This window comes from Phacochoerus africanus, chromosome 3 (genome assembly GCF_016906955.1).
Source record: "Phacochoerus africanus isolate WHEZ1 chromosome 3, ROS_Pafr_v1, whole genome shotgun sequence".
Lineage (NCBI taxonomy): Eukaryota > Metazoa > Chordata > Mammalia > Artiodactyla > Suidae > Phacochoerus > Phacochoerus africanus.
The window spans coordinates 3,658,322-3,728,967 of NC_062546.1; the positions used below are offsets into that span (position 1 = coordinate 3,658,322).

At 53.5% G+C, this 70,646-nt stretch overlaps 1 protein-coding gene across 1 annotated transcript; it reads right to left on the reverse strand.

Annotated features, from left to right (window-relative positions):
- Positions 1-33,342: 33,342 nt before the first annotated feature.
- On the reverse strand, positions 33,343-56,300 carry EDN3 (endothelin 3). The gene is made up of 5 exons (XM_047770739.1): positions 55,885-56,300; positions 54,995-55,265; positions 38,103-38,276; positions 36,947-37,027; positions 33,343-34,949 (listed from the first exon to the last, which is right to left on the reverse strand). The coding sequence occupies exons 1-5, from the start codon at positions 55,934-55,936 to the stop codon at positions 34,913-34,915; spliced, it is 615 nt and encodes a 204-aa protein (XP_047626695.1). The 5' UTR covers positions 55,937-56,300; the 3' UTR covers positions 33,343-34,912.
- Between the last annotated feature and the right edge of the window lie 14,346 nt (positions 56,301-70,646).

Consider the following 70,646-nt stretch of genomic DNA (forward strand, 5'->3'; position numbering starts at 1 on the left):
ACACGCACTCTGGACAGGAAATTGTTCTAGAGTATATACAGTGATGAACAACACAGACCCGGCCCTCCTGGAACTCATTTCCTAGTGATTAAAAAACCAACAAATATTCAGTGACTATTTTGTGCCTGGACCTGAAAGAGGAGGAGATGCAAAATGAGCCGCTGTACCTGAGTATTAAACCCTACATGCGCGCTGGGGGAGGGCACAGAATCTACAAAGGGGCCCCTGACTCCAGCTGGCGCACTCAGGAGAGGCTTCTTGGGAGAAATGACGTGTAGTTTCTGGGCAGTGAGTAGAAGTGAACCAAGTAGAAAACAGTCCAAGCACAGACCCTGTCCTGCCTCCCCCGTGTTTAGAACATGTAGCACATAGTAGGTGCTCAAGAAACCCTTGTGGCGTGACCAGTGGGTGAAAGAAAGAGAGGCGGGTTCTTTAGCAATCCTGCTTGACACAGGGCCCCCGTCATCTTTTTAGCGGAGTGAGAGGATGTTATAGGAGTCACCACAGCCGCCCGTCTGTACAGAGAAGATGAGAGCGGTGCTTCGGCCTCGCAGGGCTGGGAGCAGGATCACAGCAGCAGCCGGGCACAGAAGGGTGCTCTGTGTTACCACTGCTACTTAGGCTCACGAAGAGTAGCATTCAATAACATAATACAGCAACAGTAGCAACACGGCAAGGCTACATGCCTAGCACTGCGGTGTTATTTCGCATCATAATTTGCAGGCATTTGTTGGAGTTGAGGCTCTTCTGTCCCACTCTGTAGGGAGATTTGCTCTGGAGCCCCCAGGAAGCTCCCAGCCTCATGTCTTATCTCCCCGAACCGTGTGTGGTAGCCCTCGTACTGGAGGACTCAGAGGCTTGTAGGAGGGCCTGAGTGTGCCCCGGGTGGGGTGGGGGGTCCCCACCTGCAGGGAGGCAGGCCTCGCCCTCGGCCTCAGGAGGGTGCAGCCCTTAATGCCATACGGCCCCCCACCCACCCTGAATTTCAGAATTTTGCTAAAACCTTTGGGACATTGTATGTTCAGCTGAATGACCTCCTGCGGCAATGAGTTTCCATAACAACTAATGGGTGGCCAGCGGCGGGCTTCCTCCCGGGCCCTGCCGGCTCTTGGGCACGTTGGCAGATCCTCTTTGTCCCCATGCAGGCAGGTGAAGGGGGGTGAGGGGGGCCTAGGCCTTTTGGCCTTGCCCCTGCCCCGCCTCAGACATGAGCCTGTCCCCGCTTGGAGGTGAGGGGACAAGCTTGAGGCTGGCTGGCAGCCTGCACAAATGCTCCTGGACCCAAAGTGGGGACACCTGGCCCAGCGGTCACCTTTGCAGCTGAGCAGAGGGGACAGTTTGGAACGCGAGGCAGTGAGGGCGTAAATCGGCCTGTCTGCAGCCAGGTCTGGGGTCTCCTCTGTCTGGCGGTCCTGGCCCCCTGGGGGCGGGAGGGGAGAATTATAGGGACCACGACAGACCACCTCACAGGGAGCCATGCATTGAGAGAACAGGCTGGCTCCCACCTTTGGCCAGCACACCGCCAGGCAGCAGACCCCAGCCTGGAACCAGGAGGCCCCAGGAGCCCCCTCAGGGCCTGGAGGAGGGAAGGCGGGGTTGGGTTTCCAGTCTGGAGCCCTGCTGAGCCCGGCTCCCGGCAGCAGGAGAAGTGACCCTAAACTATTTTAAATGCCCGGGCATGAAGTGGCAGGCAGCTCATAAGGAAGGATTAAGGGGTGCATTTCAGAGCCTCAGAAGCGCCAGGCAGATTTCCGGGGCCTCCGAATGACCCTGTCTCTTTCTATCTTGGGAGCAGGAGGCCTCTCGCCGGAACTGAGCTGGTGGCGCCAGCTTCAACTCCTGGCTTCCAGTTGGCCTCAGTCACAGACAAGGCCAGGTGGTCCCAGGGTGCCTGAGGGCCTCTCCGCCAGACTCAGGGGCCATGTGGCATCGGCTACCTTCTTTCCAAGTCCAAAGCCACCTGGAGGTGTCCCGAGAGTGGGGAGGAGACTGCCCGATGACCTGTAATAGCTGCCAGGGGACAGCTCCCACCCCACCCCCGCGCCCAGCTGCTATCACACACCCCCATCCCGAGACCTCCGCTCCCTCGTGTGTAAATGAGGAGCTCAGGAGAGAGGAACCCAGACACGAAATGTCTCAGGAGAAAAAGGCCAGCAGTGAGGGTCTGGCTCCACCCCAGTGCCTCCCAAACTCGCCTGATCGCACCTGGCGCTCATTCATTCATTCCCCTGATGTTTCTGAACACCTGCTAGTGCAGATAAGGGGCCAGGTGTGCCGATCCAGGGGTGAAAGGGCGTGTTCTAGTGGGGCAGGGGGAACACAGGCAGGGAAATGAACAGAACCAAATTCCAGGCTATGATAACGGCCGTGAAGAAACTCAAGCAGGGCAATGCTAGAGGCGAGCGATGAAGGCTACTTCAGACAATGAGACCCGGGAAGTGACCTCCGACCTGAGGACTGAAGAATAGGTGGGTCGGCCAGAGCTTTCCAGGCAGCAGAAACAGCATGTGCAAAGGCCCTGTGGCGGGACCACCATGGAGAGGGCCACCCAGTGAACCAGGTCCAGAGTAGCTCAGCAGAGTAAAGGGGAGACAGGCAGGGGTGCCGGCAGAGACAACGGCGTGGGGTGGGGCAGGCAGACTGTGTGGCCACTGTCCCAGCTCCTGGGTTCACTCCTAGGGACCCCTGCAGAGTTCTGAGCTGGGTTTAAAGTTCACTTTGATAAAGAGCTGATGTGGGGTCCAGAGAGGCATCGACCCCTGGAGATTCTGAGTCAGGGCCCCTGGTCCGAGCCGGGCCGTCAATATTTCTATAGATTCTGTGCTCAGCCAAGATGACCACCTGCGGGCTCTAGCCCCTCCTTGGTGGCCGTGGGGGAACCCAGACCTCGAAGGCTCAGCCAGTCTTCCTCTGCAGGCCCAGGGCGGCTGGCTTCTCCGCACTTCCTTTGCACAGGAGTGAAGCTGTGTCAATAAAGGCAAGAAACTAGAAGCAAGGAACCTTCTGAGCCTCTGTTCATTGTGCCTGGAGCGGACAGGCAAGAAAGAGCTCAGAAGTGACGGAGGGGGGTCGATGAGCAGCAGAAAATTGGGCTCATGAAAGAAAAATCGATCCGCGCTCCATCTCAGGAAGAGGCCCACGCGTGGCCCAAAGGACTCCTCGGGGTTCTTTGGTTTTGCCTTCAAATCAGAACATTGCTGTCATCACAGCCGCGGGGGTGACGGGCACAGAGGCAGCCTCAGGTCCACGCCTCTGGCTTTGTCTGCTCAAAAGCTGGATGGGGAGGGGGCTCCTCCTGGGGTGGTGAGGAGGGAGGGCAAAGGGGCCCATGCCCCAGCTCTGGAGCCCGGGTTCCTCGGGTCTGACACGTGCCCACTTAGTGCACCCAGTGGATGTCCCAAGGGTTGCGGTCAAGGCTGCCTCCCTCGTTCCTGCAGCCCCTGCCCCCCAACCCACAGAGGGCTGTCCCCACCCTCCAGGACCACGTAATTGCCCACGGATCATCCACAGGCTTTAACCTTAATCCCCTTAAGCCTCTGCAAATAGCGTTAATTCACAATCACCTGAAACGCTATTGATTTTTTTTTTTAATTTAAAATTGCAGTAAGTTTCCACCCCACTGCCACCCAGAGGGAAGGTGATTTCAAACCCCCTGCCCAGGCCACTAAACCCCCCCTCCCCCGCAATTTCTCAAGCACAAAACAGGCTTTTGGGGGGTCATTATTTATTATTATTATATTGATGAGCTTTTAAATTCTGAACACCTCCAAGAACAAAGGCAAGTCGCTAGGGTGTGTTCACTTGGCAACTTGTCATTAAATGACAGTCTCTGGGTTGACCAGTTGGCTTCCCTTTGGTGTGTGGGGGCTGGGGGTGCCCCGCCCCATCTTGTGGGAGGCAGGTTTCCATGTGCCACTGGGTCTCCCCGACCCTGGCTGTCCCTGTCACTTTTGTCCACACTACCAGACTGGAGACACCTGTCAAACGGCCCCTTCTCTATGGCTCTGCACCTGTTCATACACATCAGGGTCACGTCCAGACAGGAAGATACTTGCCACACACACGCATTTTTTTTTTTAAGCTCCGATCTCTGCGTATCATCAGAGAAGGTATTGGTAAGAAGACATTTTTACCACCAGCTGCGTCGGTTTTGCAAGGGCTAAATGCATCCCCAAGTCAAGTTTCCACATATTAATCATGTTCCCATTGGGGGCGGGGGGGCTGTTGGAAAGCCTAGAGGGGCAGGTGGGGCATGCAGGCGTCTGACCCAGGGGCTGCTGGGCCTGGCCACTTTCTAGTTCTGTCACCTTGGGCAGCTTCCTCATCTATGAGAAGGAGGCCAGAGGGACAAAACTGCATAGAACTATACACCACACACACACACACACACACACACACACACACACACACACCCTGTGCATGCAAAGCCAGTGATATCTAAATAAGGGCTGCAGATTGAACAGTGGCAAGTTTCCTGCCTTTGACACTGTACTCTGGTCACAGCAGATGTCACCCTTTGGGGGAAGCTGGGTGAAGGGTGCGTGAGACGTCTCTGCTCTGTTTGCAATTTCCTGAGAGGCTCTGTCTTAAAAATAAAAAGCTGTTGTCCTGAAGGACATAACAGCATCAGTTTCACTGGATCTTGAAGGGGGTTCCGAGAGCTCAGTCAGTGTGGAGCGCTGACCTATCGGTCTATTTATTGAAACCACTAGCCACTCCTTTTTGCATTAGGAGTGTCCAGAAGATGGGCGTGCTGTTTGCTGAAAGGGTGTCTGTTGTGCTTGGTAAGAGCGAAACCTTTTCTTTGGTGGTGGTTCATTTATTCTCAAGGTTAACTGTTGTGAATTGCACCGCTGGACCGCCGACACAAGTGTCACCACAAGCCCGGTTAAGACGTGCTGGTTGGTTGTCGATGGGCTCCTGCAAGGCAGGCAGGGAGCAGCACCATCGGGGAGAGTTTGGGGTCACAGAACGAGACTGAGAAAGTCCAAGTGAGAGAGGGGGGACCTCGCTGGTGGGGGTGGTACGTGTTTCTCCTCCTGCCCTTGGGAATTCAAGTCTCCCACGGGCCTTTGCAAAGCCAAGTCCATCCTGACAGAAAAGAGACTCTGTCTTCATCTCAGCTCTTTGGCATCAGACTTGGCCTCTTGCAGAGACCTACACTCTGCTTCTGAATTCGGTGGTTGTGTGACAACCATCTGCTCCTTCTTTATGAGTCCTTTGGTAGAGTGTTGTCCACACAGGCAGCTGGGGTGTCCCAGGTGAAGCTAAACCCCCGATTCTCGCTCACATCCCACCACTGCTGTGTGACCTAGTGCAGGTTCCTCAAGCTCTCTGGGCCTCGGCTTTCTTTTAGAGACTGTTCATTAAAAACACCTCGATGTCAACACAAGGGGAAGCTGGCTGAGGGGTCTACAGGAATTCTCTACGCTATTTCTTGCCACGCTTCTGTTAAGTCTCAATTGACCTAAACATCAAAAGCAAAAACTCTGCACCCAAACCCAAACTTCCCAGGTTGCCAAAGGACTGAAGATGACACGTGTGAAGTGGCCGGCCCGCCCTGGGCCGTCACCAGCCTTTATGTGGAAACGGCCCAAACGCTGCTTCATCTCCCCCCTTCTCCCCCCGCTGTACGGTTTCAGATCAGGAAAACAGATGGATCCAACTCTGGTAGGGTGCTCTAAATGCAAGAGGCTTAGGGTGCGTGGAAGAGTCCTCCTGATTCCACAGAGGGAGGCGTGTTTCTCCCCTCGGAATTACAATCGCAACCGTACACGTTCCCGGGGCCACCAGGTGAACTCGCTGCTCCTTCTCTCACACCTTCTAACCCACCCAGAACCCTCTTGTCCCCAGGGCCGCACATAGCAGGAGAGGGTGAATCTGGCACAGGGCCCGTCCTAAGGCCGGTGGGAATAGAAGCAGCCTCCCCGTCCCGCCACCGCTGATCCCCCAGATGCTCCTGGCAGGCTCCACGCTGGGTGTCACTCTGGAGCCTGGGGATGGGTGACAAATGCCCTGTATTCATTTCGGCTATGAAAACGGCAGGGGTCCCTGACTGTACTTACAGAGAGAGTTGGCAGAGGAAAGGCAACACAGTAAAACAAAAGACAGGACACGGGGGAGGTTTGGGACACGGCGGAAGTTCGGAAGGAGGGTCGATGCTGAAACGCTTCATCCAAACACCGTTCCGGCCCCACCTGGAAGCTGCAGAGAAGCCGGGTCCCGCGAGCAATTTACAGCTCCGAGCGTTGCCTCCGCTGGGTAATAAAACCGTGTCCTCTAATCAATGCTGGCGCTGGCTGCCCGGCTGCAGCCTGGCCGCCCATTTAGCAAAGTCGCCAAGTAATGGAAAACGCAATTGCGTTGTATAATGAGTCTGGGTAATTGGTTGGACCGGGCAGAATGGCCCCACTAAATGTATTCAGTCCGGTGTATTAATTAAAAGCTTGACACTTCGAGCCCCGTCCAAAGTGCCCCATTAATTATTCGTTGAATCCAAAGGTCAGACGTACTGGGTGAATTACAAGCCAGTGATAACACTGCTCAGCCCTGGGGCCTTTGCGATGGATGCACCGCCCGACTGGAGCATGGGCCCTCCTCCCTCACCTGTGCACCTGCGAGGCCAAATCAGGAATAGGGCTGGCAGCCCCCACCCGGCCCCTGGGCCACGGCCGCACAGCGTCTCCCTTTCACCTGCACCAGGACGAGCTGATGCCAAGAGGCCCCTCGCCTGTGAGCTCTGCCAGGCGCACAAGCAGAGCGACTCACTCAAAGTCAGAGATCGGCAGGTGAAGTTCACGTCCTGGCTGCCGTTTGGCTCCAGAACCGTAATGTGGTCCTTATTTCACATAAGAAGAAACATTTTATTTTTCTTTTGGCCATGGAGTCGTGCAGCGGCTTGATGTGGGATCTTGGTTCCTAAACCAGGGATAAACCTGGGCCGCAGCGGTAAAAGCACCACATCCCAACTACCACCAGGGAGCTCCCAGAAGTGCTGTGCTTAAAGCAAAAAGCAGAAGTGGGGAGTCCCTGCCTTGGTGCAATGGGCTAACGATCTGACAGCTGTGGCTGGGTTCGATTCCCCAGCCCGGCTCAGTGGGTCACAGCTGTGGCTCAGATTCAATCCTCAGCCTGGAAACTTCCATACGCCATGGGTACAGCAGTAAAATTAAAAAAATAAATAAATAAAAGCAAAAGTGGTGGAGCTCCCTCTGGGAACCTTACATGCTGTGTGACTTTGGGCAAGTCACTTTGCCTCTCTGGGCCCGTCTGCCTGTATTTGAACAGACCACCTCATCTCTGGGACTTGAAACCACTTCAAAGAGGAGTGGACCATCAGGAGGCAGGGCCCCACCTAGGGGGTGCCCAACTGCACCCTGAACCCTGTAGCAGCTATGAGGGAACGGGGCCAGACATGACCGCCAGGACTCCAAGTCCAACATACACACAGCCCATGACCTTCCTGAGGGGCCCTTAGAACTGCGGGCTCCAGTGAGCGCTGGGCATCCAGGTAGCCAGGAGTGGAGCCTATACATCGGATGCCTCTTCTGATGTTTGACCCAGGGCTTTTGTTCCCACCTGAAGAGGCAGACAGGTGCCACTGGGCTCACCCCCATCCCTACCTGCCCCAAGCCTGGGACTCTGGATCAGCCAAGTGCCAAGGTTCGACAGTGACCCACTGTCTAGATGAGAAGTCAGAGGCACTCAGACTGAGGGGCTGGGGAGGGAACCAGGAGAACTGCTGGTTCTAGAGCCTCCTCCTCCACCTGCTGGCTGTCTCCTGGGCCTGAGAGGGTCGGGCAGAAAGAACGCTCCAGACTTGGAGAGAACGTACGAGACTTCGGGGCAAAACCAAAACGGTGGCAGGAGTCGAGGACAGGCTGTTTCCTTGGGCAGATCAGTGATTCAACAGCATCCATCAGAGCACACGACAGGGACCCTCTAACTTGAACTCCGTTTCCGGGAATTCACACTCCCGATTCACTGGCTTGTGTGTCTAGGAAGCAGAGGCTTCGGGACCAGGATTTTTTTTTTTTTTTGGTCTTTTTAGGGCCGCAGCTGCAGCATATGGAGGTTCCCAGGTTAGGGGTCGAATCGGAGCTAAGCCGCCGGCCTCTGCCACAGCCACAGCAATGCAGGATCCAAGCCGCATCTACGACCCACACCACAGCTCATGGCAACGCCGGATCCTTAACCTGCTGATCGAGGCCAGGGATCGAACCCATAACCTCATGGTTCCTAGTCGGATTCGTTTCCGCTGCGCCACGGTGGGAGCTCCCAGGACCAGGATTTCTTACAGCCCCAGGCCTCCTGCTCCGTGGGCCCTGAAACAAGCGAGAGATGTCGCACCTTGCCCGCCCCACAGCCGGCCAGCAGGACAGCTCGTCTGTAGCCCTTTGCTCGGCACCAAGGCTTCCTGGGTGCTACTTCGGGCCGGGTGCTGAGCAGTGACCAAAAGAAGGCTGCACCCCTCTCTGAGCTGATACGGGAAGGGTCCCAGCAGATCCACGGGAGCAAAGCTAGTGGCAAGCAGCACGCAGGAAGAGCCACTGTGGTTGTTAAACTACAAGACAGACATACACATGGGTGACTATGTGTGGAAACTTCCAGAAAATGTAACATCAGGGTAAAGGAGGAAGGAACACTTTTTCTTTTGATTGTGTTTCCTCCTCTCCTGATTAATTTGTTCTCGCACTATCGTGAACTCATATTTAATAATTTTTTTTTAAAAGTTCGAATTTTCAAACTTCCATGACCAGCTCTGAAGCCATTGGATGAAACAAATTCCCCTTCTCTCTCTTCAAAATTCAGAGGCCAGTGAACCTCAGGGGAGTGGGGGGCAGCAACCAGAGGGTGTTTTGAGCCCAGCTGGCCCTTGAAGCCAAGTGACTGCTTATTTAACTGATGGCTGCTGTCCTCATTCAAAAGATGTTCTCTCTGTAAGAAATGAAGGTCCCCGAATCTGTCTCCGTGACCAAGCACACCTGTGTGCATCCTCAGGCTGCCAAGCTGAGAGTTTAAGATTTTGTACATTAATTTTTCTTTTTTTTTTGCTTTTTAGAGCCATGCTTGTGGTACGTGGAGGTTCCTAGGCTAGGGGTCAAATCGCAGCTATAGCTGCCAGCCTACACCATGGCCGCAGCAACTTGGGGTCTGAGCCGTGTCTGCAACCTACCCCACAGCCCATGGCAACGCCAGATCCTTAACCCACTGAGCGAGGCCAGGGATCGAACCCACATCCTCATGGTTGCTGCTCGGATTCCTTTCCGATGTGCCACAGTGGGAACTCCTGTACATTAATTTTTAACATTTTTTTAATGGGGTTTTGAGCGAAGGAGCCTGGGTGGCGGATGGGGGGAGCGCGGATATGTGCAGGGCTGTTATGCCTGAAAGCCGGGGGGGCGGGAGGCACGGCCAGGCTCGGTTTCGGCTTCCTTCCTTCCCGCTGAGGTCCTGCGGGGGAACATGCCTCCTCACGTCCGGCTGGCGTGAAATACACCTCGGATGGCCTCACCATCGCCCCGCTCCCCCGTGCTCCAGCCACATCCAGGGGACCTTGGGGGAGTGTCCAGAGGGAGTCCAAGGCTGAGCCACGGTCTAACGCCAGACAGCAGGTCCCCAGGTCTCCCCAGAGCAGCTGCGAGGCCACGCGGGACCCTACCAGGTGGATGCTGGGGTCACTTCCACCTGCTGGAGAAAACGCCTGGTATTTCATCACAGCCTTTGGTGGCTTAGAGGCTGGGCCCTGGGAGCAGGAGGGGACTCTGAGAGACAGGCTCAGAGAGAGGGTTACAGCCATCCGGAAGACAATGGTAAGCAGGGCAAACGAAGCCTGGCCCCCACTTGCAGGGAGTGGGGGAAATGGGCAGCGCCCAGGGCAGAAAGCTCAGGGCAGCATGTCCCTTCTGCTCTCCCGGCCCCCAGACTCCTTGGCAGTTGGCCCTGTGGTTCCCTTGGGGCCGTCCTCCAGGGCTTGCAGTTCACGAAACCTGCGATGAAGGGGGTCCCCTGGGGCCTGGTTCCTCCTCCCTCCCGTGCAGGTTTCATAACAAGACTGAGACTAATTCAAAGGAGCCACTTCCTGACCTCCTGCCACGCCGTGCGTGGCTGAGATCCTGCTGGACACTCGCATCCGCCCCCCGGCAGAGGCTGTGTGGTCGTGTCCACTTTTCAGATGAGCAAACCGAGACTCCAGGAGTCCAGCGACCCGCTGCCCACGGTCACCCAGCTGGAGAGCGGGGCTGGGCCCACGACCTCGCACTGACATGCTTCATTGGCCTGTTCCACTTAGTTCGTGTGTTCCACTCTGACTAGACATTTGGGGGGCGCATTCCAGCCAGGGAGAGAACAGGTAAAACTGCACAGGGACCACCAGTCTCGGGAACAAGGGGTCAGAGCAGCAGGGAACTGGAAGACAGCTTTAGGCATGGCTTCACCTGGGGCCTGACTCCCAGTCTCATCTGTCCTGGGAAGGAGGGTCAGACTGAGAAGGGAACAGCCACCGCCCCAACCGGTAATTCAGGCAACGGCTCGCTGCCTGGGTGGACACAGCTCCAGAGCCCGCAGGCTATACAGAGCAGGAGAAATTTCCCCCTTGCCTGGGGCCCCAGGGACCCGTGTAGCTGGTGAGAGTCTTAGGCCACAGCTCAGAGGGGCAAGAACTAGCCATGTTTTGGAAATTCACTGCCGTGGGCCTCTCCTGCCAGCGGGAGGGCAGCTGTGCTGAGGTCTGATCAGGTCCCAAGATTCGGGGGGGGGGTCCCTCTGGTCCACCATCCACCAAAGTGTCACAGCCCCGCTGACGAGATCAGCTCTGGCCTCCACCATCCTGGCCCCGAGTGAGAACAAGCGCCTTCCACGCACTCCGGCTCCCCATCTCTGCCCCCCTCTCCCAGCCTCCCCAGACCCCCAGCCTCAGCTCTGCAAGTGGCCGTGGTCAGCGGGATGTCTCCATCTGACTCACGCGGGCCTGTCTTCTGCTCCTCGCCAGGCATCAACTTTTCGTGTGCAGCTTCCTCATCTTCAGAATGACAACCGCAACCCTATTTCTGAGTTGGGGGTATCATTGCCTCCAATTTACAGATGAGAAGGCTGAGGCTCAGGGAACCCGAGTTCCATGGGGGCTGCCCTGGAGCCCACACCCTCAGCCTCCCTGGTGACGAGGTGCCCAGGGTTCCCAGCCCCTGGCGCCCAAGTCTCGATGGGGAGGGAGGTGGGCTCGTGACCTCTGGCTGCCCCTGGCTGAGCGCAGGGTGGGGGTGGGGGCAGCAGAGCAGGAGGCAGTTAAAAGGTTGGAGAGGGGCTCCAGGTGGCAGGGGAGGGAGAAGACCAAGCTGGTCCTGACTCAACCTTCATGGGATGGTTTGCACCGGCTGGCTTGGGGCTCCTCCGAGAGCTGACCTGTGAAACGGCGACCTGACCCAGGATTTGTCAGCCCGCTCATCCCTGCAAAGGGCAGGCTTGAGACGGAATTCCTGCAAGAACCGAATGGCTCTGGACCCACCCCAGGCCTCCCTGTCTTGTCTGATGCCTTTGAGAGCTGTCTCCTGGGTGACCCACTGAAGCACATTAAAGGTTCCCCCGTTAGAGAGGCCAGTTTGGCCAAAGATCTTTGGGGCAGGGGACGAGAGGCACGTGACGACCCCTTGGGAGGCTGTGCCGCCCACACGGGTGGTGACAGACAGCCCAGGGGCTCGGGCAGGCTACATCAAATGCTCACGCTGCCCTGCCTGATTCTTTGCTCCTGAACTATTTGTTTAGACTTCAGCATAATCCCTGGAAAAGGTCAAAGGCGCCTCCAGAGGGTTTGTTTAAGATGCACCAGGAAAAACCTGCCACGATCAAGTGGGAAAATAGGACCTGGGTTAATGAAGGTCGAGTTTACCTTTGGTGTCCTGGGGTGTTCGGGCTGGACGCAGCCTTGACAACCCCTCCTTGGGAGCCCTGTGCCACAGAGGGAGAAGGTAAGGCTCTCCGACCAGAGCCTTCTCAGGGTTTGAAGGAACAAGCATGATCCATGCAGTGGTGGCTCCACACTTGGAGGTACTAGTATGACCTCATGCTGAGCTTAATGTGGATACAGAGAGTGGCACATGGAGATATTTGTGTGCATGCCTAGGTGTGCACACACACGCACTCGCCTCCTGACTCTGTCAGCTAAAAGCAACAATGCCCCAGGAGCAACGAACACACCCGGCACCCACATTTTGGTTTCTAATACCATCCCCCAATAAAAGCGACCAGGACTCCTTAGAGAAGTAGCTTCTTGCACAGGAATATGCATGATGACCTGGGGGCATCTTACCATGCCAAAAAGCAAGGAAATGCTGAAGAATTCACTAACCACCACCCATGATAAAGGGGGTATGTCCAAGAGACACAGGGATCAACGGAAGAACCCCCAGTGGTCGAAGCTGGGGCAATTTGTGCTGCAAAAATGTGAAAAGTAATATTGGATAGAAACTCAAAATAGCCATGCACTCATACTGACTAAATAAATAATTGAACAAATAAACAAGCTGGGGAGATGAGAGAACTCTCCCATGAAGAATAATTCCAAGCGGTTGTCGTGTCCTCCGGCCTCCAGGAGGTAGAGCGGGAGCCCCGCGCCCCCACGGTGGGCTATGCGTGGCGACTTCCTTCCAGAGAGGATGGGGTGGAAAGGGAGGCGAGCAGAGTCCTTCAACGGTAGAGGAGTCTGATAAACAGGAGCCCGGCCAGGTGGTCAAGGACATATCAACTGTGATGAGTGAGGGCGAGAGCACGGGCTCTTGGGACAAGGTGACGAGAAGGGTAGCAGCGTGGGCTCCCTCCAGCAAACCCCTAACCCCAGGGGGAAACCATCAGATTCACTCCAACTGACGGCCATTCGATAAAACGCCTGACAAGGAAAGTCTGAAAAACTGCCACGGCCGAGGAAATGAGAGGGGTCCTGGGTGGGCTCCTGGGACAGAAAGACGACATTTGGGGAAAGTTAGGCTAATCGAAATAAAGCTTAGGCTTTACTGCTTCATCAGCTGTGACAGTGCACCCCGCTGGTCCAGAACGTTAGCGGGGGAGTTCCCGCTGTGGCCCAATGGGGTTGGTGGCATCTTGGGAGGGCTGGGACCCGGGACTGAGTCCCGCCATGGTGGGTTAAGGATCCAGCGCTGCTGCCACTGCAGCTTAGGTTGCTACTGCTGCTCAGATCTGATCCCTGGCCCAGGAGCTCCAAATGCCTCATGGTGGCCAAAAACTTAAAAATAAATGTTAGTGGGGATGTAGGTGGGCAGTACCTGGGAACACTCTACGCTGTAACTGTGCAAACCTAAAACTGTTCCCAAATCAAAAGCTCTTTTGTTTAAAAGCCCCTGCTCCCACCGAATCTGTAATCAGGAAACTGCGAAACACTACGAGATGGCCCCAAAGAGATCCGGTCCTAAGCCCAGGAACCTGCGAATGGGCCTTACTTGGAAAGTCTTTGTTGATGTGGTGAAGGGTCTGGAGATGAGATGACACCCAGGGGGACTCACCACCCACAACAAGGGTCCTCCCGTGAGTGAGACAGGAGGAGGGAAGCAAGAGGTGGTGGCCCCGTGATGATGGAGGCAGAGGTGGCAGGGATGCAGCCACCGGCCAAGGAGCACCTGGGCCACCAGGAGCTGGAAGCAGCAGGAAGGAGCCTCCCCTGGCACCTCTGCAGGGAACGTGGCCCTGTGGTCACATGTGTTTGGGACTTCTGCCCCCAGAGCCGGAGAGGACACATCTCTGCCGTTTCAGCCCCTCTCCCAGCCCCCGCCCCAGTCTGCGGTCACTTGGTACAGCAGCCGTGGGAACTCTGTTGATTATCTTTTCAGGGTCCTGCCAGGAGCCCCCCATTCAGCCCTGAGGACAGCAGGACCCCAGTGCTGGACAGCACAGTGAGCGCGGCAGGTGATGAGGCTTTAACTGCAAATAGTTGAGGGAGCTCGGTGGGCTGCACCGCAAGATGTTCAGGGCCCCGGCGGCGGGGAACCGGGTTCCCACCTAACCTAGGAGCCAAGGAGGTGCTGCTGACCCTTCACCCAAGATCCGAGGAGGTGAGGGATCAGCTGAGCTTGTGTGGGTGGTGGGGACATGGGGAACAGAGCGAGCTAAGACTCTGAGGCCAGAGGAAGCACACAGGCGGCTGAAGGAGCAGCGGGAGGACCAGGGGCAGGATGTAACGATGGTGCCCGGGAGCCATCATGAGAAGGGACCCCTTGCAGGCTGGCACCGGGATCTAGCACACCCCAGAGGGCCCAGCTGTCAGCCTCTGTGGATGGATTGGGAGAGGCCCCAGAGGTGCCTGGGAGGCAGGGGAGTTGCTCAGGGCAGCGGGGTTGCACAACCAGCGGGGAAGGATTTCATGGCTCCAACCAGGTGCCCGCAAACTGTGTCTATAAAAGGCCAGGGAGTAAATACTCTAGATTCTGTGAGGGCCTCCGCAGAGGAAGTTCGGGAGCAGCTTGGAGTAAAATCCAGAAAAGAATGGGCGTGGCCGTATTGCAACAAGACTTCCTTTGTGGACACTGAAGTGTGAATTTCATGTCACCAAGCTTTTTCATTCAACCAACCATGTGCAAGTGTTAAAACCACTGCCAGCTTGCAGGCCTTATAGAAACAGGGGCCAGGCTTGGCCGCAATTCGCTGTCCTCTGACTGTCCTGCCCATCAGAGCCACGCCCGGCACCCCCATGTCACAGCTCCGAGCAGGCCTGCTGGCCCGTGCATAGAGAGCAAGGCCGGAAGGCAGCCTCAGCGCCAGCTGGGACACTAGCAAGTCGTCACCCCACGTCCCTTCCCAAAAGCCCAGGGAGCAGCAGGAGGACAGGGCCGAGTCTGTGGGTCCCTCTGTCTCCGACTCTGTCTGCTCGGGGCAGCGCACAGCAAGGAGCCTTTCTCTTTGGGCTGTGGCTTTGCCATTGAACTCCGACTCCGTCAGGAGAGACTCTGCTCTGCAACCACCTCTGAACCTGTCACCCTTCAGCCCTGCCCCGCAACTGGCCTCCATCAGCCTTCAAGCAACAGGTGGGGGGGGGGGTTACTTAGAAGTTACTTTTTAAAGGCACAGCTTTCTTGACCAGCAAAGGAAAGCAAAGGCTTTCTTGCCCCTTAGAAAAGGCTGGCCAAGGGCTGGGGTGAGGGTGGCTAGGGAGCCTGGTGCAGGAGGCAGAGAGGACCCTGTCCTGGGGTCCCCGGGCCTGCCTCCAGTGTCAGTGGCTACAAAACACATCATTTCTAAGGCAGCACTGCAGAGACAGCACCAAGGTGTGGAAGTGGCCTGGCCCACTGCCCCAGTCCTCGCTGAGGTCACCTGTCTCACCTGCCTCCCTTCCATCCCTTGGGCTTCCCCTCCACCATGACGTCACGCTCTCCCCTGTGCCCTCCGATCATCCCTCACCTTGGCCTCCAAGACCTGCGAGGGCCAGCCTTTGCTGATCTGCCTGTCACATGTCCCTCAACTCGTCTCTCTTACTCGCCCCTGCCTCCCTGACCACAGGGCCTTTGCACCTGCTGTTGCATCTGCTGATGCTCCCCACCTTTTCGGCTTGGTTACCTCCTTCTTATCCATCAGAGTGCAGGTCCAAGCTCCATTTCTCCCCTCTTCTACATAATAAATATATATATAGCATATCTTTATTTTATATACATATACATATATTTATTTGTCTTTTGTCTTTTTAGGGCTGCACCCACAGCATAAGGAGGTTCCCAGGCTAGGGGTTGGATCAGAGCTGTACCTACCGGCCACAGCCACAACCATGCCAGATCCGAGCTGTATCTGTGACCTACACCACAGCTCATGGCAACACTGGATCCTTAACCCACTGAGCAAGGACAGGGATCAAACCAGCGTCCTTATAGATACTAGTTGTATTTGTGAACAACTGAGCCACGATGGGAACTCCTTTATATAAGATATATATGTATCTTTTTATATACTTACTCCCTGGAGAACCCTAACAGATACAATACGTAAAGCACTTGACACCTAGAAGGTGTTCAGTGAATGGCTACACTATTTTTTCTAGCAGACTAATCCAGAGCCTAACGCACAACAAGTACCTTGCTAGGTGCTAGGGAGGAGGGAGCCTTGAAGCCGAAAGGCCCAATGTGGCCTCTAGCCATCATCTCTCTCCTCTGCTTCTCACGGTCAAGTGTTATTATCGTCTTTCTTTTATGACGAGGAGAAAGAGACTCTGAAAATGTAAGTGCCAGCAGCTCAGAGGCCGGATCAAACCTGACTTGAAGTCCATGCCCTTGACCTCTTTGCCACTTTTGTCCAGGCCTCTCCATCGCTCCAGAACAGTGTTCTCTGGCATCTCTGCCTCATAGGTAGGCACTCAGGTGATCTATAGGAAAGCCAGACTCAAGGAAGTCCTGGGGGTGACACTGGGTCCAGGCCAGGACTTGCCCACCCCCTTTGCTGGGCGGAACCTCCATACCATTGGCCATGCAGCCAGGGAAGAGCATTCATGCTCCCTGAGCTGTGCCTTCCAGAACCATGAGGTCCTCCAGCTATGTGTTGCACCAAATTGGTTTTGCTGTTACTTCAATTAGAGCTTTTTGGAATCATTGTCTCTGTCGTGTTCCTTTTGCCTCAATGCAGCCCAATATGTTCATTTCCAAGAGCCAGGAGTCCCCACGAGGTGCTAAGGAACAGAGTCTGAGCTACAAACATGCTGGGATGTTCTCTTGCTGCTCCACCTGGGAGCCGAGGGCCACTGGAGAGATTCCAGGCCATAGGCAGTCAAGACGTGATGTCTATTCCTCCACGAAGTTGTTTAGGTTATTGAAACAAACCTCCTGCTGACTCTGGTTATGTTTTTATGGGGACTGATTCCATTGGACTCAGGGTCTGACACCCACCAGTCTTGTGACTTTGAGCAAGTTGATTCTTCTTTCTAAGCCTTGGTCTATTTACTATACATCAGCTAGCCCTTGCTGCATAACAAACAAGCCCCAAACTCAAAAGCTTAAAATAACAGACACCTATTATTGTTCATGCGTCTATGGATCAGCCAGTGGCTCTTCCAGCCTCACTCACCCTTGTGAGGTCCTCTGCAGTTTAGGTGGATGGCTCTGCTGGTCTTGGCTGGGCTTTCTCACGTGTTTGGGGGCTAGCTGACTGTCGGGTGGCTGTCACTGGCCTCAGATGGCCTCAACTGGGACAACTGGGCTCTCCTGAACATGGCTTCTCATCTCCCAAGAGCTTAGTCTCATGGCATAAAGGAGGGCAGAGAGGGTGCATGTCACAGCCATAAATCCCTCCTGAGCAGACTTTTCCTGCCAGCCAGCAGCCCCTCCCACCTCTGTCACCTTGAGCCCTGGGCTTTCCCGATGCCTGAAATCTTCTCCCCCCGGCACACCATTCCATCCTTTGAGGCCTCATTAGGGGCTGCCTCCTCCAGGAAGCCTTCCCAATGCCTTCCCACAATCCCAAGGCTGAAAAATAACAGAGAGCTTGTGCCCGTTTTCCAAACACTGGGGAGTACTCTCTCATTTAACCCTCACAGAAACCACAGAGAGATTGAGTAAGTTGCCCTAAGTCATGGAGCCAGGATTTGCACCACGGCCATTGGGCTGTGGGCCTGGAGGCTTTGCGTGCATCCTGCACGCTGCCTCCAGAACGCTTGCCACCCCGGGCTCCCCCTGTTTATGTCTGTTAGAGCTTGGATGCCTCTACCCACAGGACCAGTTTCTAGAAGGCAAGGACCAGCCTCAGAACTCCGCGGCCACGTCCAGAGCCTGGCACCCAATTGGGTCTGGATTTGTTTCCATCAGGCCCTTTGGCTCACGTGCGATTCTGAGCCGTTTGAAGGACGGGCTGGAAGACTCGTTTCATCAGCATCCATTTCCCCTGCAGGGCCTGGCAGACACCACAGCCTCGCCAGGCTGGGTGCAGTTGTTCTGTGGACACAGAATGGCGCCCCCTGAGATGAATCCTAATGCCCTGGAAGGTGGCACCCTGCCTCCTTGCCATTCTTCTAACGCACACATCCCTGCAAAGACAAGCACTCAGGGATGCCTCGTCTGACACGGTGCGCCTTCCAGGAACCCCCATCGCGTCCTGGAGGAGGCTTAGCATGGCCTGAGGGGACTTGTCGTGCGACGTGAGCTGGGCTGCGTGGTGAAGGGTGAGGGGACACAGACCCTCCCTCTTGGCCCCTCCTTCTTCTTATTCTCATTGATGACATGTGCCCGGCACACCCCCTTCTAAGCATTGATAAGCACCAGCTCACCTGGTCCTCGCAACCATTCCATAGTGAGAAAAGTGTCCTTGCTATCCCCACTTTACAGACAGGAAAACCGAGGTAGGCGGAGGTCAAAGGACTTGCCATGGTCACCTGGTGGTGGGGGGCCAGGCATCCAGTCCAGAGCACTCAGGCCGGTGAAGGAGCTGAGATGCCCGAGGCCGCACCCCACACCTCAGCGTTTGATAGCAGTGGGTTAACACTGCCCTGTGCTTCTGCCCCCACCTGCGCAGGCAGACTCTCTGGTGGCGGGGGGCGGGGGGGGGGTCCTCACGAGTTGTGTAGATGCAGGACCACTCATCTTCCAGCAGGACACTGACCTCCTTCTCTTCCTCAAAGTTCTAGGAGAAAACCCATCTGCAGAGAAAGGCCTCGCTGATGAGGTGCTGAAACCGCCTGGGACCACGGAGTGGTTTTTGTGGACACGCGCACTTTTGCCTTCTCTATAAAAAGTATTGGAAAGTATACTTTACGGCAGCACTGGTACAAGGACGAATGTAATCCAGGCCAGATCTGCTATTAGATATTATTATAATGTCCTTTTTTCTTTTTAATTGACGTGTAGTTGATTTAAAGAATTGTGTTTATTTCTCCTGTACAGCAAAGTGATCCAGATACATATATACATGATATCACACATTCCGATACATATAGATTCATACACACACACACACACCCCTTTTTATATTCTTCTCCGTTAGGGTTTCTCTCAGGATATTGACTAGAGTTCCCCGTGCTGTGCAGTGGGACCCTGCTGTTTACCCGCCCTCTGTGTAATAGTTTGCATCTGCTCACCCCAACTCCCTCTCCAGCTCTCCCCCCAGCCCTCCTCCTTTTTCTTCTGACTTTAAAAGAAATGGCAACAGCATCGAAGGGCCCTGGAAGTCTTTTGGCCCCAGCACTGCGCTCACGAGTGGGGAAGCTGGCCCTGAACTGCCGGCTTTGGGACAGAAAGGCGGCAAGGGACCCTGTCCTGGCCCTGCGTCCCTGGTCCTAGGGGCCGCAGCTGTGTGGATTCACAGTCTGGTGAGACGGCGGCTCAAGTCCACCGGGCAGGGGATGGGGGGGGGGAGGTGAGGGGACCGCCCAGAACCCTCCTGCCTTGTCTCTGTCCTTTAGGAAACCACCCTGCCCCAAACTCGTTCTCACACGTGAACATCATGGGGAATCCACAGCCCACCAGTTCCCCAAATACTGGGCTGTGGACTCCAGCCTTGGCTGATCCAGGCTGCTGTCACCCCCGGCCCTATATTCCAGGATCCAGTAAAACACTCGCAGCAGCCTTGGCATCGGGGAGCCTGGCACCCATGGCTGAAACCACACACCAGCGTTTCCCTGGCCACAGCGGCCAGGCGGACCCTAAGCACTTCTGGAGCCCCTATCCCCGAGTCGCTGGCAGGAGTGCCACACTTTGGACAAAGCTGGTTTCAACCTTCTCGCTTCTTGCTGGAAAACTTAGGCGAACATTTCAGATTATCAGCATTTAAGCAACAGGTTCTCCCCCCACCCCAGAAATTCTGCTATTTTATGTCACATCCCTTTGTGATGAATCCCTTTGTGATCCAAGTCTGGGGTCTGAACATTTGCAAGTCCTTCGCTCATTTTGTCGGACTGTTTACAGATGGAGCATTCCCGCTAACACCTCTGCCAGGAAGCGCCCCGAATGGTCATTCCTCCGTCTTGCTGTCAGGTTTGCTAATTGCCAAAGTCGGTTTTCTGCTCAAAAACTGCTGCTTTGTTTTGTTTTCCAATTAGGGCCTACAGGGCTGAGCCCGCCAGGGACAACCATCTGCTGGAATGGGAGCCACGCAATCCCCTCCGACTCAGATGACCCCACGATGTAAGGGCACGCAGCCCAGTTGCGCTGCAGATGAACCGCGAGGAATTGCGCAGCACAGCGTGTCCCAGCAGTGGCTTCTCCGAAAACCGTGTGTACGGTTTATCTGAAGTTCAGGTTGAACCAGGTCTCCCACGTTTTAGGTTGCTTGGTCTGGCAACCCTACCCCGAGGCCCCCAGCCCCCGAGAAAGCCCGGGTGTTCTGCCTGCTCTTTTGTGTCGCACCCTGGGCAAACTTGGCCCTCTCCCCCCACATGCCAAGACTGTCCCAATCGCTTTCAGGGCACTGACTCATTTCACCCTCGGCGGGTCCCCCGCAGGTCACTGCTCTTCGTAGTAGCAGGATTTTGCTTACACCAATTAAGCCATTTATGATCTTAAAAGTTTCCGTGAGTCAGGACTGCAGGAGGAGCTCGCTGGGGGGCTCCTCCTTGGGGTCTTTCCAGCAGCTGCCGGCCTCTGATGGCTGGAGGCTCTGCCCCCAAGGTGGGCCCTTTCACAAACCTGGCACATTGCTGCTGACCTGTCAGGTGGTACGCCTCTCCCCTCCGCCCCTGCTCGCCCCCAACCCCCATTTTACAGGTGGAAAAACTGACACTCACTGAGATTGAGGAACCAATCCGGGTGGCAAATGGCATAACTGGGGCTAAACCCCCGCCACCTGCCCCCCGGCCTGAGCCCTTAATTGCTTCTCAGCTTCGTTGTGCATGAGTGTTCCACATGCATCCTAGAGGTGCAACCTCAGGGGCAACCCCGAGCACAACCAAAACCAAGAGAATGGCGCCCACCAGACTTCTGGTCAACCTGGAGAAGCACCATCGGTAATCCCCGTATTAACTTATGACACAGGAACAGCGGGTCTGCAAGGGCATGGAGCTGGTTCCTGCAAGCAGGCGAGGCATGTCCCAGGCCGTCAGGATCACGCTCTTAATTGGTTCCTTCACTGCGAATTCGGACGGACGGTCCAATCCATTCTCTGTCAGGCCAGTTACAAACCCTAAATTCATGGAGTCCACATCACCCAGTGTGGGCCACACGATTCTGCAGGTGCAGAAGGCGTGACGTCAGAGGATGCTTTAACTGGGGCATGAGTGAGGAACAGCGCAAAATCCTGCCGTTCCGGGCCTTTTGGGGAATTAACCCTGAGCCTCCGGGAGGCTTCCAGGCTGGAGGCCCTTCGCCCTAAGCCTCTCAAACAGCTCCCTTCCAGCACCTTCCACATTTCCTGCTACTCTGAAGTGAGAGACGACGGGGCCTCCGGACGAGGTTGGGGAAAAATGTGGTAACTGGAGCAGGTGGGTGCCACTTGCGGCTGGCTCCAATTCTAGCCCCGCAGCTGCTGCCCAGCTGCAGGGACCCCAATCCCAAAGCTTTCTGAGGATTTTCCCACCATCTGGGCCCAGAACTGCCCATGCCCAGAAGATTCCTGTGAGCCAAAGTGGCCCATTTCAGATGTCACCGGTGCCTGCAGAGGGGCCATTCCCAGCCCGTTCCTTTTCCTGAGAACATTTTAATCCTCTCCCACCCATGCCCCCGCCTCCTGCAGCAGTCAGGCCCCATCTGTCCATCAGGAGAGGGGCTCTGCCCAACCCCTCACCCACGCCTGGTTTGCAAAGAGCTTGGAACCTCCCCAATAATATGACGTTACCCTCCGCTGTCATCATGGTTTTACTGCTCTAAGAGGAAAGAAGCACTTCGAAGTTGGAGAAAAAGTCCCCTCCCCATTCTTCACTATTATTATTATAGTTATGACTGTTATTCACCTGTTAGCCCTGTGTCCAGGCGTTTGACACATGACAGTGGATCAGGGAGCCGGGTTACTCCTCAAGAGACCCCAAGAGCCTGGCCAAGCTTCCTTTTGCTTTCTTTTCCTCGCATGTGCTCCACTGCTCTGCTCTTGGAAGAGCAGGTCTCAAATCATTCATTCAATAGACTACCCAGAGTGCATACTCGGCGCGGGGCTCCAGAGAGCCACCAAGAACAGCAGTGATGGCCACATATACCAAGGACATTAAAGGTATCCAGCAGCACGCCAAGCCCTCAGCATAAATTACCCGAGTCCACACGACAACCCTCTGAGCCAGCGGGCTTCCCACCTCCAGTATGCAAAGCAGCAGGGGTCCTGGGGTTAATTCACTGGCTCAGGGTCAGATAGCCAGTTCACAGCAGAGGCAGGGACCCAGAGCCCAAGGGACGGAGGCCTCTGACAAGATGCTGCAACCAACACACGCATGTGGTCACCACCCAGCTCGGGGCTGGGAGAGATCATCTCAGCAAATGCACGTTTGGTATCTCTGCCTTTTCCCATGACGTCAAGGCAACACAGACTGCATCACATGGGACAGGCAGGATACCGACACGGTGAAGCACTCTTTCCTGCTAGGGCTGGACATTTCCTTGAAATACACAAACGCAAATGGCGTGGCCATCCAGCTGTGAGAAATACACAACCAGAAACCCCATTCTCCACCTCCTTCTATACCCACTCCTGTTGCAGTGGGATTTTGTGGCCCCTGGTACCGAGACACAGGGTTCATTACCATGCCCTTGAACCTTGTATCTTGCTTCCACTGGCAGCGTGGGGAGGGGCCGAGGGCCCCAGGCATCCTCTCTCTCTCTCTCTCATATCCCTGCCTCCAGCAGGAGGTCAGCCTGCTGGAAGACGAGTGACCACACGGAGCAGAACCAGGTCAGCCAAGTCCAAGCTAGCCTAGCCAATCCCAAGCCAAGCCACCGGCAGATGGCATATCATAAGCAAACCTACAGACAGCAGCCAAGGCTGGCCAGCGAAACCACTCAAATGACCCACGGATTTGTCAGGAAAATGACAATTATTTTTTTCAAGCCACTAAATTTTGAGAGGCTCTGTTACAAAGCAGCAGCCAATGACCTATTAGCAGAAGCTAGCCAAACTTCAAGCATTTTGCTCTGTCTCAAGACAGATCGTTTGAATTTAGGCAAAACTTGGACCCCTGATCATCAAGAACCCTACTGGCAAAACAACAACAACAACAAACCAGACTGGCAACCTGGAGCCATTTCATTCCCACGGCACGTCCTTGGAGGAACAAGCCTTTGGTTGAGGAAACTTCTCAGGGCCTGCATTCAAGGGCTACCAAAAAATGAAATCTCTTGGCTCCAAAGTACAAATAAACCCTTGCAAAATAAAATTGATAAATGTCTCATTAAACGCCTTCAAAACATAGCATTCTATCAACTAGTCACGTGCAACTGTCAGTAACCATGACTGAAGTTGAGCTGAATACACTGGAGCCAAAGGAGTAATTTCTTAATCAAATCCAAAACACTAACGACGGTAAGTTCATATAGTTGTCTTTCCACTTTTCCTGAGCCCCATTCCACATATGCATCCAAGGAACACTAGTGAACCTTTCAGAGAATTTTACAGCCCCCTTCAAATTGTCTGTGTAGGCGTGCATGTACTTGCATGTATTCAACATGCTGGGGCTCAAGGCCACCAAAAACGACAGTGACCGGGGCCTGCAAAAATCTGCAGCCAGCTCTGGGAAAGTGTATTCACCTTACAGAGGGAAGAAGTGAGAACTTGGGCGGCTAATTGCTCCTAAGGGGACAACTGGCACTGCTCTGAGTCAGGAAACAGGCTGCAGGCGGACGGGTGCGGTGACCCTCGTGGAGACGGCGGAAGACACCCCATGGTACCTTGCGTGTCCTGGAGAGACTGTGGTCCTTGCTCTCAGAGCGTCCTGCAGGTCACCCAACTCCTGGGCTGGTCGCACTCGTCGGCTGGCTTGCTTTTCCGCTGGATGGTGAGCCCTCCAAGCAGGGACCATCCAGTATGCCTTGTCCCTCCACTCGTCCTGGGGCTCGGGGGCGTGGCCGAGGGCCAAGCGTGCCACGCGCTGCTCTGATACTGCGACCGTGGGGGTGAACACAGCAGACGGCCGCTTCACCCTCGCACAGGAGGCTGATGGAAGGGAGAGGCGAGAAGCCAACATGATGAGCTACTCATGAATGCACAAGGTCCCCAACCTTGACCTTCACCTCCCTCTCTGGCTCCCGGGTCCCCTGGGAGGTGGACGGGGGTGCCGAGGCCCGAAGCTCTCGGCTCGTGGGGGCGTGAGCGGCTGCAGGGGCGCAGAGGATGCCCACAGGTTGCTGATCTTCAGGGTCCCCCCACCTCCCAGCATCTGGGAAATTCAAGTAAAGGACTCAAGACTTTTCGGTCACGGAATCGTGCCCCCTTGCGGCTCTCTTCCGAGATAGCACCGTGTGGATGACAGCACGGTGGGTGTGGAGAAGGTCACCAGGATGACGGGAATTCAGGAAGCCACAAGGAGCCTCGTGTGGCTGAGGCATAAGGAGCGGCTGAGATGCGGTTTTGATAGACAAACAGCAAAGGATGGACGGTACCGCACAGGGACCGGCAGTCCGTACCGTGTAATAACCCACAACCGAAAAGAATCTGCACGCCTGGAACTCACACGACATTGTAAATCAACGACGGTTAAATAAAAAATTCTTTGAAAGAGGAGGGTGTAGATGAGAAAAGCCCAGATCAAACACAGCCCCACGAAAGATTTACACTCACTTTATCTAAGAGTACCCGGCAAATAGCAGGTTCCTGGGAACTGGCTTTTTCTTTTTCTTTTTAAATACTGACTTAATGTTTACATAAGTCAAGAGAAAAGGCCAAAATCTCTAGCACTCATCCTGCCCCAGTTCTAAACCTCCTGAGCCATTACAAGTCCCTCTGTCATCAAACAACTTTGAAGACGATTCGATAGCAATTCTAATTCACACCGATGTTTCTTTATGTCTAATCTGTAGCTGTAATGAGGGCTCCCTGAGGCCAAGAAAATCAATTAGTTACTTGGAAAAGGGTTCCCCTGGTGTTTGATCCAGGTGACTAAGGAGCAGGAGTATTTAAGACACAAGAGGTTCAACTTTTGAAACTCCAGACCCTCTGACCCTGGGTACGACTGGGAGGTGGTGGCTGAGGATGGTTTCCTGGGCGTTCCTGTAATGATGTGCCACTGACACACACGCACACACACAGAGGCAGGCAGACTCACCGTTAACTGCAATTTGAGGGGCAGTCTGTCTCCTCTAAAACTTTCCCTAAAAGGAATGCTTATTTTCCTTTGCAATTTTCTCTTTCCCTCAACTAAAACCTTAGGCCCTTCCTTGGGTCCCAGGGCATGGAGAGAAAGAAACATGTCACTGGGGAGCTCCTGTCATGGCGCAGCAGAAAACAAATCCGACTGGGAACCATGAGGTTGTGGGTTTGATCCCTGGCCTCGCTTAGTGGGTTAAGGATCTGGCATTGCTGTGAGCTGTGGTGTAGGTCACAGATGCGGCTCAGATCTGGCGTTGCTGTGGCTCTGGTGTAGGCCAGCGGCTACAGCTCCGATTAGACCCCTAGCCTGGGAACCTCCATATGCCACAGGTGAGGCCCACAAAAGACAAATATATATATATCTGGGTCTTCCCTGGTGAGAACTGCTAGGAGAGACACGTCTGGAAAAGTCTCTGAATACACCTGTCAAGACGCATTCCACATCGGCAGGCCAGAACTGATGAAAACCGTGGCTTCTCTCCGAAGCACTTAATTCAAGGCAGGCACAATGTCTTAATCAATGCCCTTGGGGTATGGGCACCTGAAATTGGTCCCTATGGGTTTAGCCACCCGCCTCCCATTTCCTCCATCCAAGCTTCCTTTGGTCCACGAGCTGAGGGGGTACCAGAGCCCAGGCCAGTCCTTGCATTGTATCCTCCTAGCCCTGAATGAATGGATAACCAGGTTGCCCAATCCAGTGGATGCAGGACTTCCCAGGAGCGACTGGATCAAAGCTCTCTCTTTGCCCTTGGACTGGAGGGAATAAGAGCGGGTCATTCCTGAGTTCTCTTGGGTAAGTTAGAGGAGGGAGCCCACATCAGACTTTTGATCCCATTCCATGGGCTTCAGGAACCGGAGGGATTCTGCTGAGAGGAAAAGGTTTTACTGCACAAAATCCAAGTGTAAGGACAGCCGGTCCCCACAGGAACATGACCCAGAGACAAAGGGTCACCAAGAAGCAGGCTTCGTGTTTGCTCTTCTCTTCTGGGGTCTCGGCTTCCTTCCTCTTCCTGCTGCCTCTAAAGATGGGCTTTCTTCAATGTTCTATGTCTAGGGCAGAAAAGGAGGCCCCTTCCTGAGCTGCTACATCAACTCCAGCTCCCTCACCCCAGTGTCCATCCGGCTTTCTCAGACCATCCCACCTCTAAACTCCTGGTGGACAGTTTGTTCAGGTTCCAGCCCTGGTCCAATCAGACATGGCCGGAGCAGTAGGGTCATGCCACATAAATGGCCACAGAGATCTAGAGATCTACCCATAGGGTTGGGGGTTCAGTTTTTAAAGAATGGGCTGTAGGGAGTTCCCACTATGGTGCAGTGAGTTAAGGATCCAGCGTTGCTGCAGCTGTGGTGTAGGTTGCAGCTACGACTTGGATTCGATCCATGCCCCTGGAACTTCCCTATGCCATGGTTGCAGCCAAAAAAGAATGGGCTTTATAGACACCCCCAAAACGACTGGCACACATGGATATGGACCTCGTCTTTTGCCTCCTCAATGAGGGAAAGGTCCTCGTCTTGGTAAAAAGACACAACAGCTGTAATCATGGGATGGGGGCCTGGTGTTTCTGCAAATGGCTGCTGTCCCTGACAACCAACCAAATGAGTCCACCCCAAAAGACGTCTCAGGGAGAGGGTTCCCCACCCGGGAGGAAGAAACAAGTGTGTTCTGTTTTCAGTGGCTCCCGCTGCCCTCCTCCTCCTCCTAAAAGTTCCAAAAGGGAATCGATCACCCCATGGACCACCACGGGGTAGGAGAGATGTTCCACAGCCTGCAATGGCTCCCACTTGCTTCTGTGGCCCTCGCTCGACTGGTGTCCCCCCATGTTCCAGCTCAGAAAGCTGGACAGCCCTGCGCACCTCAGCCCATCGCCTCTGAGCTCCCGAGCAGTTGTGTCCTTGCTGCCTCCTTATTAGTTGTGCTGTTTGGGGCAACTGCTTTGTCTTGCTGGTCCTCGGATCAATACCTCACCTACAGTGGGGATAACAACACCTTCCTCCAATGTGTCTGTCTCTTCCCGAGGTACTGAAGTATCCACCCTTTACCACACCAAGCTCACCTCTAGGAACGAGGTACACATGTCCGAAATGACTGCTGTGGGTGACTCATGACAGCAATATTTGTCATAACAAAATACTGAAAGCAACCCAATCGGCCATCGGTGGTGCCAGCTGAAGAAACCATGGTGCACTCCTTTCCCAGAATATTTAGCCAAAAAAGGAACAAAAACCTGTCGGTTTATCACATTATAAAAATTAAATATTTGGTCTTTATGCCAAGTTTCTGGCACTGAGCTCCTAAAACTTTTGGAATTTCCAGTCTTTTATATATACTGATGACTCATGGCAAGGGGCGGGGGAAACCTAGGTATCTTCAGGGTGGGGGGTGATGCCAGGAAGAGGAAGCCATGATTAGTGTTGGGATTTCCAGCCTCACCCCATGAACCCCAGGGAGGGTAGAGGGGTTAGAGATTGGATTCAACCATCAGTCGCCAGTGATTCCGTCAATTGGCCTACATAATGAAACCTCACTAAAACCATCATGGAGCTTGGGGGCATCTGGGTCGGTGAATACACTGACATGCTGGGAGGGTGGTGGGAGCTCCGTGCCACCCTGCCACCCCCTCCCCCAATAACCTGTTCTGTGCTTCTCTTCCATCTGGCTGTTCCTGAGCTGTATTCTTTGTTTAAAAAAAAAAAAAAAAAAAAACCTGTAGTCGCAAAGAGAGTGCTTTCCTCTGAGTCACTCTAGTGAATTCTCAAATCTAATGGGGAGCAAGGGTTTTGAGAACGCCCAAATGTGTAGTCACCCAGGGACCCAGCTTGTTCTGGCAGCTAAAATGGGAGCTGTCTTGTGGGACTGAGCCCTTGACTTGTGGGATCTGATGCTCACTCCAGGTAGATAATGTCGGAATTGAATTGACACCCAGCTGGCATCACAGGATTGGGGAGCTGGTGGGGAAAAATGACACATACTTGGTATCAGCATAAACCACACATTTGGTGTCAAAAGTGGTGTCAGAAAAAAAAAAATCACAGCATTGTACGCTTTCAAGTAAGAGAGTAAAGGGAAGTCTATGTGCTTGGATTTGCACATGTTCTCCCAATGAGACCGTGGGAGGGTAGACCACAAAGTACTGAAATTGACTACTTACCTAGACCAGGTGGGCAGGGACCAGAATGGGGACAAGATTTCCCTACATAGACATTTTTGTAGTTTTAGGGGGGTTTTTTTGTTGGTTTTTTTTAGTTATATAAGAGTAGCACTTGACAAATGCTTTCATTTAGAAAAAATCCTCATAAAGGTATCACGAGCCTTCATCCTCACTGGGCCTTGCTGGTGATGAATTATATTCCAGCGTGAGTGAGCCCTACACATGTAGATGAGGACCAAGGACCGGCCACATGACTGTAGGCTAGTTACCCCTCTGGGGCTCGGGTTTCTAGATAATCTGTAAGATGAGGACAATGAGGGAACCTCTATCAGGGAATCATATTGAAGATTTTAAAAGGGGGCAATGCTTTGAATAAATGTGAGACGTTAATGCATGTTTTGGACTCCTCCTCCTCCTAGTACCTTGCAAGAGAAGCCCCTAGAAACATCTGTGGCTTGACTAATAGGAATAAAGCTTTATGGGAAATCTTCCTCCTGGAATAACCTAAAATAGTCTTCTATGGACAGGCCTGGATTTTGAATACTAAAGACAAAGACAGAAAAAAGACAAACATATAACATGCAGGCAAGAAGAAATGGAGAAGATACGCACTTGAAATTCATTTAAAAGGTCCTCCAGAGAGAGAATGGCAGAGCAGCAGTATTGGAGGGGAGAGCAAAAGGTCTTCCAGAAACCTCTTAAAATAGGAGTTGGGGATGGGGATCTTCAGATTGAAAAGTTATACCAAGCGGTAACTGATACAAACTGGAGGAGGAAAAAAAACCCATGTAGACACTTGCTACTGAAACCACAGACTGTCAAAGATAAAGAGAAAACATTCTAAAGCACCAGAGAGCAAAGACAAGTTACCTACACAAGAAGATCAGTCTGTCTTTAGAGATTTTCCACCAGCAAAAACCACATCAGGGGAGAATGAAATGACCTCTTCAAACAACAGAGAGAAGACAGCTGTCAGCCTACAATTCTATCCCCAGCTAAACTATCATTTATAAGTTCCAAAATAAAGATGTTTCAGATGGACAAGGACATGGAAATGTCACAGCTCCTGGAGCTCTCCATAGCAGGAGTTGGCAAGCTGCAGCCCTCTGGTCAAATCTTGCCCAGTGTTTTGGCAAATGAAGTTTTATTGGGACATGGCTGAGCCCATTCCTATACAGACCGTCTAGGGTTAACTTCAAGTTACAACAGCAGAACAGCTTCAACAGTGTGTGACCCATAAAACCAGAGGTATTTACTCTCTGGTCCTTTGCAGGAAAGCTTTGCTACTCCCTGCTCTGTAGAACCCATGTGTATTTATTCATCTGACACATCCTCGATTAACATCTGCTGGGTGTGCCAGACCCAGACACGGCGAGATGAAGAATGGGAGGTTCCTGGTCCAGGCAGAAGGAGGCATAGTAACAGCTCTGGGTGATGGCGGACCCTCTTTGCCGGGAGATGGTGCCAGGAGCACGTGGGGAGGTGTAGCTTTGGGGCGTGTCTGAAAACAGCCAGACAGAAATGTGTCTCGACATAGACAGCTCAGCCCTCTTTGAATCTCATGTTTTGGACAAGGAGCTGGCAGGCTGAGATGGTTCAAGGGTCACAGCATTGGCTTTGGTTCCTTGGGTCATGGAGGTGGTCAGGAATTCCTCATCCTTCTGGCTTTCTGTCCTCTTCTGCTCTCTCCCACCACACCTGATGCACAGCTGATGCTAGCATGGTCCAGCTTCCTGGCCCTCCACTGGCACAGCATCTCACCTCCGCTCAGGCTCTGCCTCTTTCTTGGGGTGCCCCTCCTCCACAGCCCAGGTTGCCTTACTCCTACTCATCTTGCCCACCCCAGACTGGGTCCGTCCCCCTCGCTTCACTGTATTGCATTATAAGCATCTATGGAGCACCTTCCATTTCGGGGAAGTGCCTTAGCTGCTTATCTCTGTGTCCAGGTAGGTTTTCTCTCCACTTCCACCTGCTTTCTGGGACTGAGGTACATCTAACACCAGGACAGCCAAAGGGGACATTTGCTATGCAATCACCGCAGAGGAGGAGGCAAGACCTTTTGATGCAAAAAACCTCTCAGGAAGCTCTAGAGAAAGGACTGATGTTTCTGCTGATGGTACCACCCTCCCTCCCACCCCCTCACAGATGGTGCTGGAGGTCGAGCCAATGCTGGGCGCCAGGCTTGATGCCAGTGGTTCTTGGCGACCGTGTCCATAGATAGGAATGGACGAAAAGCAGCTTCCTGATGGAGGTCTGTTCAAACAAAGGCGGGAGGAAAGGAGAGGGAAGAGGCAGATGGGGAGGCGGCAGGCTCGTGTTCGATACACGACCTCCGCGGTCCCACGGGATTCTTTCCCTGTCATGAATGCTTGATCTCTCTGCCTCTTCCGTTCCTCACCCACCTCTTGTCATTCACTCAGTGCGTCGTTCTGAAATGCTCGAAGGATTAATGAGACACGCCTGGCAGAAAGGTGGTGGCGTTCATTCATTCTGGCCCCCCACAGTTACTAATTCTTACAATTTCCCTGCACTAAATACCACTCGGATCTCAAGAATTCTGAGCATTCCTGCCAGCGAAGAGAAAAGAAATCACATATTCAGTGACGGAAGGTCCCAAGTGGGCTTATAATGGTCTGAATGACTGGTAACTTTGATTTGCTTAAGCTTTGAGATACTTAAGAATTCGCATAAAAGGATTTGGGGATTTAGAGAATGCTTGTCTTCCAGGGGGGATAACTGACAATTCTGACAATTTCTATAAGTCAAATTCTATTAATCTGAGGAACATTCAAAGATGTGCTTCCGTGAGAAACTTTTCAGTAAAAATAGGAGCTGGTGACTCGTTCAGGGACAACTTTGAAAAGTTGGAGACTGTATCTTTGCCTTGTATGGGTTTAGGATTAAAAAGAGTTTTCTACCGACACTGCCTCTCTCCATCCGGTCTCTGATAAAGCTATGAGGTAGGCAGAGCCAGAATGATCACATCCATTTTACAAACGAGGAAACTGAGGCTCAGTTTAAGGCTGGTTCCTCTGGGTGTGGGGGTCGGGGGAGTTGATGGCAAAGCCAAGACTCCAGCCCCTTCTGCTGGGCTTCCAGAGCCTGCAGCCTGGGCAGGTTATGGGGCTCCCTGCTGAGACGGGCCCCCGAGCTTGTTTGGTGCTCCACTGTTGCCATCTTGAAATTCTCAACCCTCTTGAACCCGTGTCCCCAAACCAGGTTGGTTTTGCCCCACGCACAACAAGCCGAAGCACTAAGACGCAGCAAGAAAAGGGTTTACTCACCAGGCAGCCAAGCGAAGAACCAAGACGTGCCCCACCCTGGAGGGCAAGGGGCCTGGGGTATTTATAGGATAAGGAAGAAGGCGGTCTGCAGCGGGTGAAGCGCGGGGAAAGGTGATTGGGGAAAGGGGCCGTGACGGCCACTCTGCGCAGGCGTAACCGCCCCAGAGCCTCTGCGTGTTAAATAGAGGCGCTGCACGTGATCCCAGGGTGGTTTCCAGCCCTCTGACATCAAAAGACCCCGAGCGGACACTTGCGCATGCCCCGTTGGAAGGTTAGGAGGCCTATCTACTCTTAACCGGCTCAGCTTCAACTGGACACAGCTGGTTCCAAGGTCCTAGACAACAACTTGGGCAAATAGCTCATTGTTCAGGCTACGTGCCCCTTGGAGGACAAGCAAGTTTTCTGTAGCAGCAATGGAAACGACTTAGATTAGTGAGGGCAGGTTACAGGTGTAATGGGTTTAACCACTGATGACGGAGGGCCTCACCAGGAGTTCCGCATTTGTTTTCTGCACTGAGCTCTGCAAGCCTGTGGTTGGCCCTACTCACAGCTCCCAGGGCTCCCCTTCTGTTCCCAGATCCCAGAAGCGCTAGCCAGGCTGGGGCTCCTCTGCCCTCCTCCTTCTTCCCTCAGGATGCGCAGCAGCATGAAGGGCTGAGCGTCGGGGACGCGCGCCTCCCATGCGCGCTACCGGCTCCACCTGTCCCTTCACGGCCGCAGAAGAAATTAGCACCTGACTCCATCCGTTCATCAACGTCAAGATTCTCTAAAATGAGTTTCATTAAAACCAGCGGCTCCCTGGGGTTCCCGCTATGGCACAGTGGGTTAAGAATCCCACTGCAGCGGCTGGGGTCACTGTGGAGGTGCGGGTTCAATCCCCGGCTCAGTGAAGTAGGTTAAAGAATCTGGCATTGCCACAGCTGTGGCTCAGATCCTATCCCTGGCCTAGGCACTTCCATATGCCTCTGGTGTGGCCATAAAAAAAAAAAACAAACAAAAAACCCTAAGGGGCTCTTGGGTTTTCTCACATTAGATGTGACCAGACCCAGCCAGAACACTGGACTTCTCTTGGCAACGTCGCTGGGTTTTTGTTTGTCCCTCCCATTCTCTGCCTCTTATGGTCTCCAATTCTTGACTCGAGAGGTGGAGGGGGGAGAACACCCAGCTCTTGCTGGCACCCCAGTTCCCCCAGGTGTCTTGTAAGCCCTGAAAGCTTAAAACACCGGAATTGATAGTGGAGGCCAAGCAAAATGTGGTCGCTTCTGGCTACTGGTTCTCAGGAGCCGCGAGCAGCAAAGCGAAATAAAACACCCATCGGAAAGGCTCTAAGGTCCACTGTGGGTTGTTGGTTATAACCACCCTTTCCTTGGGATCCTGCCCAACAATTCCATCCTCGAGGGGCCAGCAGAGGAAGCTCTGTGTCGCGGTGAAGAAGACAAGGCTGGGGCCAGGAGAAGGTGACAAGGATGCGGCCAGGAGGAGTTTGCACTCTGCCCGAATTTATCTCTTCCCAAGTACCCTGAATGTTTCATCTTCCCTGGGTGGGTCTCCAATCCCACTTCTTCCTTAATATTCAAGCAGCCCCTTCCTCATCTTGCTCCATAATGGATTTTAGATGAATCTACCTTCTCAACTTTCCGTCCTCTCCAGAGGTCCATGAAAAGCTGCCGTGTACCCGCGCATATCACACCAGTGAGAAAAACCCACAAGTCAGAGCAAACTTTTACACTTTTTTTTTGTTTGTTTATTATGCATTTGACAGTTAGGTACCTTCTGAGTGTTAGCACAAGGAATGAATTTCTCTATGAGATATCATCTTGGCACAAAGCCAAACAGTGCCTATGCATTTAAAAACCGTCGTTATAGCTCTAAGGAATATGAGTTGGGCTTCAGAACACAATTTAAAATCGCTCTGTGTACCGGGGCTTGGCTGTGAACCCATCCACCTAGAGGAGCTGACGTAGAGAACAGGTGCACAATAAATAATGGCTCCTCTGAACCGGACACCATCCTGCTGGCACATCAGTCCCTTCCACTTCCTGTGAGAGACAGTGACTTTTATACCCATAATAACAGGGAATGCGCATCCAGAAATCAGCATTTACTCAAGGCCAGCACCCAGGCATTCGCCACCACATCACCGCGTGGCCGTTCGCTCAAAGGCCGGTTCTTATCTCTCTGCCGTGGGGGAGGGCGGGGAGGGGTACTCTCCCCACGCCCGAGGATGACTAAACACCGCATCTTCTTCAGATGCTCAGTCATCTCAGCGTGGCAGTTAGAGCACGGCTGAAAGCGATGGCAAACTGTCAGGCGCTACAGCTCCCAGTCGTTGCCAATTAGATCGACAAATAGAAATTTACACAATTTACCAAGCGATTGTGTTTGCGGCTTATGTTGAAGCCGTTCCCCCAAAGAGCCACCTTTCTTTGGGAAAACAAATATCGCCCTAGTCACCTTGAGCTGGGGCTGCCTGTGCAGTGGCTTCCAGGGACCAAGGTCTACGGTCATCTGGTTGCCGCTCTGCAAAGGGCGATCTCCGCCACGCATCGCATCCCGGGAGCCACACGCACAGATCAATTTCCTCCTTTTTTCTCATTGAAAACATCAAGGTTACCTCTTTCTTTCCTTTTTTTGTTTTTTTGTTTGTTTGTTTGTTTTTTGAGATCCATTCTTCTCGTGGGTACCAAGCACAGCGGACAATTTCTGTCCAAATCCTCTACGCTTCAAATTCATCAACTCCTGTGTGGCTACAAAGGGCGTCTAATGTTGAGGCCGGTGGCCCCGCTGGAACACACCCCACACCTGCCCTTTGGGAGGGCCCGGATGTCAGCGTGCTCTCGGCGCCGTCTGCTGCTTCTGTCTCAAGACGGACACGGGTTGACATTTGCAAAGAGTTAGCTTGAAGTCCACTTGTGCTGGGAGAGAATGGCTTTGCGACGTGCCCTAGCTCTCCCCAAACAATTTCCTGCAGGAAACCGGAGCCCTGGGCGGCGGCGGGCCCCAGGGCACAGCTGGGATCGTTTTACCCATTAGGGAAACCAGGGTCTCCGGATGGGGCCGGCCTGGGGGAAGGGCTGTACTGTTCAGGGAGGCCCCTTCCAGTGGCTTTTCTCCCCCAGGCAAAACGCATTCCTTGTCCTCAAAGAGGTGGAAACGTGAACCGTGGTGGGGCCGGGACTGAGGCCTTCCTGCTGCAGGGCCTTCTCCCAGAGGCTCCCTAAAGGCCGAGCAAGGCGGGCAGGCAGCATGCGGGGGAGGCCGCTGCCTGGGCAGGCGTTTGATGGGGGAGGTCTAAAGCCTCCTGGCTTTGTCTGTCCTTGACTTCAACCTACCTCGGAAAAGGGGGGCAAAGAGAAAAAGCGGTCTGTTACGAGCCGTTCTGGCTGCGGGAGGAGACGACTCCCCGCCCCATCTCCAGGCCCCGTGTTCCCTGTTGGGAACCGAACCTCCTCGCCCCCGTGCTCCTCGGCGATTTCAGAGCCTGCCACCCACCTGGGGAGGTGTGACTACAATCCCGCTGGCAGATGCAGCCGCGGGGAGCTCTCCCACGGCCTGGTCCCAATGCTGACTGTCACAAGCTCGGGACAGAGGCAGCTTCCACTGCGAATGTGACCCCGGGAATGACTGAGTCTTGCAGGAAAGGAGGGATTGTGGCTTATAGGCAAAGGCGTCTTCTTCCCAATAAAGCTTCTTACAGTAAAGCTTTTTACAGGCGTCGTAAAGACAGAGAAGAACCACCTTTCCAGGCTCCAGGGGGACACCCGTGGCACTGTTCTCATCTTCTGAACATGTGACAGAACACTAACCACAGCAGCGACAATAACTGGTGCCTTTCCTGTGTAGGCCTCTCCTGTGTTAGTGGAACACGCCCAGTACGTTCCTACCACAGGGCCTTTGCACGTCCCCTTCCCCAGCCTGACGCCTCCTTCCCACCCTCACCCCTCTGACTCACCCCTCCCCACTTCCTCCAGGTCTTTTTACATTTTCCTTTTTAGGGGCGCACCTGCGGCATATGGAAGTTCCCAGGCTAGGGGTCCCATCTGAGCTAGAGCTCATGGCATCACCAGATCCTCAACCCACTGAGCAGGGCCAGGGATCGAACCCGCATCCTCATGGAAACTGGTAGGGTTCTTTACCTGCTGAACCACAGCAGGAACTCCTCCTCCAGGTCTTTATGCCAATGTCACCTCTCACCCAAACCACGACCACTCCTAACACTTTCCACTCCCAGCCTGCTCCCTGCTCTCCTCCGCATGCCCTCCTCTGTGCTTGAAGCATTTGTTTGCTATCTGCTTCCCCCGCCCGGAGATGCCAGGAAGGCCTGATTCCCTGTGGTGGTCCCAGCATGTAGGATGGTGCCTCGCATATCACGTGTGCTTACGCGTGGTTCCCACAGGCGTGCGTGAATAAAGGACCCGATGCAGGGACGCTTTGGACCCCATCCCTTCTTGCTGAGCGGGGTTTGGAGTGAGGGAGCCGGAAAGAGGAAGCCGGACGGGGAGGCAAAGCTAGGCCCAGCCGCAGCCTGACTCCCGCCTCCTGGGGTCTCTCTGTGCTGCTCAGCCCTCCTCCTCCCTTTGCACTTGGTCATGGGTGCTGACAGATCCCTCTCCAGGCCACTCGAAGCGATCTGCCACCAATTTGGAAAGCCTCCCGTATACCAAGCAGGATTTCATCTTCCCTTGATCCGGCCCTGCAGGAACTCAAACCCCCTCCAGGCCATGATTATGAAGAGAAATTAGCATCCCATTGCAGATGTGTGGGCAACTCATTAAGAACCATTTGATTAGAATGACAAACCCGGTTTTGGCGGCTGGAAGCCCTCAGGCTTGTACAAAAAGGACAGGCGGGTTAAAGAAAAAGTCATAAAATGCACTGGAGGACTGGGAGGGCCTGAGGCCCAGCTGCCGGAATTCACCTCGGACCAGAATCCGCAGCTAAAAAGCAGAAATGGTTCTTTTTCTGAAGACTATGTGTTGCTATGGGAGCAGAGGGGAAACGTGGGCCCCCGTAGCTGAGCCTGTGGGGGGCTCTGAGCAGCAGTGGTTGGGGAGCTTTGTCCAGGCTGCCCAGTGAAATCCAGGCCCTGTCATTGCTGCTCGAAAGCTGCAGGGGACGCGCAGGGGTCGGGCCCCACGACGCAGGGCGGGCTGTCCCCAGCTCAGGCTGCACTGTCCCCCAGGGCGCTCTGCCTGCCAGAAGTCCGCTGCCTGTGGATGCCCCTCGTGCGCCACAAGGTCCCCGTCAGCTGCCCACACAGACCAGATGTTGCCCCACACATCCTCCGGGACCCCAAAGGGACAGCGACTCAGAAAGCGGTTTCACCTTCTCGGATGCAGGCCTCCAGTGGCCCCACCGGCTGGCTTTCCTGCTTCTTTGTCAGGGGTTTCTGGCGTCCTGGAAGCCCTGCGGGGAGAGAGCCGGCTTGAATGAATCAACTCGCATCTCCCCGTGGCACTTTTCCCGTGTCCAGTTACCACTTCTCTTCCCCCGGCCAGGACCGCGTCTTCGCACAGCTTCTGAAGGCTGAGCACCCAGTGGGTGGACTCCCACCAAGGTCCAGCCTCTGCCCACACGACTCAGTAATTCATGGGGTGTTAGGCAGCCAAGAAGGAAAATTTTCTAGACAGCAGCCCCCGGCCCCTGGATGCCACGCACGTGCTGCGTTGCCACCCCCTCTGCTTCTGCGCCTCTGGCACCTGCTTGGGAAGCCCCTGGAGGGCCCACCCCACCACCCAAGGCTCTGGCTGGGGCTTCACAGAGCAGCTCTGCCTGGCGGGCTTGATGAGTCCTGGCCCAAAGTAAAGAACGAGCCGAAGAAAACCCATTATAAACCAACCGAAAGGGCCACCACAGGTTGAACCTGGGGTCTGCTCAGTTACTGCGTCTACACTGAACCCAAAGCTTCCCTCCTGCACTTAAAACAGATTACAGGGTCTCAAAGCCGGGGGCCTGGGAGGTCACCAAGTAAGACGATGAGCAGCGTAAGTGAATGGACACTGTAGGTCCCCCTCAAACATGAATGGCCCTCACTCAGTTCCAGCCTATCTGGCCAAGACTGAATGTGGGCTGGTGAGACCAGATGGTCCCATGTGCTATTTTTGAAGAAGCTAAAAATATACATTTGGTGGGGGGGGGGGTGAAGGGTGGTAATTCTTCAATTTCTTAAGTGTTGGCAACTCATTCAGATTTTGGCAAATCGCTGTGCAGTCCAGAAGAAATGCATCTGGAGACCAGACACGGCCGTGGCCACGTTGTGGGTGAAGTTCTGAAAGGCAGCGAGGGGGACAGGGACACCGCTGCAGCGAGGGGGCTGGGACACCGCTATAGTGCACCCCCCGCAGTCCTCCAGAATCCGAGGGCCCACGCCCCCTCTGTCTGAAGCCCCCGCCCTCCCCACCTGCTGGACCTCAACCGGGGAGCCCTGCTGCACCCAGGGCCATGGGTCTCGGGAACTGTGGAAGCCAGGGAGGGGTCATACCCGCGGGCAGCCAGGGTCCGGGTGCAGAAGTACACGCAGGCTCTGTCCTGGCTCTCTGCACAGGCGCAGCGCAGGGTCCCCCTCGACGGCTGAGAGCTCTGCGGGGACGGCCCAGCTGACCTCCTGCCCCGGACGTTGCCTCTGTGGTTGGACAGTCCGTAGGGCACAGTCCGTCTGCAAAGGACAGAGCGACGTCAGGGCCACGTCTGGACAAGATGCCCCAGCCTCCCTGCCCATGGGTGTAGAGCTGGCCAGGCGGTGGGCGGGGTGGACACAGATGGTGCAACCATATCCCAGGAGCTGTGTCCATCCCCCGCAACTCAAGCCTGGGCCTTGGGAAGCCTCTGGAGTGAACCGGTCACCCCCGCTGCCCCCTAACCCCCAGACAGCACACTGGGACCACAGGGGTGGAAAGATGGGGAGGCCCTGGGGGATGAGGTCCCCGCACCCCCTCAGCAGCCAGCCTCTGGGCACGTGTGTGTGCGTCTTCAGCCTTTTCTAGACCCAAGTAAGCCTCTTGGCCTGGGTCCTCCCAGCAAGTTCTATGTCTGCTTGCTGCACCCAAAGCCCTGCCCTGGACATTCCGGCTGACCCGAAGGCTGGCGCCAGTCTTTGTCCTTGAGCCAGCAGCGCCTGGGCCTGGTCATCCATACCAGTAAGACACTCTCCGACCCCGCAGCCCAAGGCCAGCTCGGGCTCCCACCCCGCCTGCCACCGCATTCTTGGAGCGCCTCAGTTCGCAGTCTGTGCTGATGAGAATCCGGCAAATCCCATTACGGCCACATTAGGGACGCATCCCGGTCTCTGAACACGGCTTCCTCAAAGACACCAACACCAGAGGAACCCTCGGTGCCCCGTGAGACAGCGCGGGGGACAGAACTGGCCTTGGGAAACGTCTTCTTTGGGAAGAAAAAAAAAAAAGGAATCTGAAACAGTTTACCCCTTTCGTTTATGGTTGGAGCTGGGAGAGGGGTGATGGTGTCCCGTGGAACAACACGTGCTTAAATCTGTTTCTCATGCTCGTGCGCATCCAAACCAGAGCTCTCCAGAGATGGGAGCTCACGGCTAGGCAGTTCCGCGGAAAAAACCTTCAAAGCAGATGCTTACTTCATGAGCGCTATTCGGTAGGATTTGGGGGACAACTTACTAATAACTAAAGGAAACGCATTGGCCAAAAGTTGCTTTTCCAATAGGTCTTGGTTTTCCTGCCGGTCCTCAGATTAACCACCTTGGTTTCTGGGAGCCCCATGGAATACCCCAACCATCCAGCACGAAGGGGGTTCTCACACTCTCTGTTTCCAAAATAACATCCAATTGAATTTACTTTAATTCAAAACACATGTCACGGAGCCTTTCGGGGTGGTGAGGGCAAAGCAGGGGGTGCCCTACAGTGACCTGATGCTTGGAACGCACTTCCTCCCTGCCGTGCCGGGCTGGGGGCCGAAGGAGCCGAGAACAGACCGCCCTCCCCCCTTCTCTTCCCCCTCCCCCCCATCCACGTGAGTTGAGGACCGGCCTCCTGTGGGTTCCCTGGACCCAGGCAGGCCCAGGGCTGAGTCGTCTATGCGCAAAGGCCAGAGAAAGCAAGCAGGGCCCAGTCCCACCCTGAGCTGAAGCTCTGCTAAAACCCCGTCTTTGCTCAGGAATGGGAAACGGGGGTGGGGTGAGGTGGCCAAACAATGCAGACATTGTGGAGAGGCAGGACTGGGTCAAGGTATAGATTTTCAGGACGAGGGCCACATTAAATCTTAGGTGTTGACATTTAACCCAGTCCCCCACTTCTTGGTGAAAATTACACACAAGGAGTAATAACCAAGCCTCGCATTTTTCCGTCAACTGCAAGGCCTCCAATTTTGGAACTGCTGTCAGCTGGTGAGGCACGTGTGTGTGCAGAGGCACTGAACTTCGCAAAGATGCTCTAATGTGTTTTAAATGAGGAAAAGGAGACACAGTATTTGTCGATAGGGAAACAAAAGCTAAACTTCCCCAACAGCCTAGTGGGAGGAGCTTGTATGCAAATGAGCCCTTGCAGCTTTCCAAGAACTTTTGTGGATGCAGGGAAACCCCTGCTCCCAGCCCTGGGTGTCCAAGGTGTGTGTGTGTTTTTCTTTTTCTTTCTTTCTTTCTTTCTTTTTGGGGCCGCACCTGCGGCATATGGACGTTCCCAGGCTAGGGGCCAGCCTAACGGCACAGCCACAGTAACTCGGGATCCAAGCCGCACCTGCAACTTACACCCCAGCTCATGGTAATGCCAGATCCTTAACCCACTGAGCAGGGCCAGGGATGGAACCTGCGTCCTCATGGATACTAGCAGAGTTCATTACCACTGAGCCACAGCAGGAACTCCGAAACGTCAAGGTTTTGAATCAATCTGATAAGCACTTAAACAAAAGAGTTCTGTCCTCCTACCAGAACAAATATATCTTCAAAAGACCTTAGAGGTTGGGGTTTGAATTGAGGATTCTGGGGTTCCTTGGAGTTCTGTGTTGGAACATGGCAGCACAAGGAGATCTGGCACCTTCCCTTCCATACTGCTCCATTCCACATGTACCCCAAGCTCCATCTGCCCCTCTCCTGCAAGCACCTGCCCCCTGGCTACCCTGTAGGCCTTGGCAGCTGTGCCAGATCCCTGTTCTGTCTGCAGGTGTCAGACCCTGCGAGTGGACTCGGGGCATCTATGAGGGTAGGGGATTCTAGGATCCTGAATACCTGGATCGTGGTCCAGAAGAAGGAGTATATGGCTTTCGGTCCCACAGACTCCTTGCAGCGGGGTGGGAGATACAGCCGGAGAAGGGTCCGAGGTACCCTCTACCCCACAGGGCCCAGGGCAGGGGTCTTTCTTGCACAGGTTTAAGAGTGGATACAAAGTCCTCAAGAAGAGAAAGGGGGGCCGCTTCTTTTGCACCTGCCACAGACCTAGCACCAGGCTGAGCAAATGAAGACTATTCATTGAGCAACTGGTTGTAGATTTGAGATAAACTAGTCCAGCAAGTTTGAACTCTCTCCAACCCTAAAAAGTTCAATAACCACAAAATCCATTACAAAGAATTTCCAACATTTGCCAAGCATCCACTATATCTGGGCATACCTGGTTTTATTACGCTTCACAGATATTATGGATTTTACAAATGGAAGCTTTGTGACAACCTTGTCAGATGATGATGAGCCAGCATGTTTTAGCAATAGAGTATTTCTTAAAGAAGGTACATTTTTTTTCAGACAGAACGCTAACATGTACTCAATAGACTAGAGTATAGCATCAATATAACTTTTATACAGACTGGGAAACCACAAAATTCGTGTGACTCGCTTTATTGCGATTTTTACTTTGTGAAGGTGATCTGGAACTGAATCTTCAGTATTTTCAAGGCCTGGTATTATTCTAAGTATGACAGGGATGCAGAAGGCCTTCAGGTGTTCACATGCTACTAGTATAAAAAAACAGCTCAGGAGTTTCCGTCATGGTGCAATAGAAATGAATCTGATTTAGGAACCATGAGGTTGTGGGTTCGATCCCTGGCCTCACTCAGTAGGTTAAGGATCCCGCCTAACCCTGAGGTGTGGCATAGGTGGTAGACGCGGCTCAGATCTGGCATTGCTGTGACTGTGGTGTAGGCCGGCAGCTGTAGCTCCAATTAGACCCCTAGCCTGGAACCTCCATATGCCAAGGGTGCAGCCCTAAAAAGCAAAAAAAAAGAAAAAGAAAACAGCACAGGTACAGGAAACTTTACAAGCCAATACATACAGGTATATGCAAGGTACACAGAGCACAGAGAGAGGCTGCCTGGTGATCCCATTGCTACGTTGTAAAGCACTTACATGATGGTCACTCCACCTGCTCCACAGTTTCCCAATCTCCGAAAGGGCTGGCGGACGGACCGAATGACACACCGGACTATGTGGAAAATACCTAGCAGAGAGCTCCTAGTGGTAAATTAATGTTGCTGCTGTCGATAGTTTTTTGGTCTGGGAATTCAAGAGAGTGGTGCCAGGCAGAAAAACCCCACCCACCACGTCTGCACTTGAGATGTGTGACTAAGCAGTAAAGACGGGTGAGAAGGAACCAGAGCATCACATGACACAGCAATGCGGTTCTTTGCATAGGCTTCCTTTTGGCTGGTCCAGCATCCTACACTATCTGCCCAACACGCACTTCATGTCTCAGGTGTCTCGGTGCCCTTACCATTTATTGAAAGTTTCTTCAACAGTGAACTGGATGGAACTATGAAGATAGTTAAATCAGCTGGTAACTTAGACTCGCACACCATCTGACCTGTGGTTTAGCCTACTGTCCTACAGTAGGGCTTAGAGGATGCAATGCTTTATCAGAGCAGGGAGCCCTTCCACCTGCTAGTGTTCCAGTTACAACACAGGGCTTCAAACAAAAAAGAAGCAGTTGATAAGATCAGTCTAAATGCTCTTGGACATAACAAAACACCCCAAAACATTCACATAGGCAATATTTAGGGTTGTGTGTCTTTGTATAAAAAGTCCTCAACACATGTCTCAGGACATGCATCATCGGGTCAGTGATGGAGATGCCGGAGTCGTGTTTATCACAGCCTTTCTTATTTACCACTTCCTCCTGAATATCATGTAAAAAGGTTGCTAAACAGCAAACTTTTGAATCCCTGTATTCATTCTTCACCTGCAGCATCACACTGGATACACTCTACTTCCCTCTACAAGACGTTTCTAATAAGAAAAGTTGAATTTTTCTTCCAAGAGTCTAAGTCTAACGTCACCTCCTCATAAAGGAATCAACATGCTCCATCCTTCTCATCGGGAAACTGGCTTCCATCCCTGAAGTTAAAGGTGGCAGACAGATATTCACAAAGGCCAGCCAGAAGCAGCAAAAGGAACCTCACTGGCCAAGTTCTAAATTCTCAGGAAAGTTTATCAAACTGTCCTTGAAAACTCAGCTGTCCCTTTGTTTGTTTGTTTGTTTGTTTCACCATTGCATACTGCTCAATAAATATTTGCTGAGTGGTTTTGGATGTACAGACACTGGACTAGGCTCTAGGTGAACATGCGTGAATAGGACGGTTTTAATCTAGTACAGGGTTAGTAAAAGGGCATTTTTGTGGGCTTCACCCAGTCAAAAGAAGGGGCTTTTTTTTTTAATCTGAAAATTTCACATAAACATCCCAATTTCCAGCTTCTCTTGGATAACTGGCCATTATACTAACACCAACCCCGTGCTCTACACGGAGGTCAACGTCTGAGCCAAGCAAGACCCTCAGAGCCTGGCTCGAGCCCTCCGTTTTGCTCCGGTCCCTGCCCCTCCCAGGCATTTTCCACCTGTGCTTCTCTGCTTGCTTTCATTACCTGTCTGGCCCTCATGGGCATCTCAGTTTACAACCCCTGGTCTAGTGACTTGTCCTGTAAGCAAAGCCAGACAGGTCATGTGACACCGTGCCAAAATTAGGACCTGATGCTATTTTTACAAATATAGTTGTTGTTTTCAATGCAAAAAGCCCATGTTCTAGCTGCGTGTGTCCCCAACAAACAACATTCTCATTTCACAATCAGAATGTTGCTGCTCCATGCCCCCTGGTTCACATTTTTCCTTCTAAAACGGGAGAGCGGAGACAGCATCGCCTTTGGGCCCAGGGGACACGTGTTACCGAGACGTCCCTCGGCCGAGAGGAAGAGGAACAACTGTTTCCCGGGGGCAGACAGGCGGGGGCAGCCCCCAGCTGCCCGGCACCAGCGGTCACTAGATCCTGCCCCCCACCACTCCCCAGAGAGTCGACATCTAGACTCCAACAGGTTCTCTAACCAGGGCTCGATTGCAGATTTTATGAAATTCTTTCCTTAGAAGGCCCCGGTCCGTTGCCTCAAAGCTTCAAGATATCGCCTTGGAAAAGGAGGAAAGTGTGGGTCATCCCCATTTACCGTCTTTGTAATCTTCACTCGCAAGAACTGCGAGCTAGGAACTCTATTCTAAGAGTAAGACTGGGTAAAGTAAAAACGAGAAGCAGCTGAATATTCAAAGGCCAACAGACTTCAACAAACATCTGGTGGCCTCCCCGCTCCCAGCCTCCACTTTGTGCAAAGAGACGAGGGGGACCACCAGCTCAGGGGAGCCAGATGGATGCAGGCTGTATTTGTCTCCTGGGATCCAGTCTCTCAGCTTGCCCTTGGGGAAGCACCCTTTCCCTTGTTGTGTGACGTCTTCGCAAGACGGTCAATCATTCTGCCTCGCCTGCCCCAGCCTCAGGACTCAGGTGACCCAAGCTGGCCCATCACACCCTCTCGCTCCTGAGACACCTGGGCAAAGAAGTTCAAGCAAAGCTACTCAAGCTCAGCAAATACTCCGGAGCTGCTCCTTTCCAGGTGGCCCCTTTGTGCCTGGTCCATTTGATCTTGCCCTGGGACCCCGGTCTGGCCTGGGACCCCTCCTTTCTGAGCCTGATGCTGTTTCTCCTTCCCCCACCCCCAATCTGTGGGCTACCCAGTGCCTTTCCAACAAACCCCTATGCTGTGTTAGCTGCACTAGGTTTCTGTTGCTGGCCACCAGAGACCTCTAGCTGACCCTGAAACTCACTTTCTCGAGATGGATGCAGCCATGATCTCTTGGGTTTAAGAGAAAGACACAAAGTCTCCGCAGCTGCCAAGGACGAGCAGAGACTGTCTTCACTGCATCAAACACAAAAGGATGTGCTCTGAGTCAGGACAAAACCCAGCAAAGGAAGCTGGCCGGAGCCCTTTCTTGCCAGGTGTGCGCACTGGGAAATGTTTGGTTTGGACCACACTGTCCTCTGGGCAGGTGGAAGCAAGCATATGGCCCCACGATGCTCAGAGCCCGGCTTGGACACTTGGTTGACCACCTCGGAAGTCTTTTCCTTCAGCAAATGCAGTCCTTGTCCACTCGTCACATGCTTGCAAGAGCCTGCTTGGGACAGGCCTCGTGCCAGACCACCACTGGGTGCCCTTCTAACCTCCGGGAAAGAAAACAGCCAGGAAATGCAGCTCCTCAGTGACCTTGTTATACAAGCAGACACACACACACACACACACACACACACACACACACACACTCTCTTTCTGGTTCTAAAGAATAGGACACAAACTTCATGCTCACAAACCACGTCCAGTGAACTACTGCAGAAAATCCCCACGTCCCTAAATGGGAAGACTCCACAGGAGATTGCTCCTCTCTCACCCACCAGTGGACAAAGTCTTCCCACAGCCTCAGAAATGATCAGTGACCCCACAGTATTTAAAAATATCAAAAATGTAAGCCATGTGCTAGGGGTTGGTGGTTAACTTTTATTTTTTTTAAAGACATCCTCTCCTTCAAAAAGAAAAGAAACCACACACACACAATTTTTGGGTTTATCCAAGACCTGGCTGCTGGGGAATTTTATCAGAATTATAAACATTTTCAAAGAGAAGGTGGACCCCCACCAGTCAGACTCAAGATCAGAGGGTGTTTCCACACCTGTGCTGCAGGTGTGCCTTCCCTCTGTTCCCTGGGGCGGGGGCGGGGGGGGGGATCCCGCAACAGCTGGTCTCTGTCCAGCTAGAATCACTGATTGACTCTGCCTGGTCACCTTGACACCTGGGCCAGCACCTGCAGTGTCCGGCTCAGAGCAGGTGCCCAATAATGCCTCAACAGCTCATTAATAAACATCTGCTAAATGAAGGAAAGATGGCGGGAAGGAGGCAGAGAGTGGCCCCTGCTTCTAGGCCATGCCCCAAATCTCAGATGCACAGGCCTCTTGGCTAGTTCTTGCTTTTCCTCTCTCCTTGACCTCCATTAGCCTGTCTTGGAGGTTCTCCTAGAGGGAAGGGGGTCTCTACATCACTTGAAGTGGGAAGAGCACGTCTTGATGGTCACTCCTGCAGGTGCGTCATAGACAAAACCAGAGGCTTCCCTGGGCTGGCAGACCCGGGCTTCCAGTCCAAATGGAAGACCAACGCCCCAAGAGGCTCTCAGTAAGCAGCTTCTCTCTGGGGTTTCGGAATGAAAGGGCTGGGTCTCTGGAAGGGCTGTCCAGCTCCAACTTCCACCGAGAGACCCCCAAAGGCGGTCACAGTCCTTGAGCCTCTCTGAACCACATCAGTGCCAGAGCAGGACCTGGCCTTTCTCTCCAGGAAGAAAACCCAGTGAAATGTGGGGTCTCTCCCCAAAGACTAGGACTCTTTCCCATCCACCTGCCCTAGACATGAGCTTAAAAGCCACAGACTATATCATGCCATCAGCTCCTGGACCAAACACCTCCCCTCATCAGAGGCACACGGGCTCCAAAGGAAGGCTATTTGGGGGAAGCGTTGGGGTCCAAGCAAGGGAGACCCACACAAAGACCCTTCTCTGCTTGTTGTGTGGGATAGCTTTTCCAAGAGTTACGGCTCAAAAAAAAAAGAAAGGAAAAAAGTTACGGCAACAAACGCTTACAAAGTGTGGGAAATGAAGCCATCTATGGAGTCGGACAGATTCGCTGCCACCCGACACTGGTACAACCCCAAGGCATGCACGTGAGTTAGGCTAGAGTCTCCCTCCCCCACCCTCCAGAGACCCTAACTAATTCCAGGTCGGATGTAGGCATATGCGTAAACCCACGTCTGTCTGGTGCAGCCCCATTATAACTTTAGGCAAAGCTGCAGACAGATGTGGCTCAAAATAGTTTCCAGCAGTGGAAACAGAGGGGTAAAACAGGAGCAGGTATTTTTTTTTTTAAGGATGGGGGGGCATGTGTAGAAGGATTAAAAAGTTTTTTTAAAAAACAGCACAGACACCACGACACCTCCCTTTGAAATAACCTCAGAGAATAAGGGGAGACACCCTTGCTGATTTTCAGGGGATTCCACCTGAAGGATAGAAAATCTTCCTGAACAAAGGCATACTCGCCATCACAGCAAAAATAAGACACTCATTTGCTTCCTAACCTAATTGCCTGCAAGGATTAGAGTTACAGGCTTTATCCCCAAACGAGAACCCCGGCTGGGATTAGGGCGAGAGGGTGAGACAAGCCAGACAAGCAGAGGGTCGGATCCTGTCTCTATTGAAAATGTCAACACTTGGTTGATTATGACATTTTTGCACTAATTTTGATCTTAAAAAAAAAAAAATACTGGAGAGTTCCCACTGTGGCTCAGTGGTAACAAATCGGCTAGTATCCATGAGGATGTGGGTTCAATCCCTGGCCCCACTCAGTGGGTTAAGAATCCAGCATTGCCATGAACTGTGGTATAGGTTGCAGACATGGCTCAGATCTGATGTTGCTGTGGCTGTGGTGTAGGCCAGTGGCTACAGCTCCGATTTGACCCCTAGTCTGGGAACCTCCAGATGCCATGTGGGTGTGGCCCTAAAAAGAAAAAAAAAAAAAAATACTGGGAGTTCCCACTCTGGTGCAATGGGCTCGGCGGCCTCTCTGGAGTCCTGGGACACAGCTTCAAGCCCTAGCCTAGCACAGTGGGTTAAAGGATCCGGTGTTGCCGCAGCTGCAGAGTAAGTAGGTGGAAAGCGTAGGTTGGATCGGGTTCTTGGCTGGGGAACTCCATATGCCACGGGATGACCAAAAAAGAAAAGAAAAGAAATCATGAATCCACTTAAAACACTTAATAAACACTCCAATTTTAAAAAATAAAATAAAACAAAATAAAATAAACATACTGCATTAACTTGTATTTAATTTTTTGGCATCCTCTTCCAGTTTTTGCTCCAAAGAGTATGTCCTAAACCTCAGCTTATTCTCACTCCTGCAGGAGACCCGCGGGAATCAGAAGTATAAAACCCAGGAAGGCCATGCATACCTCTGCCCCCTCGCTGACTTGCTTCTGACTTTTGTCAAAGCCGTTTGCCCCTCCCCAAGCCACTGGCCGTTCGTGCCACCACTGAGAAAGGAAGGACCACAACCCCTTGGGCACACGGGCCTTTGAGCCTCCGTCTCAGGGACTCAGGAATCTGTTTCTGCTTTTTAAATGACTGGGCCAGCAGGCCCGGGCTCGCTGGCCGCCTGGTTCTAGAATTACTGTTTATGAAGTCCATAAAAGAAGGCCTGTGCCTTCAGGCCTGTGAGCCCGGCCAAGTTCTCCAAGTCTCTTCTGAGACTTCGAGCTGGCACGGGTGCCCTGTGCTGCTGGCCATTCCTGGGAAATGGTGGGTGAGCAGGGGTTTAGAAGCCGCCCAGACTGTGTCTGGACCCACAGCTCGTCCACGTGGTGGCCACTGTCTGGATTTATTTTTCTTCTAAATCAAATTGGGTTCTATCCCAAATCGGGGGAAAGTATGTGTGTGTGTGTCCCGTTTTAAGGAGTCTCTGTCACGCCTGGAACGAGGCTTGGGATGACACCCTATGTTACACAGTTGACCTATTTGCTCTGCGCTCCAGAGCTGAGTGGCGGTTCCCAGGGACCACCTGAGGGTAGAAAGGGGCTCCAGGCAGAGCACCCCCCGCCCCCCCGCACCCCGGATCCAGAGCGGGATAGAAAGCTGCAGTTACAAAAGCCCTGTGAGTTCCGACCCAGCTGTGAGGCCCCCTTAAGGAAAGGAGTGTTTGCTTCCCAGCTTCCTTTGTTTTAAATTCTTGCAGGAATAAACCACACCAGAGATGTCAGAGCCTTTCATCTGCCTTCAGATTTAAGGCCAAGTTCCTAGCAGCCACATCTCTTTCATCCAGCAGAAATCCAAACGCTCCCTCCGGGGTCGCACAAGGTCACGACCTCTTTGTACCAAGTTTTCTTGATGCGGCTCAAGTTGCCTTCCAGCCTCCCGTCCCTCTCAACTAGCCAGGCTCGAGCTGCATTTCAACTAACCCATCTTGGCCCCTGGACATGGAGCTCACCTTCTCCCACCCATTCTAGGGGAGAAAAGGGGACTTTTGGGCCAAATGAACCCCAACAGGAAGGTTACCTTGCCTGAACCGACCTTGCCAACAAACTCTGAAATTTAGCCCCAAGGTCTTCAAATTGCAAAGACACATCTTGCCATGAAATGTTCTCAGAGCCAGAGCTACGCAAACTCAAACTGGGGGTGGAAACGCGGGCTAGATTTCTGGGGCGGGCGGGGTGGGGGGGTGCTGGTTATGCGGGAGGGAGAAAACCCAATCCATCAGAACCCTGGGCTCAAGATCACTTCCAGTCTGGCTGATGCCATCTTCCATCTCCTTATTATTACTTTTTTTATTGTATTATTTTTCCTTTTTCTTTTTCTAGGCACCCACGGCATATGGCAGTTCCCTGGGCCAGGGGTGGAATCCAAGCCACAGCTGTGACCTGTGCCACAGCTGCAGTGATGTTGGATCCTTCACCTATCACGCTAGGCTGGGGATCGAACCTACACGTCCACATAGACAAGAGGGATCGTTAATGCGCTGCACCACAGCGGGAACTCAAACGTGTCCTTATCTATTTACTCTTTTTTGTAAACAGGTTCCATAATATTTCCTGGGATGCCTTCCAGGTGACCCGCCCGGGGTCCTGGGTGACACTGGCAGTGACTGCCAGGCAGGCATTATGTTTACTCTGTGGACTCGCCTTTGCCAAGATTTCATCGTTGAACAAAAAGGCTCGACACAGATTGTTCAAATGATCCTGAAATGCCAGACCTCCACCACCCCCACCCCCAACGCAGCAGAGGGAGCCCCAGGGCGGGGCCTTCCGAGAACACCAGGCCCCAGGCCCCAAACATCCCAGTTATGTACCAGGCGAGGGGGACCGTCATCCAACCAAGCACAAGAAAGGAGGGACTGAAAAGAGCCCAGGGCACCACATGCAATCACTGGGGACAGAACACGAGGAAGCTAACGTGAGAAAAAAAAAATGTATCTATGGACGACTGGGTCCCTTTGCTGTACAGCAGAAATTGACAGAACATTGTAAATCAACTCTAATAAAAATTTTTTTTAAAAAAGGGAGGGGTTGAGAGGGCGGGGCCAGAGCTCATCAAGCCTGGAACAACCTTTGGCCACCAGAGTTCTTATCAAGCTGTTTATCAGCAGCACAGCCAGCCAGCCACACCTTTTTCCAGGGCCTGTCAACCTTATGCAAATCGAAGGCAAACAGACTACCCACCAAGGGCCGTGGTGGGGGCAGGGGGGGTGGGGGGTGGGTACTGGGGTACCAGGGTGTGGGTGCCTCAGCGTTACTGCAGAAGGCTGGGCAAAACCACGCTCGGAGGGTCCGAGGAAGCCGACCACAGCAGGTCTTCAACTCTCCGGTCATGGGCATCTGCAGCCCCAGAAGGGCCTCAGCAGGCAGGGCACCCCGAGGCTGATGCCTCCCCGAGGCTGAGCAGTTATCCATCTGTCCTGTCTCTGACACACTGTCCACTAGAGTCCAGGCACCGCGCCAAGACTGTCCCTCGCACTTTCTCACGCCCTCCTCACCCATCTTTACACACAGGAGTCACGGTCAACACCTGTGTGCCCATCATCATCTGCATGACCTTGACCGCGGCGGAAAAGCCATCCCTCAGCCTCATGGGTCAGCTGACTGTTCGAGGAGTCCCTGAAATCCCACAGTGGGTGACAGCTGGCTCCACCCACCAGAGGCTGGGTACCAGCTCCATCCTTTCCTCTGGGATGTTCTCAAACTTAAAACGCCCTTCCTGGAGACGGGCTGGCACGCCTCTCTTCAACAACACAGGGAAAAGAGGAATCTGCTGAAGGGCTGCCCTTTGGTGTGGTGGCATTCGTTAAACTCCCTCTTTAAATGCTTTGTTCTTATTATTTTGACTCTGCTTCTTTGGGGAGGAAAGGTCCTCAAGACAGACGCCGTTCCCGCTGGCTGAGTCAGGGTGACCAGGCTGGTCATCCTGTTGGGTCACCATCCTAGGGCCCCACCGATGTCCGCACCTTACACAGGGTACCGGGAGAGAGTGGGCACCGCCCCAGGCCATGCGGCGAGTCAGAACCAGGACACAGGGCAGGGCTCCTGGGCCTGGAGTCTTCCCACAAGATGATCAGAGTCGTGATTCCAGGCTCCTGTGCTATTCTTTCCACAAAGACATTCCTCCTTGTCAGCCCATGTGACTCAGGTTTTTGTTGGGAAACAGGGTCACCGCGTCACAATGCCACCTTCATCACACCCTCGGAGGGATCAACAGACGGCACGTTCCTTCAGTTCTCAGGGACAGACAAAGTGGGGAGGAACGAAGTGGGGCTCCTTGCTGGGGGCCCTGAAGCTCCGTTGGCCGTCAGAGGGTAGATGGTCTCACTCTGCAGCCAGGGGTACTATGGCAGGGGTGGGGGGTGGGGGGGCTGCCCCACTGTGGGGTAGGATTAGAACGGAGAGCCCAGTGATGGCTAATTTGATGGGTCACCTTGGCTGGGCCATGGTACCCAGATATCTGACCAAATGCCAGTCTAGATGTTGCTAGGAAGGTATCTTTCAAATGCCGTTAGCGTTGACATCAGCAGATGCTGAGTAAAGCAGAGTGCCCGCCCCAAGGTGGGTGGGCCTCATCTAATCAGTTGAAGGCCTTGACAGAGAGGAATGAGGGGCCCTGAGGAAAAAGGGAATTCTGCCTCCAGACTGCCTAAACTCGTGTGTGTGTTGTGTGTGTGCACACATACATATCTACACACACACACACACACACACACACACACACACACACACACGCGTTAGTTCCACCTCTGGAGACCCTGACAGACACAGTCCCCCACCATGTCCCAGGACACTCCTGTTCTTGACATTCTCTCATGGAAAACAGCCCCAAGTGCACAGGGAGGGGAGCACGTGGCGGTATCCGTCCCTCCTTCTCGTGTTATCTTAGTCTCGGCAAATCTTCCATGACCATAAGCTGGGATGTGTTTTTCTCTGATGTTTTGTTCTTGTTTTTGTTGGCAACAGTGGAGTTGCTGGGGGGAGGGGCCAAGGAAAGCCATGGAAATCTCTCCTGCTGTGGATTAGCTGCCGTCTCAGCCGCCTCCCTGGGGGCAAGAAGGACAGCTGCCCAGGATGCGTCTGGTTCACCCCTCTCTGGGGTCCTGAGTTTTCTGGAGGATACAATGGAAGCTAAGGGCAACAGTCCCCCAAAAACCCACATCCCCGCACACATCACAGGGAGGTAGGACCTCGGGAGCATCCACGCACCCTGGGACAGGACTCCTCGGTGGGAGGAGACCGCGGACAGAACCGCAGAACCGCAGGGACAGCAAAGACAAGGGCCTCACCAGACATCGCCGGCATTACCGAGAGTCACTCCGTGCTGGGTGCGGACCAAGCTCAGGTCCAGAAGAACTAAGAAGGAGGACGCGGGAAAACCCGAGGACTCAGCCCTCATCCCTGAAAGATGCCTCTGGATGTGGCCGGTCTCTTGAGCCTCACGCAGACGCTAACTTTCCACACGAGATGCAGTAACTCTCAGCATCCCCCCTGGCGCTCTGGGTCCTTGAACGCGTCCCAGGTGACCCTTCTCAAAGAATATGCCTGCAACTCTGCCAGCGTCCTTTCCTGATACGGGGCATGGTTGCACCTGCTCTGTGCAACCAAAGGGGGGGTAGAAGGAGAGACACCAAAAGCTGAAAATCACCCCAAATTTAAGACTCTGGATTTAGGCACGAGGACCCAGACTCCCACGGGTTCCCAGCACAGCCAGGTGTGGGGACTGGATGCAAATCACACCCTAGAGAAGTTTTGAGAGACCAAGAGCACCTGCTAAAGAAGAGGGGGTGACAGCTAAGGGTGGGTTTCAGAACCTGGAAAAGTCCCTTCAGCTCCATCCAGCAATTGCTCCAAAGATCCAAGTCGCTTAGAGCCCATTTCCACCTTTTGCGATCGTGTCCAAGATGCTACAAAGATGGTCAACAGTTCTGTGTACCTATCAGCAGACAGTTTTAGGAGGGAAGAAAAGAAAGAGGGAAGGAGGGACGAGTAGAGGGGGGAAAGAAAGGAACAGAGACAGACCATCAGGGAAGGTCTTCGGGATAAAAGTGACATCACTCAGTCTGACTTCGAGTCTGGCTACTCTCATTTGTGTTTCCCGGGTAGCTCACGGGACTCCCAAACACCAGATTTACTCCTTTTCCTCCAGTGTTTAAAATGAATCAGGGTCAGGGAAGAGGGGAAGAGGTAAATCAAACTGGGGGGTGGGGGGGGGGCACGTCAGCGAGCTCCCTGTCCCTGAAAAAGTCAAAGACAGCCTGGAATTATGAGGCAGGATTCCCACCCCATCTCAGAGCTTTTGTCTTGCCTCTCGGATGCAGTTTGGGCAATCGCCTCTCCTCGGCCAGTGCCTGAGGCTTGGAACAGGCAGAGAAGGAAGGTCATCTCCAAATATCCCCTCTCTCCTTCCTCCCCCCACCCGTCGGTCCCTAATTCGCTTGGCTTTCCTTTTTTCTCCTTCTAGACCCACAGCCTGGGATTCCTGCCAGGGCGAGACTCTTTCGGCCGTCCACTGCCTCGGGTCCTGGGTTGTGTGGCGCTCATGTGGTCAGATGACAGTGCCAGGAGGATGAGAAGCAGAAAGTGACAGGTGTCAGGCTGAGGAGGGCTCTCGGGGAAGGTGACCCGGATCCCTACCCGAGAACAGAGAACAATCGATGGCGGCCGGTCCAGGAGTCCCTCCCCAGCACACAGCATTTCTCCTATCTGGCACCATCCTCCCTGCTGCCAGCTGGCCGCATGTGTAGGAGCCGATCGGACGCTGCCCGCAAGCACACTGTGGCATCAGGGCCAGCTCCACGTGGTGGGGCCCAGGAGGATATGCCAATGTGGCGCCCCCTGCTTCAAAAAGTATTAAGCATTTCGGGACAGCAAAAATGCAGCCCTAAACCACGAGGGTCCTTCTGAGCCAGGACCCTGTGCAAGTGTCCAGGCTCCCGGGAGGAGCCAGCCCTCTCTGCCAGGCTCCCACAATGGGGTGAGTTTCCAGATCTCCCCCCAATGTACGGAAGGGACTCGGGACCTGATCTGAAAGACGCAGGACCCCTCAGGTTCACCATCCTTGGCACCTCATCCTCAAGGTGCCAGTCAGACAAGGTCAGGACGTGCGGGTCATCAAGATGCCACCCAGGGTGGATCAAGGGAGCTCCAAACACAGCGGCAAAGTTGCCTTTCCTGGCCAAGGGCTCTGGGAAGGCCAAGAATCCCTAGAAGGCTGCGCGCAGGATGCCCACAAGATCCCATGAGCACCTAGAGACAGCTGGCCCAAAGTCCCAGATTTTAGGGCCCAAGATGGCAAAGCCCAAAGGCTGGTGACCTGAGAGCAAGGTCAGGCCCTCTTCAAGAATGACGTTACTGCAGAAGGGGTTCCACGGCCTCGGGAGAGGGTTGGCTCTACAGCAAAGAGACCCCAAGACTAACTCAGGTGGCCCTGAGGGTCCTGAAGGAAGAGAGAGCTTCAGGACCCAAGGGGAGAAGGGGAGCCGACTGGGACAGGGGCAGTGGGCAGCAGTGGGCACCAGGCACCAGCCTGAGGAGGACCCGGTGGCTCTCTGCCCCAGGAGGTAAGGAGCCTGGAGCCCATGGACTCTCACCCCGACCAAGGCTCCACAGGCCCAGCCAAGCCCACCCCTGCCCTCCTGAGACAGCAGGCTGCTTTCAAGGAATGTGAAACTCCTGGACCCTGGCAGGGTCAGGAGGCGGGCCGGGCCCTGGGCCTCTGGGGCAGGAGCTAATTGTCAGGGCTTCTTCTGTCCAAGGTGGGCTTCTCAGGTGTCTAATCCCTCTGGCCGGCCTACGTCCCTTGGAGGGAGGGCTCGCTCTCCACCAGATAAGAAACTCTGGGATTGGGTTTCTCCCGGGCCAGGCCCTCAAAGGAGCTGTGGGGGTCCCTCCGTGGACCTGTAGTCCCGACCTGGGCTGGCAAGAGAGCCTCGCAAGGGCTGAAGGCGGTGCCAGGAAGACTCCAGGCAGACGGGGCTGGGGGGCGCCCAGGACCCCTTGGAGCCCCCAGGCTGCCTGTCCCCGCCCCCCACCCCTGCCCTGAGCTGACTCACTCAGGAGTGTTGATCCAGATGATGTCCAGGTGGCAATAATAGACACACTCCTTGTCCTTGTAGGTGAAACACGTACAGCGCCGGGCTCGGTAGTGCACAGGGGCCCCCTTGGCAGCCAGCTCCCCAAATGGACCTGGTTCCTGCTCCTGCCCAGAGCTTCTGGGGCTTGGACCCCGCGTTGCCACCATGGCCATGGTCTCCTTGGTTGCAGAGGGGGCCCGGGGTACGCCGCTCCTGCCAGCGTCCCCAGGCTGGGGACGAGGCACCGGTCCTGCAGGAGGCAGATAGAGGGGCTCCTGAGCTCTTGAGGGTACAGGCTTCTGACCCCACCATCCTCCACACGCTAGCGGGGGGAGGGGAACAGCCAAGCTTTCAGCACAGTTTGCAAGCCAGTGGCGCGTTCTGTCAAGTCCCCAAGCTATGCCCAACGTTCGGAAAAGTCTATGAAGCTGTGTGCAGTTGCTGGAGTGTGCCAGTGACCTGCGCCCTCTGTGACTGGCTGGGGAGCTGTTCTCTCTTCCTCTGCACCGTGCAAGCTATTTGCACTCACTGAAAACTTGCGAGCCTTGTGCAGGCTTTTGGAAAACTTTGCAACCATTTTGCATCGTTTCTGAACAGTTCGCAAACTTTCTGAAAACTCCCCGACTTCATGAAAAATTGCCCAAGCTGGCCGCGGGTCTCCAGCCTGCGTGTGGGCTGCAACCTCCCGAGCCGGCGGGGTGGTCTGTGCCCTCAGCTTCTGGCCCCCAGGCCGGCCCCCAGGCCGGCCCCCAGGCGCCTGCAGGGGTGGCGGGCCCAGGCCGGAGGCCGCTCCCCGCAAGGCACTCTTCTCCGCGCCCCCGCCCCGGGGTCCTTTTGTGTGCGAGCCGCGCGCCGCCCCACCCGCTTACCTGCGGCGGAGGTCACTGTGAGCCCGAAAAGGAACCACAGCCTCAGCTCCATGAACCCGGATCGGACGCGAGAGCAGCGGAGGACAGACGCCTGTGGCCGCCAAAGAGCGCCGGGCACAGCTGGCCTCGCCCTCCGGCTGGGGGGAGGGCGGTTCGAGGCCGGCCGCTGGCTCGCTGCGTCCCGGGCTGCGGCCAGGAGTTGGCTGCGACGGTCACAAACTTCAGAGCGCACTGCCCATCCCTGCGCAGCGCTGGCCCGCTGTGGGCTCGCGCTTTCTGGCTCCCGCACCACCCCCCTCGCCTCCCCGCCCCCCAGGGAGGCTGGAGCTGCCTCGCGGGGCCTTTGAACCCGGGGCGCACGGGGGTCGCCTCCCAGGCGCGGGGGAGCGCAGCGACCCGCGCGCACCCAGCACGGCGAGGGGTGGGGGCGGCGCGCAGGGCCGGGGGCGGTGGGGGGCGGGGGGGGGAGCGGGGGCCGGGACAGCTGCCGGAAGGCCGCGCGCGCGCGCACACACACACACACACACACACACATGCACACACGCACACGCGCGCACTCGCGTTCACGCCCCGACCCCGCTGTCCGGGGACCTGCAGCCCCCAAGCCCGGAGCGGCGGGAGAGAGAAAAGGCGATGGATCTTTTATCTCAGGGGCTCCAGGAAAACAGCGTTTGTGGCTTCACCTGATGACACCTTACCCTGGCACAGACCTGCCTGCCAGGCCCTGGGCGTACTTTACACTCGTGACTCACGGCCCCCGGCAGCGTCTCCCGGCCTCTCCCAGGAGCTCAGAGTTGGTGGGTGTGGGCAGCGCTCAGGTGCAAAGTCAACCAAGAAGTAGGGTTAGCGGTCCTGGGGTGTCCTCGACAGGTCCACGGCTCCTTGCACAAGGCGGTGGCTTCCGTGGGAGGCAGCTTCCTCTTCCAGTCGTGGTCTTCCGAGCCCCCCTGCGGAAGGCTCTCCCGCTCACCTGAGACCTGTCTCCTGCACTGAGCCGCCTGGAAGAGGGGGTTGATTTTGATTAACTTTGTTGTTTCCAGCACCTCTGGGCTGAGAACTTTGCCTGGGCCCAGAGGGAGCACTCCAGAAAGATCTGCAGATGGATGGGTGGAGGCACGAATGAATGCTTCCCAGGGACTGCTGACCTCTGAGCACACCGAGAAGCCCTGAGAGCCCCTCCCTGACCAGAGGGAAGAGCAGCAGTGCTCCAGGTGGCTTCGGGCAGTCCCCTCTCAGCCGCTGCCCACCCCATCCGCTTGGACTGGATTAGAGTGGCTTTTCCTGGGAACCCCCAAGGTGTCAGGAAGTCACAGGACACACAGAGGATGATAACAGGCCTGAGGCCTTGGCTTCACTCCTCACGTCTCAGGGCACTGGTGAGGACTTAAACACGTCTGCCAGTCCTTTGACTTTCCTCCCACAAAAAAAGAAGCCGTTAGCCTGAATGACCTACTTCAAGAAGAAGGAGAAGAGAGCAGCAGACGTGACATGCATGCCTTCTGAGGCGAAGTCATAAAAGGTGGCACAGTTGCCACGTGGCTCTCTTTTGGGATCCTCGCCCTCTGAATACAGCCACCATGCAGGGAGGAAGCCCGAGCCAGCCCACGTGAACTGCTGGAGAAGAACTGAGGCCTCACAGCCCCCAGCCCATGCCCACCACTGTATGAATGAATGAGCTTTGAGGTGATGGGAGCCCCCCAGCCCCAAAGACTTCCAACTGAGGACTAGCCGCCACGCTTGACCCACAGGGCCCAGGAGCGTAACAAAGGGGTGTTCCACACCCCTCTGTTTGGGGTAATTTGTCACGGAGCTGCAGTAACTAGAAAAGCACCCAAGCCCCCAGAATGGAGCTGATGCTTAAATTTCTCCCTCACCCTCATCGCCCTTCCATGCTACCTAGTCCCTGAGTCCAAGTCGAGGAGTGGAGAGGGAAAGGCATCATCTTTTAGGATCATGTGTCCCCAAGCAGGGGCCTCTGCTTTGTTTGCTGTGTTCCATGCTTTGAAAATTAGAAAAACCCAAGACTAGGATTATCTTCTGGTCCTGCCGGGCTAGAATCTGGGTCAGTTCGTTACCTATCTTTTCTTTGGACTTACAATGCCCATCACCTACAAAACAAAACAAAACAGATCTTGGGTTGGGGGATGGCAGGAGAATTTAGGACATATACTAATCAGCTGAAAAGAGAAGAGAGGTAGAAGGCCATGTCCTGTGTGTTCGGACAAGGAGCAGTCAGAGCCCTGGGACCATCCCTGGCCTGGGATTCTTCTCACTGAGATGAGGGAGGAAAGTCCAGAAAGAGAGAACTAAGACGAGGAGACACCACAGAGAGGTGAGAGAAGGAGAGATTGGTGGGCTGGAGAGTCGGAAGAGACAGCACTTTAGAGCTGGTCCTCCCAGCAACCTGAGGACCTTATGGTGGAGGTATAGCTGCCGTGACACTCAGCAGGCACGTACGAGGGAGGAAGGCCGTTCCCGTTCCTACTCCTTCAGTCCTTCAGACTGTGCCCAGGAGAGCACCTCGGTTGGATGTGTCTTTAACACTCTAAAAATCTCCCATTTTTGTGCTTCGGGTCTTGGGCATGGAATCCAGCTAAGATTCCCTCCCCCTTTGGAATACATATAATGTAACACCGACCATTGGCACCATTTTCCACTGCACAGTTCGTTGGTGTTAAAACCATTCACAGGAGTTGCCATTGTGGTTCAGCAGGTTATGAACCCTGTTAGGATCCATGAGGATGCAGGTTCAATCCCTGATCTCACTCAGTGGGTTAAGGATCTGGCATTGCCGTGAACTGTGGTGTAGGTCACAGACGTAGCTGGGAATTCAACTCCTAGCCCGGGAACGTCCCTATGCCGGAGGGGCAGCCCTAAAAAGCAAAAAAAGCCCATTCAAAATGTTGGGCAGCCGTCACTAGCACCCACGTCCATAACCCTTCATACCTGGTTAAACTGCTGCCTCCCCCAGCCCCTGGAAACCACCCTTTTACTTTCAAACTGTTCCTATGACTTTGACGACTCTTAAGTAGCTCATGTACATGGTTTGTCCTTCTGTGACTGGCTTGTTTCACTTAGCATAATGTCTTCACAGTTCATCCAGCCTGTAGCCTGTGTCAGAATGCCTTTCTCTTTTAAAGTTGAACAATAGTCCATTGTATGTATAGACCACATTTTGCTTATCCATCCATTCATCCATCAGTAGACACTTGGGTTGCTCCCACGTTTCAGCTAATGTGTGGAAGCTGCTAGGAAATAGCTCTTCGAGACCCTTCTTTCAGGTGCGTACATAAAAGTGGAACTGCTGGATCATTAGGTAATTCCATTTTTCATTTTGTGATTAACTACCGTACCGCCTTCCACAGTGGCTGCACCATCTTAGATTCCCACTAACAGAGCCCTGAGGGTTCCAATTTCTTTACACCTCCTCTAACATTTGCTATTTTCTGTTGTTGTTGTTGTTGTTGTTTTCTTGACAGTGGCCTCCTCAGTATGAAGCTGCAGTTTTGATTTGCATTCCCCTAATGATTATTGGTGTTGGACATCTTTTCATGTACTTATTGGTTATTTATATGTATGTTCTTTGGAGAAATGTCTATTCAAGGCCTATGTCCTATTTTTTCATTGGGTTGTTTTGGGTGTTGTTATTGTTGTTGCTTTAGGATTTTGCAACATTGTTCTCATTGCAGTTATGTTTATATTTTTCTTTTATTTATGATATGTGTGGTAGAAATATAAATTCCTTTCTAAATTAATTTATTTAAATAAAAAAAGTAGAGTCAAGAGCTGGAGAGGCTGGGCTGTGTCCTGATTTGAGCCCCTGGATCCATCTGGGCCTGAAATCCACACCATCCCTGCACTTTTCATTGGTAATAGCTATGAGATATTATTGTGAGTTTCCGTTCTTTTTTTTTTTTTTTAGCTTATTTGGGATTCTGTCACTTTCAACTGAAAAAAAAAAATCCTGGCTAGAAAACTACCAGTCTTCCTGGGCTCCTGGCTACACAGGGTGCAAAGGAGACACAATTCACAAGCTGGTGGAGAGGGTTTTAATCATTGGTTTGCCCTGTGCTAACTCAACACAACTTGAGCAATCATCGCCCCCATTTTAGAGATGAAAAATGAAGGCTCAGAACAGGTTGAAGTGAATTTTCTAAGGTGACACAGCTATTAGAGTCAGGGTGCACCTTCAGTTCTGTCCAATTCCAGGGACAGAAGTCCATAACCACTAATTAGGCGGCGCTGCCTCTAGATCTCATACCCTGGGATTATAATCGCACCCATTTCTTCTGTGTGTCATTGACCAGTCATCGCCCCTCTGTTGGTATTGTTTCCTTATTCCCATCATCGCTGATGAAAGGTCACGGGAAGGAGCAGTGGCCACACGCTTCCTCGGCAGAGGACGCTAATGAAGGATCCTCCTCTGCCTCTTGACTCTCCAAGCCTCCCTGGTCATCCTTTGCTGCCTCTGCCATCAAATGTGCCCCTAAGAGAAGTGATCTGTCAGGACACCTGTGGGTCTTGGCCAAGTCCTTCTGTTTATGTTTCATCAGCTTTTCCCAACCTGGCAACTACGTAGATATGTCTTTGAGACAGAACCCCTCACTTAAGTTTTGACTCAAAAATCCAGCTGTTAAGAAGGCTGTGATTTGTCTAGATGATCATCCCCTTAAGATGCCTCTTCATGTGCTTTATGACTCCTTTGAAGATTGTTTTCCCTTAAAATTAGGGGATTTCGGTGAGAGTAACATAATACAGCATGTAGTCTTCCGTTATCCTCTTGTCTGGCCTCCTCGGCGGAAACCCTGGACTGGCACAGAAACTGGATAATTAAGTGCTTTTCCACGCAGTCCAAGTCTTAGCTGTGCATCTCCTCATCTTCATGTGGTCATTTTTTTTTTTTTTTCCGGCCTTGCACACAACATGCGGAAATTCCGGGGCCAGGGACTGAACCCTCGCCAAGGCAAAGACAACATTGGACCCATAACCCACCACGCTACCAGGAAACTCCTTCGCGTGGCTACTGAGATGCACTGGAGGAGGTACCAGGCTCCAAACTTCTCGTCTTAAAAGTGATGTGCATCTTATATAATGTCCTCAGTGAAATGAAATGATCACAATACATTCCAAACTTCAGCACTAACAGTTTTATGTGCTCAAGAGCTAAAAGAAACCAGCCAGTCCTGAAAGGAAATCTGACAGGGAGTCTAATGAAAACTTGAGAGAGCGCCCGAGTTTTTTCCTGTGTTTTCTGTTACTAGGCGCTGGCTGTTGCTGCTGCTTTGGCACTTGTTCCTCCAGCTCTGGCATGAACAGCCTCTCCTCACACTGTGGGATTTGGGTGGGGTGCCAAGCCTAGGCTTGTGTCTTTGGATTCACTGATCAGAAAGCATCACTTCACGTTTGCGACAAGAAGACCTCCAGAACTGTAAGACAATAGAGTTGTTTTGTTTAAAGTCACTACGTTTGTGGTAAGTTGTTACAGCAGCAAGAAGAAATTAACACAATCTTGAAAACAGTGATTGGCCCATGAGCTAAGCCAATGGGATTCAATTCTGGTATCTGAGCGGGAAACCCTTCTGTTTCTCCATGGAGTTGCTGAGAGCACCAGATGGAAATCTTGGAGGTGCTGGCAGCCACAAGGGGAAAAGTCTGTCCAAGAATGGAGCCATTACAGAGAAAGCAGAAGTACAAAGTGGAAGTAGGGGGATGGGACTAAGCCTTGAGCCCCTGGATCCAGCATGGCACCCTGGCCTTTTCACCTACACCAGACGTGACCTCCCCTTCTTTGAAAAGTCAGTTCAGATTAGGTCTCCACCACTTGCAGTCAAAAGTATCCTGGTACATTTTGTCTCAAGCTCATTGTGATACTGGAGTAAGCTGTCAAGACAACTCATGCAGGGGTGAGGGGTCAGTGGGTGGCAAGCTGGTGAGGCTGCGGCTTTGGGTGGTTGTCTCAAGAAGAACAGGGGGTAGTTCCCATCATGGCGCAGCAGAAACGAATCGGACTAGCATCCATAAGGACACATGTCCGATCCTTGGCCTTGCTCAGTGGGTTAAGGATCCAGCATTGCCTTGAGCTGTGGTGTAGGTCGCAGACGAGGCCCGGCTCTGACATTGCTATTGCTGTGGCTGTGGTGTAGGCCAACAGCTGCAGCTCTGATTCGACCCCTAGCCTGGGAACCTCCGTATGCCATGGGTGAGGCCCTAAAAAGACAGACAGACAGACAGACAGAAAGGAAGGAAGGAAGGGAACAGAGGGATGAGCATGATGGTTGACTTGGTTGGGGGATGAAAAGTGTTACCGAAAGAAATATTGAAAACGTTTCTAGAAAGTCTGAGGTTCCACACTTCTAGCAGGCAAAACACAATTGCCCGTTCAAAACCCATTTCTTGTGGTAGCAGAAGCTGTTTGGTGTGGACGGGCAGGGGGCTCTCTGAACCCTGAAGCAGCATGTTACACAAACATGAAATGCAATGCCAGCCCAGTGCTTCCTGGTTGCCCAGCACAAGCCTCAAACCATAGAGGGACCACTGCCTGATGGATGGGTGCAGAAACTCCACCTCCTGTGGCATCAGCCCTTGGCAGAAGCAGATTGCGTTTGGGAACCTCTGGTCTACATTTCAGTACCTACTTTCCTTCAGCAATGCCTCCCAACCCATACCTTTCCCATCCCCTCCTTAGAGCCCCCACCCAAACACACACACTCTCTCTCTCTCTCTCACACACACACACACACCCTCGCCTTATCTCTAAGGCCTTACCTGAAGGTGCCTTTGAATGCCTTACCTAAAGGTGGGAATTTTAGGCATCCCGGCAGATTAATGGGAGCAATGCTTTTGAGCAAGTTAAGTCAACATGCCACAAACACACCTGCCCCTTTTACCTACCTTGAAGGAGCCTTGACTTTTATCAGAGGAATTTCTCATAAACTGTATCCCTCTGAGTCTCATGTAGGGGTGAATTCCCATGTCCAACAAACACAACCAGTCACTGCATTTGGGAAACTTGAGTCCAACAGCAGCCAAATACCTTGATCTGTTTGCAGAATAAAAATATTCACAAAACACTCCTCCATCCCCTTCACCTTACTGTACAAATCCTGCCCAAAGCCACTTCAAAGCCCCAGTGCTGCTATTTCTAGAAAATCCTACTTGATTTGCTTGTTTAAAGAGAATACCTTTTGACTCTCTTATAAGTGCTGAAACACTTAAACTGGCAGCAAAGCCAATGGTAACACTTGTGAGCATTGGAGTTGAACAAAATCAAATTGACTGCCCCTAACTTGCCTGGCTGTGTGACCTTGGCCAGGTCACTCCGTCTCTCTGAGTCTCAGTTTCCTCACCTTTGAAATGGGGATAAGAGGAGTAGCTACCTTGTAGGATTGCTCTGTGGATTCGATGAGGGAATATAGGTAAAGCTTTGGACCTAGGGCCCGGCACAAAATAAATAAGCATTTAATAGTCGTTATCCAAACATGGTAGTAGTTGTAATAATTACAGCTGTGTGCAGACTCTTCTTTCCTGATCAGTTGGAAGGGCGGTGTTTTCGTTGTCTGGTGACACTATAGCGTGCATGACAAACATCCCCCAAACTGTAAGAACGGTCGACAAAACACTCAGCAGGGCAGCTCTGCAACCTTGCTGGGCTCACTCATCTATTCAATGGGCAGCCAGGCTGACCTTGGCTGAGACAACAAAAATGACGCATCTCTGCTCCCATAAGTCTCATCCCCTAGCAGCCCAGCCCAGACAGGTCCTTCCCGTGGTGGTAGAAGGGGCTCCGAGAGAGAAAACCCAAAGCACAGACCCCTCTCAAGCCTCTGCTGATGCCACATCTGTGGGCATCTCATTGGCCAAAGCCACTCCCTTTGCCAAGCCCCAAGCTTGGAGTTGGGCAAGACATATCAAGGTTACAGGGTCAAGGGCGTGGTGAGGAAGGCATGAAGAAATGGGCCCATTTGCAACCTACCACAGGCAGGAACTTTTTTTAAATTTTTTGAAATTCGAACATTTTTTTTTACAGAATGATTTTTACTTTTTTCCATTACAGCTGGTTTACAGTGTTCTGTCAGTTTTCCACTGTACAGCATGGTGACCCAGTTACACATACATATGTACAGTCTTTTTTCTCACATGATCATGCTCCATCACAAGGGACCAGACACAGTTCCCAGTGCTACAAAGCAAGATCTCATTGCTGGTCCATTCCACAGGCAGGAACTTAAATCCTACAACACACCTAAGATGGTACGTAAAATTGACCCTGAGAAATGTGCAAATGTCGCCGGAGTTGACCATGAATTTGGGCTCAAACCTAAGTGGGCAACATTGCCAAACATTAACCCCAGTGACTGAAAATAGAGGCATTTCCAGAACACAGGTGATTCATCGTTATTGAGGATTTGGATTCCCCCAAACAGCTAGCGTTACTTCCTTACATGGAAATCTTTCAACGTTTGCTCCCAGGGCCAGAGAAAAAAAGATATATTACACTGAGGTCTCCCTTGCACCCCTGGGAACCACGCAGACCTCGGAGAGAAGTAAGGAAGTGAAGGGTGAGGGGAATGGAAGAACAAACAGGAGGAAGAAAGAGATTGCAGGGTGGGAGGCAGGACAGAATTCTAAGGGGCTGCCTGATTCTGGAGCTTTCAAAAGTTAGCATGAGGAAAGGACTCCACAGAACTTCTCCGGTTACGGCACGGGAGGCATTTTCTTCTGAAAGAAGTTTCACAATCGTGTTTTTAACGAGCTCCACATTTTCTCATATAAAAACGATTTCCTTCTAAAAGGCAAGAGACATCGCCTCAGCAGGGTACCAGTTAAGCAAAAGAGCAACACAGTCGAGTCTGGAAGTCGTAACTCACATTCAACAATCCAGAGAGGCCAGGCTTTGACCTGCCACCTTCTCTGAGATTCGGCAAACGTTTCTCCTGGAACGTGGTGATGGATCAGGGGAGGAAATGGAAATAGTTTGACCTTTTTTTAAACCTTAGGATTAAACTCTTAAAGTTTCCAGAGGAGTTCCCGTCGTGGCACAGCAGAAACGAATCCGACTAGGAACCACGAGGTTGAAGTTCGATCCCTGGCCTTGCTCAGCGGGTTAAGGATCCGGCATTGCCGTGAGCTGTGGTGTAGGTCACAGATGTGGCTCGGATCCTGCATTGCTGTGGCTGTGGTGTAGGCCAGCGGCTACAGCTCCAATTAGATCCCTAGCCTGGGACCCTCCATAAGCCGTGGGTGTGGCCCTGAAAAGACAAAAAAGACAAAAAAAAAAGTTTCCAGCGACATCCATGGGTGTCAGCATGAAAACGCACTTAAAAGGGTTCTACGTGTGTTCCTTTATTCACTCAACAACCCTTTGTGAAGCGCTGGTCAGGAACCAGACTCTGATTTAGGTACTGACGTCAGGCTGGTGAAGAGACGGATGCGTGCTGTGGGTGAGAAAGACAAAAACCGCTAAACATGCAGATGACTCATTCATACGATTCGGGGTTGGGAGAAGAGCTCTGAAGAAACACAGAGACAGGGAAGGGAGCAAAGTGACTGAGGGGCAGCGGAATGCGGCAGCGTTTCGGACTGCAGTGGGGAAGGAAGGGGCTCTGAGGACCCGCCCTCTGAGCAGAGCCCCTGAGCGGGACAAAGACGTGGGAGAGCATCCAGACGCAGCCGCGCGGCCGGAATGCACTTGGCGAGACCCAACTGTCAGTCACTCTGCACGGAATCACCTGATTCCGCCTCCAGATCCCAGCTGGAGGGCAGTTCACTCCGCCACCCTCAGGCTGGGTGTGGGCTCCCCGTACGATGCTCCCAGGAAGACCCCAGATTTATCCTTCACAGCATCCTTCAGAGCTGTGACAAAACGCCCATTTCTGTGATGATCGGGTGGGCAATCTGGGGCCCCCGGTGACCCTGCTGGAAGGCACGGACCTTGTCTCCCTGGTGTCAGCTGGTGCCTGGATCCCGACACCAGGGCCTGACCCTCTGGATGGGCCCCCCGAACCTGCCTGAGCCTTCTGTCCATTCTCTCCTGTAACCTGATGATGACGGTCGCCAGCAGGCATCCCACTGTTGTCCCCATTTCACGGACACTCAAGGCAACACTTGCTGGGGCTTCTGGGAAAGGGGAGGCACCGCCACAGAAGTGAAGATGGGCAGCTGAGAGGAGCAGGTCCGCGGGACATCGTCTGAGGCCCCGGGCTAGCCTCACCTGACTCAGACCCGGACCTGGACGGCCAAGGCTTCCTGTGCTAAGGCGGGGTGTCTCTCTTTGCCTGCAACATCAGTAAGTCCTTTTTTTTTTTTTCTTCTTCTCTTTTCTTTTTAGGGCCACACCTGCGGCTTATGGAAGTTCTCAGGCTAGGGGTGGAATCAGAGCTGCAGCTGCTGGTCTACACCATAGCCACAGCAACGATGGCTCTGAGCTGCATCTATGACCTACCCCACGGCTCATGGCAATGCCAGATCCTTAACCCAGGGATCAAACACGCATCCTCACGGACACCATGTCAGGTTCTTAACCCGCTGAGCCACAGTGGGAACTCCAAGATCAATACTTCCGAATCAGTGCAACATCCTGGCAATGGTCATGGACCATCCCTGGTGGGCTGACTGTTCCAGAGGAGAACTCAAGATATAAACATGTACGTGTTTTACCAGAGCTAGTCACGCACTGAGATTTCTAGATAGTTGGCATTGCCTCCTGTGTTCTCTAACTCCTCAGCAGCTCAAATTTCCCCCTGGTAGGCCAGCCATCCCCACTCCCTGCTGTGGCCACCCCAGCCCCAGAAAGGATGAGATGCCTGGAGAGGCTGATGGTTAGAAAATTCTGAGCCCTATCTGCCTTTTCCTCAACACCGAGAATAAATGCTTCATCCGTGTCAAATGCCGAAGTCAGGTACCATCAAGCGGTAGCAGGTTAAGCCCACAGGAGATGAACCCATCAATCCACCCGTTGCTGAGGAGCATTGTGCTCGGGACCCAGGGGCAGGCAGAAGTGTGACAGCCGTCTGTGCACTTTAAAAGCCTGTGATTTGCCAGGGAGACAAGGAAAAGACGGGGTATTGTTCGAGCACAATGCAAGACAGATGCAATCAGGCTAAGTGGTGTCCCGTGGTCTGTAGGGTGACGGGCGTTCAGAGGAGGTGAGGCCAGTTCTCACCCTGCAGCAGGGCTGTCACATACACTCCATCGCCACGATTCTTGCCACAGCTGGGTGCTCCTCCCATGATTCACTCAGTGTCTACCTTTCTCCCCGGAACTTTTTTCCCTCCACATTTTTGTTTTTCAGAGACATGGCAGCACTTATAAAGACACCAGTCCCGTGGGCCATGGACAGAAAGGAGCTATAAAATTAAATCTAATGAAAGCACAAAACAGTATCATCAAATGTCTAACCAGACAAGATCGTTTGCCAAAGATGTGTAGCTCTTGGCTGGCCGTCTATGCGAAAAGGGGAGGTGGGCATATTAGGGAGGCTAAGCAACCTGCAGAGAGATGCTGATTGTCCCAGAGGCAACCAGGACGGAACTAGAACCTGGGAGTGGCCTTCTCATGCTGTGATTAGTGTCAATGCCATGTTCTCGCCCTATCTCGTTGCTGCACTTGGGCACACCTGCAAGGCAGCTGCAGGCAGGGGCGTCAGCATCCCACTCGATGCCTGAGCGCTAGACCCAGGTCTTCCTGGGAAAAAATGGAGACAAGAACAACCCTAACTGGCTCTCGGGAAGTCAGGAGGACTTTCAGTGAGACACCCTGTGTGCAATGCTCTGCGCATCACAACGCAGCACCTCCAAGCTGCTGTCATTCTGCGGCAATGACGATGACGACAGTGGCCATGCTGAGACCTGCAGCCCACCTGCAGCGCTTCAGTCCAGGTTTATTTATCTGGCACTCACTTTGAGTGCCCCCTTGTCTCAGACACTGCCCCTTCCCTCTGGGAGCTGAGGCTTCCGCAGGGCAGGAAGTGTGAGTGTGACAAAAGGAAGATGACACCTTTAGCGATGGCCACCAGGATGCGCCTCGGGTGCCAGAACAGGACAAGCCAATCTGGGCCGGGGAAGCAGAGAAGGCCTCCTGAGAAGGGGCCCCATGCTGGTGAGGGGAGAACAGGTGAGCGGCAACATCCCTGCCATGCAAATGAGCAGGTCTGGGCAGCCAATGGGAGAGCAGCTCCAAGCACCTGGCGGAGAGAGGTCAGGGCTGGGGATTTCCAGCCGGCAGCGTCCCTCTGGGTGAAGGCCGGGGGGGCCCCATCGGGAGCTGATTGATCGTGGGTGAGGGTGTGACCAGGGAGGCACTCGCTGTGTTCATTCCAAAGGGCTGCCTGGGTGCCTGGGTGTTGCCTGGCTATTGCTGGGGTGAAGTGCTGCCCCCACCCTCCTCCGTTCCCATTGCCCAGCGAACCTTGCTTCCCGGCCTGCTCCCCGCTGCCGCCGACCACAGAGCCACCCAGCCTGAGCCAGGCACACCTGGACACTGGCAAAGGAGCAACCCCAGAGTCCCTTCTTTCCAAGTGTAGAAACTAGTAATGAAGTGGCAAATTTTGAGGTATCATTCCTGCTTCTGCAGTCAATTCCAGACGGTCCACCTCAAAACCAAATTCTTTGCTTTGCAAATGCATCTCTCCAGAGATACTGAGTGTGACGCAGACAGGGGAGGGGATACGGTCCCTCCCTTGCGTGGCCAGGAGTAAAACCCAGGAGGCGAGCTTCTGCGAGGTTGCACACAAATCTACAAATCGTAACTTCTCATTAGGATGGAAGCCATCGCTCTGAGTCTCTGCTGTGTGAGCTGAGCTCTTCCCACGGCCCGTCTCAACGTTCATGTCAGCCCTGGGGCAGGTGTCCTTATGGTCCCTTTTTCACCATCTGAGAACCTGAGGCACTGAGAAATGGAGTAGATGGCCCTAGGTTAGCAAGCTAAAAAAAGTGGTGGCAGCGGGGCCAGAATTCGGGTCTGTCTGACGTGAAATCCAGGCTTTTCATCACATTCTCAGGCCCCCCCCACTGCGGTCCGGCCCTTGCCCGGCACATCCCCCGGACCATATCATCATTACCTTCGTAGCCTCAGCATCTCACAGGACCTGGCAGGTGTTGGCGCCCCATTGAAACTCATCAGGCAAGTTTGCAGAGTGCAGCTGACACCACAGACGTGCCAGCGAGGAAGGGTGGGTGTGAGGGTGCGCTCTCATTTCTGGGCTTTGTGTTATGATGAGTGAACCCAGCCCCTCCCCTGGAGGAGAAGGCAGGAGTCCCCTGGCTTTGGGGACCTGTGTGCACGTCTCCACCATGGACACCATCTGGGGATCAGAGGCTGGGAACAGGCGAGGTGGGGCCAATAGGACCCCACCGCAATGCCACCAGACCTGATGAAGGTACCACCTGTCCCTCAGTGTCCCGGGTCCATTTGCTCAGAAGCAAAGTAGATAGATACACAAAGGCCTGCAAGGGTGGAGTCAAGCCTGGCATGTGAACAACAGTGGGAAGGGCAGAAAGGCCAAGGGCAGTGCATTTGTGCTCTGTAGCTGCTGTAACCAACTGCCATAAAGTCGGTGGCGGAAAACAGCAGAAATGAGCCTCTCACGGCTACAAGTCGGAAATCAAGGTGTCAGCAGGGCCACCGGGAAGGCTCTGGGTCCTTCCTGCCTCTTCCAGCTCTTGGTGGTTCCCGGTTTGGGGCAGCATAACTCCAATCTCAGGGCAGCCCTCTCCTCCCTGTCCTCTCATAAGGACACTTGTCATTGGACTTAGGGCCCACCCCGTCCAGAAGAGGCCCATCTCTCTCTTTTTCCTTTGGCCACCCCCACCGCCTGCGGACGTTCCCAGGCCAGGGATCTAACCCACACCACAGCAGTGACAACACCAGATTCTTAATGCTGCCCTACCAGGGAACTCCCGGAATAAGCTCATCTCTTAATTTGATTATATATACAAAGCACCTTCCAAAATAGGGCCACACCCACGGGTTCCATGGGGACACGCCTTTCGGGAAGGGTCACCATTCAACACTCTACATTCTGGTCTCTGCCTTCTCAAAGTCACATCTAGCCGACATGCAAAACGCATTCACCCCAACCCCAGGTGCCCCCAGCTCTCAGCCCACTGCGGCAACAACCCTCTGTACCAAATCTCATCGTCTACATCCGCTATGGATGAGACACTGGTTATGACCCATCCTGGGATAAAATTATTTTCCACCTTTGCCCTGGGAAACACGTTATCTGCTTCCAGAATACAGTGAAGAGACAGGTATAGGATAGACACTGCCATTGCAAAAGGAAGAAACTGAAAAACAGAAGAGGCACTGGCCTCCAGCAGCGTAGGAATCCAACGCAGCAAATTTCATTAGGTTTTGAGGCTGAGAATAATCCTCTGTGGCTCTTCGCTCCACCCTCTTGGTCCCAGGCTCTGCCCTCTGTGGCTCTTGGCCCCGCCCCCTGTACAGTGGGCCCGCCCCTGTACCTGCGGACCTGCCCACGAAGGAACCCTCTATGGTTCTTGGCCCCACCTCTGTACCCGTGGCCCCGCCCCTATGGCTCTTGGCCCTGCCTCTGCACTTGTCTCCCGCCCCCAGCCCCACAACCGCTATCCACTCACCCACTGCGGCTGGGGGCTCTGCCCCCGGGGGCCTCTAACAGCAAGTAATGAATGGACTGTTGATTTCCAGCACAGAAGCAGCTTGTAGAGCCCAAACAGGAGATGCTGGTGGCTTAATCTGGGATCATGATGATGGAAATAAGGAACCGTGGTCAGATCAGATTC

What these genes read in the sequence shown, in the direction of transcription:
- EDN3 (XM_047770739.1), bottom strand. Translation starts at nt 55,936, where the DNA reads ATGGAGCTGAGGCTGTGGTTCCTTTTCGGGCTCACAGTGACCTCCGCC. An exon ending in CGGACCCTGGCTGCCCGCGG is followed by an intron (nt 37,028 to 38,102) that starts GTATGACCCCTC and finishes CTCTCCCCGCAG; the next exon opens with GGCTTCCAGGACGCCAGAAA. An exon ending in GGAGGCCTGCATCCGAGAAG is followed by an intron (nt 34,950 to 36,946) that starts GTGAAACCGCTT and finishes TTTCCGAGGTAG; the next exon opens with GTTGAAGTCAAGGACAGACA.